Source organism: Anopheles coluzzii, chromosome 3 (genome assembly GCF_943734685.1).
Source record: "Anopheles coluzzii chromosome 3, AcolN3, whole genome shotgun sequence".
In the NCBI taxonomy this organism is placed as follows: Eukaryota; Metazoa; Arthropoda; class Insecta; order Diptera; family Culicidae; genus Anopheles; species Anopheles coluzzii.
In genome coordinates, this window is record NC_064671.1 from 42424714 (window position 1) to 42494716 (window position 70003).

The following is a 70003-nucleotide window of genomic DNA, read 5'->3' on the forward strand; positions in this document are numbered from 1 at the left end:
TCCAAGATTACTCCCCTGCGGCACCCCAGAAGAAGCATCGATACGGCGCGACGTATGGGGTCCCATCTTCACGCAGTATGTGCGACCAGTAAGATAGGAGCGCATCCAGGCCAGCAGCTGCACAGGCAGACCAAGCGTTTCGAGCTTTGCGAGCAGCAAGGCGTGCGGAACGCTATCGAAGGCAGCCTTGATGTCCGTGTAGACTGCGTCGATCTGCGAGCCGGCATCGATGGTCCTGTGGCAGAGGCTAACGAACTCAACCAGGTTGGTGGTGGTTGAACGCTGAGGGACAAATCCATGTTGAGCTGTGCTAATGTAGTTCGAGGCAGCTGCGAGGAGAGGTTCGTACACCAGGAGCTCGAAGACCTTAGCGCAGGCACAAAGCGATGTAATGCCACGGTAATTACATGCATTTGATTTGTCCCCCTTTTTGTGCACTGGAACAAGCCACGAAGTTTTCCAGCAGGCAGGATAGATGCCCGAACGCAGCGAGTCGCGAAAAATCGAGGCCAGGATAGGCGCGATGGTGGTGCCACAACGCTTAAGCGTGGAAGCCGGGATCCCGTCAGGCCCTGGAGCAAACGAAGATTTCAGCCTGTCAATCGCTTTCGAGACTGAATACTCATCGATGATCGGCAAGTTTGGGGCCATAGCATCCACCGGTACGTTTGATAATGCGTCGGCTATCTGCCTCTCATCAGTTACAGCTGGAAGGAAGGTGGCGGCAAAGCGCGAGGCAAAAATATCACATACAGCAGACGGATTGTTGCCGTTGCGCCCGTTGTAACTGACGGAGCTAGGAAAACCAGAGGATTTCCGACGATTGTTTGCGAAGTTCCACAGTACACGTGAATTGCCGCGGCAGCGCAAAACCGTACGCCGTACGTGCCCCAGGTAGCGGAACCTGTTATAGCGCCGATAGAGAGAGTGCGCAGTGTTATAGTTGCGCAATGCAGCGGGACACCTACGCAACAAATAATCGCGATACGCGGCAGCTTTAGCCGTTTTGAGCCTGCGCAGCGTTCTGTCACCCCAAGGGGGGCCTCGTTTAGGTCGTTTCACCGGCGTGCATTCATTCAGGGCTTGCAACATGAACCGCTCAAAATCTTTCACAGCGAGGTCAAGAGTGGCGTAATGGGAACAATCGAAGACATTCGCGAACGAGGCGATCATCGGCAGGAGCCTGTTAAAGTCCGTCCGCGCGTAGTCAAGGCGTGATGTTAGCGCAGGAACGGCTGATTCCTCTCGTGGTAGCGGGATGGCCAACTCAAGCGCCGGGTGATAGGTGTCAATTGCTAACAGCGGGGTGAGGCAAAGTTCAAGCGGAAGGCAAACAGAAGCAACAGCATTATTTGCAAACACCAGGTCTAAGACGCGTCCGCTGGTGTTAAGATGACCATTGATCTGGAAGAGTCCGCTATGATGCATCTCGTCCATAAACAGAGCGGAGAGAGCCGATCGCGTACGTGGCTCATAATGCAGAAATGGCAAATCCGGATCATGCTGAGCGGCTGACCAGGAGACGAGAGGTTGGTTGAAGTCTCCTAACAGGAGTAAACCGTCTCCGGGATGCATAGTTGAGCATAATGAGCGAATGCAATTTTCGATTTCACGGAGCGTGGCAGCATTTGCGGCAAGTCTAGGCGGGAGGTATGCAGCAACGATGAATAGTCGGGAATTGCCTAGTTGTATTATAACGCACACTAGCTCAAGCGATGGATGCACCGTTGTGTGCTCCCGTGACGTCAGAGACTGAGAGCACGCAATCAACACACCTCCACCGCGGGAACATGTACTGTTGTCAACACTACGATCGCATCGGTAGACTCGGAAGCTATCGTCAAACAGCAAAGCCGAAGGTAGACTAGGATCGAGCCAGGTTTCCGTAAGCACTATTACATCGAAATTGGATTCCAACACCGACAGGCGAAACTCATCGACCTTCGTGCGCAGTCCCCGCACGTTTTGATAGTAAACAGAGGCAGTGGAACGGGCAGTGCGAAGCGCATTAGCAGCAGGAACATAACAGGTAGGTGTTTGTGCAGACTTAACAGAGGTTCGTCTATTCGTGAAAGAAACGGTCAAGTGTGGTCTGTTGTAAGTTGGTGTTGGAAGTGCGGCGAATTAAAAGCGGGCCGTCAATGAGTGTTGAATTAGGACCATGAGTAGTGTCGTTCAGCGTGTGTTCTCCCAATTGTGGTGATGTTAGTGTTTGAGCCTGTGAAGTTGATGCGTGTGCCGGTGCGTGATAGACAGTGGATGTTGGTGTGCGAGGCATCGATCGGCGATCGATGACAACAGGTGTGCGTGTGAGAGAACGGTGTTTGATGGTGATTGGTGACGATGAGTGTCCATGCTCTCGTTGACGGGATTGTACAAATTCACGTACACCAATACCGACAGGCCAGGACGATGGGGCGAGTGCTGCGTCACGAAGGGCAGCCGGTACTCTCACTTTGAAAGAAAGCCAGTTTACGCTGTCAACACTGACTCCCTTCCTCAGCAAGCAGTATGCTAGGACGTCATCGGTGGCTAAACGGCGTTTCACAGAAGCGACCACTTGCTCCACGGTGACGGCAGTGGACAAGCGAGATAGTCGGATCCATATTCTGTCTGTGGCCGGCTGGGGAAACGCTGCTCGAAGCGGTGACGATAGCGAATCGGTTCCCATGAGTTCTTCCGGTAGCGTAGACGAGGGTGGGATGCCGACTGTAGTGTTAGTGTACGCGCTTGGCGATGACGCTGCAAACATGTTATTTTGACGAATGTTTACGTTTTTGTTGACATCAGGGGACATAGAATCCTCGATGATACGCCGCCGCTTTCTACCCGCAACGGGCCGAGGATCGGTATTGCAAAGCTGAGGTATGGGTGCATTTTGCAGTAGAGTAAATCCACTGCGCACCTCGGCGATAATCGGTTCAATAAGCTTCCCCACAGCCGCAACAGTTGAGGTGAGAGCAGCTTGAAAACCGACCTGGGCCCCGATTTCTTTGACTGATCGGCAGCGCGGATTTTTCAGGATATTGGTGCACCCAGTGCAGCTCCAGTGCAGATCGATGTGAGTCAGGACCGCATCAATCAGCTCGGAAGGCAGCCTGCAACAACCGCGGTGAAAAGTAGCCTCACAGTACGCACAGCCGACGATACAGTCGGCAGCATCCAGTGACACAGCACACGCGAAACAGATAGCCGCCATCGCGAAATTATGTGCGGTTTTGATCACACCACCGTTAACCCGGATTAAAAACGTTAATACACAGTCGTGGGTCAATGAAATAACACACTAACGCGCAACAGTAACAGGAAGCAGTTTGGTAGTCAGTTGAACGAGTATTAACTGGGTACGTTAGAAAATACACTTAAATATTTTTGGAAAAACGCGGAGCACAGCGATAAGCGACCGAGCAGTTAGACGTCAGACGTCATTATCCCAGAATGTATGCAGAAAGTGGGATGTAGCAGAAAGCACTCAATTCTTAAATAACTACATATTTACACTTTGTACACTATTTTGAACTGCCATAACTATATAATTGTGATGATATGGAGGTGCCTGGTACGTTGTGTGGAATATGCATGGAGATGCCTGGTACTTACTTACTTACTTACTTATCCGGCGCTACAACCGCTTTGCGGTCTTGGCCTGCCTCAGGAGTGTTCGAAACCGCTCACGGTCTCACGCCTTCGTCTGCCAGTCCATTATTCCGGCCTTAATGGCGGACGCCTCCACGCCATCTTGCCACCTCAATTTGGGCCTACCACGCCTCCTCTGTCCTTGTGGACGGCCTTAAAAGACTTTACGGGCTGGGTCGTCCGTTTCCATGCGTACAACATCTCCAGCCCACCGGAGCCTGGCGAGCTTGATACGCTGTACGACAGTGAGGTCGCCGTACATCGCGTATAGCTCGTCATTATATCGGCTCCTCCATTGTCCTTCCACACATACGGGGCCAAGTATCTTTCTGAGCATCTTCCTCTCGAACGCGGCTAAGAGGGCTTCGCCAGATTTAGACAGTGTCCATGTCTCAGAGGCGTATGTGAGTACTGGTACTATATAGGTACTATACGAATACCACTGGAGGGCACTAATTCGTAAGGACTGTGTATACATTCTTTGGAAGGACTAATCAGACACATTATAACATCTTGAGCGTATAAATGAAAGTTGGAGTCTCCGAACATTGTTCATGTTTTGTACATACTTATCCGGTGCTACAACTGCTTTGCATTCTTGGCCTGCCTCAGGAGTGTTCAAAACCGCTCACAGTCTCGTGCGTCGTGTCGTCAGTTTCCATGCGTACAACACTGGAGCCTGGCGAGCTTGATACGTTATACGACGGTGAGGTCACCGAGCCAATAATCCTTCTGAGCATCTTCCTCTCGAACGCGGCTAAGAGGGTGTCGTCAGATTTGGACAGTGTCCATGTCTCAGAGGCGTATATGAGTACCGGAACTATATAGGTACTATATAGTCCCTGCTTCGTCCGTCGCGACAGGTTCTTTGAGGTGAGCTGATTTTTCAGGCTGTAGAATGACCGGTTGGCAACCAGCATTCTTGCGCACAACTCAGCTACCATGCTATTGTCCTTGCTGACCTTTGACCCGAGATAGGTAAATTCTGAGACAACTTCAAAAGTGCGTTCACTTATCTGTACGTTACGCCTACGTAGGTTTGGATTATGTATTGATATGGCCGCTGATGTTGCCACCATCAGTTTGGGCTTTGCCTTGTCTATCTGCAGGTCGAGGTTCTCTGCCGCCTGCTCGATCCCTTGGTAGGCTTCTGCTACATAGGAGAGCAACAGACCAATCATCAGCGTATGCCAGGGTCTGGGTAGACTCATAGAAGATGGTTCCCGATGATTTGTTTTACACACTTGAAAATATTGCAGGAGCTCGATTAAAATACGCCAATACGCAATGTGAGTACGAAGGGTACGTGAAGGTATACAGTAGGGGGTTGACGAGGCTAACGATGGTTCAGCTTCACAGTCGGGAAGCAGCGAACCAATGAAGGAAAATTGGGCAATAAGACAATAAGATCCAAGGAACTACAAATCAAACAACTAACATGTTTCCTCGTTTCTACAAAGTGCAAATGAACTAAGCCCGAGTATTTTCTCAGAACAAACCGCCATTGGGGGACGAATAAGGAGTTTCTACATAGACTGGGAGACGAGCAGATAAGGATCTACATACAGCATTCTATTTTATATACCTTTTAGAGCTTCTTTCTGCTTCTGATGTAAAAAAACTGTACTTGTTGTTCTCCCGATGGTTGAAGCGTACACCTTATTCGGATGATTCGTTTCATTTCGCACTTCACACTTCAGAATAAACCATTACCTTACTAAAACTCGTTTGATTCTCAGTTTGGTTCAGATTTTATTGATTCCACAAGCTCAACCTAACAAATCGCTACTAATAATGGATTGGTTGGTTTCATTTACAAGTTGGATCTGCTCTCCTGTTTGTGTTTTAACGTTCTACAGACAGATTCCATCCTGATACAGATGAAACCGAAACGAAAAAAAGGCAAAATTATCTCTTCGGAAGGTGTTTGAAGACAAATCGTTTACGAATAACATCATCATCACATACTCTGTTCATACATTGGGCTTGACGTTATGCATTCAGGTCCAGTCTCTAGCCTTTTAAAATTAATCACCAAGTGCGCCGCTACACTCTGTTGTCTGACATCATGTCGATGTAATCAGAATTGCCACTCATTGCAATTGAACTCATCAAAGGCAAATATGCCCAAGGATGAGCGCGACTGTTGCTAAAGAATTGTATGATTTTTCTTCTGAACAAACTTCACCAACTCTTCCAACCTTTAAACGATAAGGTAAGCGTTAAAAATTGTCTGAATTATGAGTCCAACTAAAGAATAAAACAAAACTAACGAACGAAATCGTGCCCAATTCGTGTATAGGACAATCACTGTAACTAGCTCGGTTTGCGCTACAAAACGTCCCATCTTTCAAACATTTTATCGACCAACCTTACCAACAACTACGTTATCGTCTTTCTGTACAGTTTATGTATTTTAAAACGAATTATGCACTCGTTTGTGCCAATTTCCAACACAGTTGTAGTCTTTCTTACATTTTTTTTTTCTCTTCCAGAGATCCTTACTGTAGATATTACTTTTTTGAGTTTTGTTTAAACTTGTTGTTTCCGAAATTGTATGTCTCTTCTTTTTGTGCATTAAAGTGTCAAAAATAAATCTGTCTTCTGTTGTACATTGCTTGTTGCTACATACTCCTGCATGCCCGGCACAGTTACATTCATGACTCACCTCGCCATGGGAAGCGTCTAGCATCCACCATTGCTGCTCCAAAAACAGATCTCATTTCCGGTTCCCTTTCAACGATACATACAAACTAACACACGTATACAAAGTGTCTATGATCTTGCAATCCGCTTCAAGTCACCCTTCGTCTATGACGCAAGCTCTCTCGAGCACACATCGAATAGTATCCTTTCCATCCCTTTTTTACATCGTTCGTTCAGTTCGTAATGTTGCGTCCGTACCATTCCAGCTGATGATTGATTGATTTTTCCTCATCGTTTCACCTCACTCTGACACTACCACATACTTGGTACATTCTCTTAATCCAAACGTTCCTAAAAATCACTGCCACTCAATATCAAACCACACTGTCACACGCAGTATTAGTATGCAGAGCTAAAAGAATACGGGTAATTAAACAAACCAAACTAAGCAAAAACTTAACTAAACAATCTAGAACATCCCTAGCATAGCGTAATATGTTGGTTAATGCAATACACCTTCCCATCACTGGCAAACTACGATAGTGTACCAGCCAAAACATTACGCTACACAATCTTTTTCACACGATAAGGAACAAATTGTTGACTTAAAACAATAAGATGGTTTTATATCGCTTACTCCGCTTCATTTTACTTTCGGTTGGAGCATTCGCATACGCGCTTTGATCATTAGTATCCTGAAACTTAAGCAAACACTCTTTATGAACATAGAACAATAAAAAAACAAAAAGATAAACTTCATCAACTGAGTTAAACTGTTTTGAATGGTCAATGCACCATACGAAAAGCACTTGTCGATTTTAAAATAAAAGAAAAGGCTTCCAAGAATATCCTCCCTCCACAAAAATACAGCACTGAACCTGAACGTAATCAAAAGCAATATGTACACAATGTCTGTAGGCGGGTACTGGTTGCAATGGTAGAGGGTTGAATGAAATTTCCGTTAGGAAAACTTAATCTATAACATCCTGCTTCTGACAGAGAACATTAGGACCAGGAGCGAAAAACATTATCCGGCGGAGGTAGACAAACGGGGTAGTAGTCCTTACACTCCGCGCACACTACGTTCGAGTGCTCTGGAGCGAGATCCACGGCGCTTTAGTTATAGGACACAGGGTAGCAGTGTTTAGGACATAGAACTACATGGCAAACGTGGTGAGCCCATCTGGGTGAGTACTCGGTCCAGCCACTGCAGGGGACCGTTTAAATGCAGCTCTATCCAGCAGGGCGTAGAGGTAACGGTTTGTCGGCTGCAAGAAATGTGTACATAAACGTTAGTACATTATTTCGAACGTTTTGTCAATTTCCAACCTAGACATTTCATTCATGCTTACCGATATTCTGCTCCCCAACCCTTCACGAAGGACATCCGGATTGTGCACATCCGGGTCAGCTGATAAACGGCTTCAAAGCCCATCGATACGGACTGGGACAGTAGGGTAGCAAATTCCTGATTGTTAAAGATTTTTAAATTGCATCCTGCGGATGAAACATGAACAAGAAAATGTTAACAAAATTAACAACGAAATCAAATTTTCCCCTCTTTCATCGACACATACCCGGTGGTATTTTACACACCGTTGCAGGATGCCACCCGTACCGCTGATTACAGTTCGGGCTCTGCACGAAGATGCTCGAGTCGCTCAAACATTCGGCAAATACCTCACCGCCAATATAGTACAGCCTGACACCCTTGCCGATGTGACGTCGAGTCTGTTCCACCACCTCATTCCGGTTCACATTCGACAGCAGGCCAAGACAGAATCTTTAAACAAAATATCAAAGAAAATAAGGGATACAATAAATAGACATTCAATCATATTTGACACTATGAAATGCTTACCTTTCCGAATTGGAAGGATCCGTAAAGCCGTCGACTGTGATCGAAGGTTGGGAGGCATGAAACGTTTCACCGACGCGCAGGTTCAGTTCGTAATAGCTGATCGAGCACCAGAATGTCGGCTCATGGTACATCACCGGCTGTGTATCCATCTCCGATGGCGACATGCGCGACAAATCGGCTAGATGCGTGAAGCAATCATGATGATAGTGAGAGACAAAAAATAAAACCATAAATTACAAAATTGAATTCGAAACATAAAATAAAACAACGCGTAAATAGTAAAAAAAAGTGACAACAAAATTTGCTTGCCATCTTATGCCACTTTATGTTCTATGTTCGGCTACGCTTCCACTTCTCCTCTTAGCAGGGTCACCTTATAGTGGAACATTGAAACTTTCTATCAAGCGTAAACGATCTTTGAAGATTATGTTTATCCCGCACTGCATTGGAAAAAGAGATTCAATAAAGAACGCGGATACCAACAATGACTCACTCATATTGTCATTCTGGTCGAGTGGATCACCATCCTCTGACATGTAGCCGGGTGGTGGCGTCTCGGTATTCGGTATGTTCGGCACACCGACGCTGACCGAGTCCATAATCGTCGTGTTGGTCGGTATCTGTTGGCCCAGTGTTGCCTCCATGTAGCACGGGGAAGAAAGTTGCTGCTGCTGCTGCTGCTGCTGTTGAAGTTGCTGATGCAGTTGATTGGGCTGTAGTTGCTGCTGTTGTAGCTGGCGTGACGTTACTTGCGATGGTTGAGGGCTGGTTACATAGTTATCACTGGAAGGGTAACAGAGAAAAAGATTGTAGAGAAAAATGTAACCACATATTGCTACACTGTGCTACACGCCCTGCTCATACATACTTTAATGCATTGTACTGTGTGTTGACTGGTACGGTATTACTAAGATCGTCCAAGGTGTAGGTAACGGAGTTTTCTCCCTGAGAGTTTGATAGGTTCTTCGGAACCAAGATGGTCAGCGGTTGCTGCAGCTGCTGTGATGACTGTTGCTGCTGCGGTGACTGTTGTTGCTGCGAGTGCTGTGAATGGCTTTCGTTGCGTGCGTAGTGATATGGATTAATGCACACCTCGTCCTTTTTAAGATGATATGCGTATTCGCATACGTCGAGCGGTTTCAATTCGGTATGGCTCTATGGGAAGAATCAGTTGAAGCAAACCAGTAAGAAAACAGTTGAACAGGCTTTCGAGTTTTGTTCAGCTTTGTCTTACATTCAAATCAGGCCAGCGCCACAATCGACAGCATATGACGTGAGGAAGACCTTTCTTTAGCGCAACTCCATTTTCTCCGATCGCCGAAGCATTTCTGTAAAAATATATAAGGAAACACAACGTTAGAATTATTGTCGATGCAATACTACTGACTCCAAGCGATTAAAGAATTTAAAATATCACGACTCATTTAGTTAAAGGTTTAGCATTATGTCCTAGCCCAAAATTTTGAATAAAATAAATATCTACCAATTTTTATTTTACAAATAACTACGCCTTTACCCTATTCAGCACATTATTCTTTCTAATTTAATGCAATCAAAACACTAAACTATTTAACAAGCCTGGGGATTTTTTTATTCCATCTCACTCATACGTAAAAAAACACTGCCGGAATTACAGCAGATAAGCCAATTGAAGGCCACAAAACGGTTGTAAACGGTACGATTAAGTCATCAATCACAGTGCAATACACAATCCAACGCAAAAAACGATGATGTTGGTCGTGTGCATCGCCGGAGAGGGTAACTGACCGCAATAGAATGATAAAACCAAATGTATTAAGGGAACTGCTCACGATAAATTAAAGAGGCCTGTACATTATGTTTTTTTATCAAAGCCTTTATTTTTGCTAATTTTATATTTCATTCAAATGTTCTGTAAGTCAAAGCAACCAATTCCATGAAGGTGTGAACGAAATAACTATTAGAATTGATCATGTATTTTGAAACTCTTTTCAGTGAGTTTAACAATGTAACAGAACATACACTTCAGCATGTTTTAGGGAGGGTAAGTAGACTAATAGTACATGCGACGGCACATGTAATGGTATATGTTCCGCGCCAGATTTACAAATCCGCGCCAATACGAAAACAACTTATAGATTTATTGAATATTGATAGTGTTAATAATGAAAAAGCATACTCAGTTATATGTAAAAATGAAAGCAGAGATAGAATGAAACCGTATGAAGACCGAAAAACGACTGAAGGACATATGACATCCACCTCAAGAGAGAGAGAGAGAGAGAGAGAGAGAGAGAGAGAGAGAGAGAGAGAGAGAGAGAGAGAGAGAGAGAGAGAGATGATATCAGATTTGTTCGATGCGGTGTTTCTTTATCGCGATCTGATCAACGACTGTCTTCCGCACTCCGAGTTACCCCCTTTACATTCGTTCACTTCTTCTTGGGGCAATAATATTCTGTCCCAATTCTTACAGATAGAGAACAAAAACTATGGTTTTAAACTATGGTATGCACGGCTAGAAAACTCGAAACCAACTAAAAATAGGAGAAAAAACACTATATGATATTTGATATTTGAATAACTGCTTTGTCTTCAGTGCAAAATATTGTTATGTTTTAATTTAGAATTGCTAAAGAGATCTATCCTGCTAATTTTTCGAATCCGCAAATCGAATCCGCACCAAAAAAAATCCTTGGTGATCTTACGGAATAGTAGCTTCTGGCCATTCAAATATTTTCCCCAGAGAAAAATCAGCTGTTACCGAGCCAAGGAAAGCGGAATCTATATGGAAGAACATGAGCTTCATCAGATTTTGAATGTTCTGTATTGATTTACTTTAAAATTATATTTAATCATCGGATTGCATTCAGACAAAACCAGCTTTCCAACTTCGCTCATTGAAACTTTGACTGTATCACTATGAATATCAGAAACAAAGCTGGAGATGAATTAAACCCATTGTCCTGATTATGATTATGTTAGAACGAGAAGTTTCTCGATTTCGATTCTGGGGCGTTTGACACAGAAGTAAAAATAATGTCGTTCGTTCTATTTTTCATTTCCGCAAATTCCGCGACAACGAAGAGTTAAAACACGCAAAACACTGTACATGTAATGTCCCTACCCGATGATTACAGGAAAGAAAGAAAAGGTTGATATATGTCATGAGGAAATCAGATCCATTAACAAGCACTGCTTATGATCTTATAACACAAACATTACTGTTCAACCGTTGTTTGAGTCCCTTTGGGACCCCATTTTAAAAAAGAATATCAGAAACTAGACAGTTTATTTGTTATTCAGAAGGGTACGGCCGTATGGCATATGAGACATTTTTAATAAAAAATATCACATAATTAAATATTACGCAAAAGCTTCCAATGGTCTAAGCTGTTTATTAAAAAGACCCGGGGTGACTTGGCCAAATTTACTCTCCCAAATGAACTAACGTGGATTTAGCTACAAATTTTCATCGTATATCAGTATAAGTTTGTAGTAGTAGTAAATTAATTTTCAAAAGAAAGCTTGTATCCCACACACCACCCGTCATCATTTCGAAACACGTTCAATCTCTCTGGCCTAAAAAATCCACTTTCCTTAGATGTGGGCGCACCGATCGCTATAATGACTCATTTACTACTGCACGGCCAAACCACATGCATTATGCCAGACTTAGTGCATCTTGGGCTGCGAAAAAACGAAACAAGAAAAAAGGAAGCCTTCGCTGATGTAATTGCCTGCCAGCAATGGAAGCTGTGGCTGGACAAGGCGCACAACGCACACACGCGACACAAACGGGTTCCATTTATCTTTCTCTTGATTCTCTACCACGACGGTAAAGAAACCCACACCATTCAAGCGCATTGGGGGCCACCGGTTCGTTAATGAATTGTACCAATCTGGTGCTCCGTGTGTACGTTAAAAACCTGCCTTTACTCGCCAGACATACGGGGGTAGTGATCTCGCTCTACAGCACCTTGCACCGTAGTAGAGAGCACCGCACCCGGTGGAGCCGTCCCGTTTCTTGTTCACACGAAGCAACGGCACACGGAAGGAGAAAAAACCTACGCACCCTCCTCCAAGTAAGAGCACCCAAGGGTGTATTGACGAAGGTGTCGCGCTTCATCGATTTATGGAATTGCTAACTCTATGGCTAACCGGTAAGGAGGTGCGGGACAAAACCGAGAAATGTTTTTTTCTTCTTTGTATTGCACCACCGCCGGGCAATTGATATGAGCCATGAAACTCTTTCGATTCAAACTGATCGTTGCTGCAAACAATTATCGATTGTAGCTGTGGAATTTGACAATGTGTGTTTTTATTATTGTTTGCATATTTATCGATAATCACGGTTCGCTCGTAATGTGTGTTAGCGGCGTTGTAGCAATCCCGTTCCATAATAAAAATAGAAAGCCTTAAAATGATTGCAAATATTTAGCAGTCAGGTCATCGCATTAATAAATCACTGAACTATTTGAAAATAAGTAAAAAAACAACGCATTTCGCCAGATAAATACTATTTCAGGCGGAGCCATGCGGCCGTTTGTTAAGTTTATATTAAGATAAAAGATTTTTTCGATGTTCCCCTCCACCCATGTCATTCAAATTTCAGGAAAAATATTGTATTTGTGTTGCCAAATAAAAATAAAAAAGAAAAAAATATTTTACCAGTTATGATAAAGTCAGTGAAATTGTCCGAGTTTGCTAATGTTGAATGTTTATTGTTTATTTAATGTTTATTTAATATTTATTCAATTCGATACATGCCATCAAGTCTAAATAACAAATATCTAAATCTTATAATTGAAGAAAATATATCTCATGATCTAAACTAAACTATTTCTAAAAAACAAATAAAAAGGAGAAAAAAACTGCTAAAGCGCGATAAGAGACAATTAACTTAACACTAGAACCGCCAGACTTTTCAACCTTACTAGAACCGCCATATGGGACGACAATTTTGTCCCATTCGTTATGTATACATATTTAGAAATGTTTATAAAAATATAGATCTATGAAACATCTTTAGGTTTCTTGAATCAGGACAAAATATTACAAATAAAAGTCAGAACATTTCAATGGGTTGCCACGACGACAAGCGAAATAACACACCTTTTTCGAGTGTGATAGGACAAAAAAGTACCAGCGGTGGTTCTAGCGTTAAAGAATGCCCATGGCTTAGGCATTGGTGGCTTGGGCTGTACTGGACCAACTCCAAGTAAGAAAGTGTTTTACAATGACAATAAGGTAGATATTTAATTGGATTATTTTTTAAAATTGTTAGTGTTATATTTCAGAAAAACCGTGAAACTAGCATGGATATTAATAATTACTCATTCAGTATTTTACTAAGCCATTTAAAATCTTCAATATGATGTAAAAAAAAGTTTAAACAACTTGCAGTTTTAATGTTACAAGTCTACGCTCAAAACAAATAGTACTTATTATTGTTATAAATGTTTGAATTACAATGGTAAAAATATAAGTTATTATTATAGATATAGTTTATTTTAATCTATTAAATTTCTATCACAGAATTCTATTTCGTTTCACATTTCTAAAAGATGGTTGATCACAAGAACAGAATCGATTTAACATACATTGCAAATCAATTTCAAGTCACATTTTTGATCCAACTCTTCGTCACAAGCGACAATTTCATCTTCATTATCATGCAATACATTCCTTGCACGCTCCACCCGTAACGACTCGAAGCGCCACCACACCGATACACACCCACACACTCGTTCTTCTCGTTAAGCTTAAAAACAAAAACTTCCACCTTCTTGAAACACCTTCATTACCATAATGCCATTTCATGCGATCGGCAACGCGTATTTGCTTTCCTGCCTACACTTGAGCCACTGGTAAGATCATGCAAGATCGCATCATCACAGTACCAGGCCTCTTAACACCATCAACACAACAACGACAGTTGTTGGTAAATACAGTACAATACGGTGGTTCGGGTTTTGCACGTCCACGACAAATAGCGAAAGCGAGTGAGAGGATGAGGATCGGAACCCGGCGGCACAATTTGACGTTTCCTGTCTTCACACCAACTTCCACACACACGTCTCGCACGACACACGTTTGTGTTTCCGGTATAAATCAGACGCTCTTCCTGCGTCGATGAACAGGAGGATGACGAATGCACTGCTTCCACGTTTGACGCCCCCGATTAAGACTTACAGACGCATTCCAATACACACCAACACACTGGCGCAGGCAATGAAATCGAAAACACAACAACGCACCCGCACCCTTCTCCCCTTGTTCGTTCTGTAATACTAGTTTAACCGCTTTTCTCCCGCAAGGGTGAATTCCTATGGTTACTGCAATCGAAAGACGAACAAGTGCCATAATGCCATGTGTGTTTGTGTTCACTATATTAAAGTACACACAGCCGACATGGGGTAAGTAAACGTGTATGGTTTACAGTGACACGGACAGGAGGCTAAGCACGCAACAACTGTAGCCAATTAGCGAAATAAACACACACGCAGGAGGTGAACACTTTAAAATAACATAAAAAAGTGGCACGCATTTACGGCGCTACACGATTGCGTTGCGTTTCTCACTTGCACTTGGAATCAATTTATCGACATGGTTTGTTTTTTTATCACTGCAATGATATCTTATCACATTGATTTGTGCTGACGCTCGTGCAAAGCGATATCAAAAACGTTTCCACGCTTGAAAACAAAATGCAAAAAAACACACACACCCACATGAAACAAAACAAATACTCTCCGAGGTTTCTTCTCGAAAACATTCATTTGATGACCTTAAGGGATGGTTTTCGCTTTTTTTCATACCACGGCTTCTCTCCCTAAGATGTCATTTCCAGACTCTCCTTTTCGGTTTTGCTCCAACGATGCTTTCTATGTTGCTCTTTATGCTTGTTTTTCACTTTCTGTCTGATCTCTTGTCAGTGTGTGTAGTCATCCCAACACACACAACGATAACTGTTACACAATTTCCACCACCATCAAACAGCTCCCTCACACAGCCACGAAACAATCTCATACACACACACACACACGTGTTCCGTCATCCTAAACATAAACACGCATACACACATACAATCGCAAACTTACTGTCTCACTCACACACCGGGACGCTCTATGTCTGGATGAAGGGGTAAGCAGGACGGCCTCATCGCTTCATCGCTACGACAACGGGCGAGTAGAATTTGCACAAAACAGAAGAAAAACGACGATAGCATAGCAACCCCTTTCAGTGTGGGATAGACGACAACCAGCCCGAGAACCCGCAAACAGTTAAATTTCTGCCAAATAAATAAATCGAAAGCGCCTCGCTTGTTTCATACCATTAAATTTTTCACATTTTCCACAACACTACAGTGTTGGGTAAGCGGTCCTCTGGAACAGACGCGCACTGTGAAATAATGCACGCAAGAACCACACATACACACGATAAAAGGGTTGATTGGCAGCACGCTCTACACGGCAGTTGATTCGCTCTACACGTTCACACATCCAATGTAAAACTGCCGCCCGATGGTGCGCCGGGTTTTTGAGTTACTGCTGCTAGCCACCAGCAACAGAGAGAGGACGAACCCCATCATCATCATCATCATCATCATCATTTGTCCATCATTCTTCGCCTAAACATGCACACAAAGATAGTCACAGCCGTACAGGCCTGTGGGCGCGCATCTCACATCATCATCATCGCTAAAGTTTGCTCCCGTTGCCAATGCAAACACGGGGGATGATGATGACCATGATGATGGCGATGATGGAAAAGGGGGATGGTTCTCGAGAGAGCAAATATACAAACGTGCGCACACCCTGTCTGGGATACATATAGAGAGAGAACAGCTACATCCAGAAAACGGAGGAAAAACGAGAGAATGATAGAATAGAGGGAGAGAGAGAGAGAACGAGAAAGCAAACTCCAAAAACTCCCGATAGAAAAAGAGAGATACCATGCGAGAATACTCCAGACGAGTGTGTGTGTGAGAGAGACAGGGAAGGAGAGTGAGTTTGGTTAATCAAACATATATTTGGTAGCACAGACACAGCAGCAGCATGCTATGCCGGCAGCGAGGGGTGGATGGGGTGTCTAGACGTGCAGCGGATAATGACTTTGGGCGATGGGGTGAATGGAGGGGAGGAGAGCGATATACCGGCGTCAAAAATTGCGTGAGTGGGTAGACAAGCATCGGCGCTAATAAAACGAGACAGACAGCAGAGCCAGCGGCAGAATCATGGAAATGCAAAAATGGTATGCGTTCGCTTTTAGAATGCTAAAAGCATTAGATTCAACGTCTATATAACAACGAATTAAGAAGAACAATTCTTTTACTTATACTACCTTTTCTGTAACCCATCAAAAGGGTCCTTTTTTAAAGAAAGAAATTAAATTAATAGTTTTAGCACCTTTTCACACTCCAATTTGTTCTATATCCTTCCACCCCGAGCACAGCGATCGGCAAAGTACGGTTCGCGATTCACATGCGGCTCTCTACTGCACAAATGACGGCTCTATTCCCCTCTGATCCGTGTTTCATAAAACCATCAAAAAATGTTTAATCATAGTTTATAAATTTTACTCTTAACGACGGATTCTACTTGTATTTTTCTAGACTTTGGCACTTTACAACACAAGGTTTGCCGACCACTGCCCCAGAAGGAAGCAGCACTGGCGCTTCTCATTTTTAATGCATGCGCTATGTTAAACACACTTTTTGAAAGCCGACCTCCAGCAAACGGAGTGGAGGTAACGCTTGTTCTGCAAAAAAAAGTATTTTCTTGATGGAACGAACAGGTAGAGAGAGAGAGAGAGAGAGAAAGAGAGAGAGAGAGAGAGAGTTTAACCAGAAGACGCACACCGATAAACGAACGAAGCGAAAGTAGACAAAGCTCAAATAAATGGAGCACACATACTTGTTACACACTTCCAACTGCTTCCAACCCATCATCATCATCTGCATTTCATCCCCTAAAATATTTATGTGGATGTATAAATACATCCACGCCACCATATGCACACTACCGCCTCGCCCTCGCCCAACCCTCCAATAACCCTTCAATTTTGCACTTTAAAGTGATGCTCCCATTTTTTTACATTCTTCGATTGCCTTTCTTACTTCTTCCTTCACGCGTTCGTTCTGGTGTAGTGAAACACACGTGAAGACGTAGGTTTCATTGCTTTCCTCCTTCTGTCTCGCTTTTACCGGCCTACTGTCTTGCTTTTGCTGCTTTTCCTTGTGGGCCTCGGTTCAATTCAACCGCGGCCGAAATGAAAAAAAAAACGCAATTTGTAAAACTTGGTACACGCGGAACCAAGAGGAAGTGCAGGTAATGGAAGATGGATAGTGTGACGAAGAGGTATAAGATGACCTATCAGAAGTAATATTTTGCAATTCTACTGATTCCGTTAATCCAGGAAGCTGAAATGGCATCAGAAAAATTACGTTTAACGTGGAACCACAACTATTACAAATATTGATATGCAACCACAAAGCCCACATGGAAGCTTTTTTAGAAAGCTTTTTTGGGTGTTATTTGCCAAGCGGGTAATGATAGAGGTGACCTTAACTATTTGTTTCTTTTACTGTTACATGGCTTATTAGTTCCAATAAGCCAAATAATACATCCAAAATAAAAAAAAATCAATAATCTTAAAACCCAACTTCTTTTGATAAGAAATCAGCCATTCAATAATTAAGAACACAATTCATTTCAATTTGATTTCCCAAGTCTATCTGCCAAAAGTTATTTGACCCATACACTTACGACGAAGGTGACAGTTTTTGACCGTGTGTGATAACTGCTTGAATCAACACATGTAACAAACGGCACAAATGTGACATTAATTGCGTCACACGTTTCAAAGCACGAATAAATCACCAAATGATACCACGAAACCTAGAATACATTTAGGAGAAACGAACTTCTTAGAAAAGCTTCATATGATTATTAAGTGTTTTTATTTTTGTAATATATAAGTATTATGTACGTAGGTATTATGGATAAATATAGTTTATTAATCGTGAACCCATTTAACAAAAATGTTTTAAAATAAGAGAGCATTTTATACATTCCTCCAAATCTGTAGCACCTACTTAATACTTAATTTATTCTATACAGGGTTTACCTAGCCAATCCGGCATCGTCAAAGCGTTATCGGTCGCCGTAAATACTTTTTCGGGCGACGTAAACCCTCAATTGGGCACTGTCATCTCTATTCGAGCCTTGTGAAGTATGAATCGGGCATAGTACAGAATGAAAGCGTCCTACTCTTGAAGGTGTCAAATCGGTCGCTCCGGTGTCCGCATTGATCCATCAAGTTGTTTAAAAATTCGTATTTTGCATGTTGTTTAACTTATTATGTATTATTTTAAAATGTTTACCTAATTAAATCATCAAACATATTATATTATTAAAAAAATATAAAACTAAATTGCATTGTACGGGTTTGAATTAAAAATTTTAAAAAAGGAATTTGAATATTTTTTTTATGTGATTAAACTTAAAAATAGTGATTTTTCTTACATATCAGTTCAACTACTAGCAAAAAAGTATTGTTTTACAGCTAGAAAGCAACAAAATATAAAGTAGGCCCAATTCATTCTCTACTATGCCCGATTCATACTTCACAAGGCCCGAATAGAAATGACAGTGCTCAATTGAGGGTTTACGTCGCCCGAAAAAGTATTTACGGCGACAGATAACGCTTTGACAATGCCGGATTGGCTAGGTAAACCCTGTAATGGTATTAAAAAGGTGCATTCGTGCCGTTGGTAAAATTGATATTCATTTATTTAGCGATGAAAACGAGTGAACATACAAGATGGATGTAGAAAATTTAAAACCTATTACAAGCTTAAGTTTTACATCTTACTAACACGCATAAATAAATATAAAATAATATTGAGTTAGGGTGCGGGAATGAATTTATCATGATGAAAGATGTATTTATTTTTATTACATTGTCGAGTTAATTGCATGAACTGGCATCAATTAACAGGTTGAAAAAGGGAACAGTATCAACATTACATGAATATTTTAAAACATAACATAAACCAGAGACCATGAACCGTGTAGCAACGAGTCAAGAAATAGGAAAACATGCATCTTTCCAGTGCACCTGCACTCAAGAACTACAAACTGTGCCCCTCAAGAAAGTGTATAAATAATTCTACCATAAACCCATCCACAGAAAATACGGAAAACGATACCAACGTGTAAACCGGGGCACTGGAAATGAGCTTCACACAGTGGCGTACTTTTTTGGTCAACGGGTGGATCAAACCAACACCAACCATTAGAACCGAAGACGAAAACAAAAGCATTCAATGAGCAAGCATACCGCCGTAGGGCGACGGTGAGGGTCTCCATGTGTATATGTGTGTGAGTGGAATAAAGCATAATCAACAACGGGTTTGGGGAGGGGAGAGATGGAACGCGACCGCGACGCACGGTCCCCGTGCCGGGTGAGTTTGATGAAACCTTGAAAACGGCAAAAACACACACGTTTGCCAAAATTTTTGCGCTAAGTCTACAATGCATCACACAACACACGCACACACGCGGACATCGCTTCTCGATGCGCTGTGCTGTACAGTGTCGTTAGCGAGATTAGCACAAAGCGAAACCAATAATTATCATACGTTTGCTATACACGAGCGCAGCAGCTTCGTGGTTAGCGTTCCGGTCGTGATGGTCATTGATTTGAAGCATTAGTTTAGACAGTTTATTTTTTTAAATAATTAAAATGTTTTACAGATACAGATCTTAACGCAAAACGTGAGTTTTGTGGTTAAGCAACCCAGTAAGATCAAATTTCAATGCTCGAGTCGTCTTAATACTCTTTAATAAAAAGCGTAAATTGATTGAAAACAAAACAAAACATCGGCATGTTGTTGTACAATGTACATCATCATCATCATCAAGTGTGCATCATCTCTTTCTCTAGCACACATACACACTTGTAGTAATGATTACCGAGATGATGGTGGAGGTGCATTACGATGCTTCTCGATTTTGCATCCTGCGCGTGCTTAGCGCAATGGGAAAATCTTTCCGCGTGCCTAAACACAACATGTCGCAAACAGCAAAAACAGCATTTTAAAATGCATCCTTCGCTTGCACGATAGACAGAGAAAGTGGCCCCCAACAACAGCCGAACGGGCGACATAAAGCAGGAACATAAATAATAAAAGGAAGAGTGGATGAATAACGATGATGCCCACACACACACATGTACACATAATATGACACGGTTATGAGAGGTTGCGAGAGGTTGAAGAATTGCAGGAGAACGACAGAAATGCAAGCAGCCAGCCAGAACCGAAAGCCGATTTCTATGTTAATTTTGAGACGACGACGACGTCGTCATTATCAGCACGCCATCGTCATCGTCTGCTTCGTCTGGGCACGCGTACGCACACACACACAGACACACTTGGTCGCAGCCTACGGAAAGATGCATACACACACACACTGTGTTGGGGCGTATAGGGTGCACCTGACGAGACACGATGACATGTACATGACGCTTCCGGGGGACCGTTCTTCTTGTACGGTGGACACTCTTGGCACACAAGCGTAAAAGTTTAGTGCTTTACAGCGTTGGCCAACCGAGTATAGTAATACAAAGTGTATACAAACGTACTCAAACACACACACACATAAACATTGGGTCGATACCATGGCGTCGAGTAACAGGCGGGGTAGTTGAACTTTGTACACCATTAGTAGCCATATCAAAAAAGCCTCAGACAGTCGAGCTGCATGCTTTCAACTCGTTTGGATTGTGTTACTAGTACATATTTAAATATTTATAAACGTAACTTTTAAGCTGCAATAGTCACTATAGCACACCGATGTACTTACTATAAATAATTTAATATTTGATTTGTTAATTTTTATTACTCGCCACGATAGCTCTACACAGTTTGATTGTGTGTACTTTTGCTTTCAAACACAAACACCACAAAAGCCAGCAGGATATAGAAAGTGGAAATCACCGCCAAACGCTAAGACGACCGCTCTTCTGGTAGGAGTTGTACGTACGTGACACTTTCACTGTCTGGTACGGTGTGTAGCAACGGTATGGCACAGTGACTTGCTAAAGAAACTAAATAGTTTCCCAGTCGTAAGAAACGAACAAAAAACAACACACACACACAGTCATACATGGATTTCTCCGTTTTTCCCCATGCTACCCCTTTTCTAAAACTTCCTAAAACAAAAACGACGAGGTTTCATTTTGCACTCTTCCGTTTTGCTGTACTATCCTTTCACCTTAAAACGTACTGGTCTTGAGCCTCTTAAAAGCAACCGTATCATGACGCTCTGGTAGACTACAGTTTTACTACACACCCAGCGGCATATTACCGCGGCGGATTCATTTCACCGGCGTGTATGTGTGTGTGTGTGTGTGGGTTCATCTTGCCATTACCCCCGGAAGGGGAATTAGAAGTGACGATGCGCGCGCATGCCATTATTTGGCGTCGCCGTTTGTACCGGTCCGCCCCGGCTGCCTTTATGCACACTCGCTTTCCAGACGCGGCTGGTTCTGGATGAGTCTCTGCTGTGCTCTGATGCTACTTCCTCCTGCAACTCCAAAAACATTCATTCGCACAAAGACTGGCAGCCAGACGGACAGACAGACCTGCGACAGCCTGGCGGACGGACGGACGGACGCACAGAGACAGACAAACACTAAACACGAACCAGACACACACACGACCACACAAACTGCTGTTCATTTACCCATACAAACGCGGTGGCAGTGTTGTTGACCTTGTCCCTAGACCCTGTTGTGTGCATACGATCGTCTCGATAGAGTGAAATTCGTGAATTGTATGAAATGAAAAGGATACAAACAGTACGGGAATATGGAGAAATGAGAATGTTGTTGAAATTGTATACTGCAAATACATGTATTGCAAATGATTTCTAACGTAAAATTAATTGCCATATCTGACAACACACGGCGGATGACGTAGTTAATCGATTTTGGTACGATTTGGTACCAAAGCCGACGTCACAGTTAAAGGCGTCCGGAAAACACCAATCATACCACAAATTAAGTGTATTGATATTTCAAGAAAGGCTATATGCTACACAATGCGTAAAATCGGTATATAAAGCCAATAAATAAATGTATTTTTGAACCATTAGGAGTTACCACAATGATCTTATTTATTTGTCGGTACCATAATTAAGAGAAAAGGGTACCAAAACAATACATGTCCATGTAACTAAGAAACATCTGTAATGTAAAATTAAGGCAAGAACATACGGATGAAACTTTCACTTTAATATGTCCGTTTTCAATGGAGACGCCTAGTCGTTGTAAATATACTCAGAAACAATCCATCTCCTGGTATTTAATATGTAAATATAATTGTTATTGTTTGTAGTTATTGTTTTCAAAGCGTTATTACTATCGAACCTCACAGGGTTTTTCGATAGAACTCAAGGCCACGGGACACTTTGATGAATCGGTGGGAGTCAATCGCAAGACTGCGGAACGTTACGCGAAAACGTTGACGATACCGGGATCTGCGGAATTTTTATCGCAAGACTGCAGCACACCTATTCGGGCACATTAGCACCTCTCAGGAACTGAATTGATTTTTTTTAGTAAACTATACACATTTTAAAACAACAAAAAACTTGTGTCATAGAGTTTCCAGCATTAAAAAATCAAATCAACACAACGTTGTCTGAAAGACTATAGGGTAAATGTACCTATAGTGGTGGTAGTACCAATAGTGGTGGTATTGCACTAAAATGCGGTTCATACGGCAAATTACAAGTAATTATGTTATTTACGTTAGTGTGAAATGTTCTTTAGCCTTTTACAAAGGGTTTAAAAGTTAAATGGGGCCATTCCGTTACTTAGTGACCGAAAAATCCATTATTTTGTGAAATGTGTCAACATTTTTCCAAAATCCTTAGGATTTCATAACGAAACTCATTTTTCTGTTAACGTTCTAAATGACCACATAACCACGCAATTACTCGTTTTTCAACATAACTGTTATGAAATGTTATTGTTTAACTAAAATTATTTGCCTTTTGACCATATTTATGCATTTTTAAGTGCTTTTTACCATAGTGCCATTATAGGTACACAAAACAGGCATGTTCCTATAGTGGTTATAGTTATAAAATCTATAAAAACAGGTCGTTTTAGATTTTTTCGAGGATATTTTTGACATGTCGTACTGTTTTCACTAAAATAAGCAACAGAAATGAGTTTTATGTAGGTAATTTACCAAAAACAGGCCAAAATTCGCTTATATGGTTGAAAGAAAAATTGACTTCAAATCAAGCACACTCTTCCGGGTGCAGGTTGACGACAGGTGTGATGCAGTACTTTAGTCAATAGTTTCATCGATCAAATTTATACATTTTTTACGATCAAATTACGCAAGAAACCAATATTATGGCAATAATCCTTGCTATTCATACGAAAACAGCTTCGAAACTAAGTTTCATTGATATTATATACCGTTTTTTATACATCTTTGTTTACCACCACTACAGGAACACAATACGACGACTATAGGAACCATACCACCATTATAGGTACAACGAAGCAGTCACAAAAATATGTATTTTTTCGTAAATTTGATGTATTTCATGGTAAAAATGGTTGTGATAGCGAAGATAAAACATATTCCAATTGCTATGTGTTAAAATATTCAGAAATTGTCCTTCCTGACACTTTAAATCCATTAAAACACATCGGTACCACTACAAATTGCACCACTATTGGTACATTTACCCTATGGAGTAAGTTAAAATTATATCCTAAATAGTGTGTTTAACGTCTGCCCGCTAAGCAGCAGATGTATTGAGGAATTCCCGTACAGGTAGTCCATGGTAGATACATGGTACCTCTTATATGCACATTCGAAGATAAGCGGTTTTCTAAATTTGACAGTTCTTTCAGCAAATTGTACTGATTTGACACATCAATTTTCACATGCGAAATAATTTCTCTTTTGATCGTATGTTAAAACTCATTTCAAAAGGTTTAAAAATATTATATTTAGTCAGAATCATATCAAATAATTAATAAAGTGGCATAAATCACCTCTCACTTGCAAAATTATACGAACATTAGTGATATTTTGGTTGGAAATAACGAGATTCGACTTACGCGGAAATGCAATATACGCGTTATTTTGGGGCCATTTTTGGCCCCCATTAACAGTGTATCTTGGGGACGACGACCTGTATATATAAAAAAAATATGGACACTGATGATATGACCCAGTCGTGATAATACTCTCTTGCTGTAGGAAAAAATAATCGAGATAAGGTATTTCCATGATCGTACTTTAAAGGGTAATTAGTTAGGATTACTTACAAAAATATATTTACGACCTTGCGAGCTACCTGTCGTTATTTACCCGGGATTTTCGCCATGTCAGATGAAGACATAGGTGAGACGCATAAGAGCTTCTTTAACTATTAGATCGATCTTTAACTATTATCAATTCCTAAGTTTTCTCGACAAAATTGTTGGAGTAGAGCTTTTGCATCATGTTGGTCTAAAAACTTTGGATGGGGAGCAGCTGAGGGATGTTGGACCAGTTTGCGTACAAGGGTGTCACAAGGAAATTCCGCCGAAAATCGTCTAAAATTATCTTATTGAGTTTTGGCGCCATTACGAGCCGCTGCAAAGCCAGTGGACGCGATTTTGCTTCCTGATATGTTTGTTCATGTCTCCTAGGTACTATTTTGGACCCTTGCTTTCTCGAAATGCTCTAATTGTTGTCTAATATAGTGCCAAGATTTTGAAGATGCCGAATCGAATCTATCCGGCACCCACAAATTGCCACACGTTTTTCGTTCTTGTCGTGGCGAGGTGCCGTTCTTTGATCGCGTACGCTTCTAAATGCAGTTGCTGCAGTTTTTTGGCCATCGCAGTAAGTATTCGATTGGTAGAGATGTCAAATTCTGTCTGCTGACTCATGGGATACTTTTATGGTAAAGTGCACTTAACTTTTCATTAGTCGACTGTTTTATCATTTTTTTATGCGAACGATATAGTAATACTTTATGCGTCTGTATTTTTTACGTCAAGTTTATTCTATAAACCAGGTAGGGCCCGATATATACGCGGATGAAGAGAAACGCGGTTTTCTAAATTATTTTTGTTATTTATTTATCGATTTGAAACATCAATTGATTATTATTAAGGAAGATTACTTTTTACAGGAGTTTGAAAATCAATCAAAATGAGACAAAAGCGAATTTTCAGTAAGGATAACATAAAAAAATTAAACTATTGACTTTAGCTACCAACTTCAACCATATTAACTTGAGTAATTTTAACTTAAAACTACGTAATACCAGTTACGCGAAAGTTCGCATTGATAGGAAATCTACGGGACAGTTTCAGATAAACACTAATTCATTCATTTATAATTGTAGCAAAACGAAACAACAATCATACATTGGGTACAATGATGTTAAACATAATTAACAATTTAATTGTGCCATATAAACATAGTTAACATCGCCAGTCAAAATTTAAAATACATGCGAATAGAGCTAGTAATGTTGAATTCAGCAAAGGAAATAAAATAAATTTTGAATATTATGTTATTTCATACATTTGAAATATTATTACTATTTTTATTATCATGTTTTTTACTATTTAATAAACTTTCAAATGTTTCTAAAAACTGCTGCTATTTAATGAGCTTAAGTTCATGATTATATAAGTTTTACAAATTACTGTTCAGTAGGGACGGCCCGGCCTTATTGGTTTAGAGGTTTTAGAAATTATTGCCAAGAAAAAATATCAATTGAAGAAATGTTTGTTTTAATACCCTTCGATTTAAATGCTCTCTAGCAATATGAATGTTCTAAAGATTGTCACGAAGAGACAACCAGTTATTCCCCCTTTTTGATGGTGCGATTGTAAATCATTAACTGTTGCGATAGTGCAACTTGGTCATTGGTCATGTTAATCCCTTACATTTTAACTATTCGACACAGATGTTCCCAATTCAATAGATGAAAAAAAAACACACACACACGCACCCAAACTATTTCCCAACATTAACCAGGGAGCCCTTTATCAGCTTAAAACCACATAGCTCAAGCGTTTTGAAAATCCGTTTCCAGAAACAGCTGTTTACACACTATCACAACAGAAAGAGCATAAGAGAGAGGGATACAAGGAGAGAGAGAGAGTGCAGCGTTTCGAATCAAATCTAGCAAGACGGTGACGCAATACAACCGGCTTTGAATATCAACATGCAACGGAGGCAACATTCACCAGGAGAGAACACAGCGCTATACTGGAGTTTGGAATGATGAAATGACACAGCAAATGAGTTTGCCTAACATCATCATCATCATCAGCAACATCGTCAGCGATAGTTTTGGATAGTTCTTAAAACAAATCTATCACGTTCTGTTTGGCTGAACCAAACATAAACTCCGTAGTCACACAACAAATAAAGGGAAAAATAACCTCTTATCATGGTGTTGTGAGCTGAAGGGGTAAATCAAATGATAAAGAGTGGCGCGCGGACATTAGTTGATTGTCTTCTTCTACACTTCAATTTGGACACTTCAGAATGCTTCAGTGACGTCATTTGTTAACACCTCAAGCTATGTTAACTGTAGTTAAACGACCAGTAGAAACATTTGTGAGCAGGCCAACAATAAATATTTCAATAATCAAATAATGTTAAATCTTTCTATAAAAGGAAGCATTTATAAGAAAACAAACTGAATGGCTACATAAATTTCAGAATTGTCTCGTGCGCTTAATCACATAGTGGCACTCACTGCAGCATAGGTGTAGTTTTAATGTGCTTTCTCTCACCAGCTTTCTTACCATATAACCCACTCCGGGCATACGATAGTGGTACCAGATTCCTCGTTATACTTTCATACTTGCTTTAGCTTGAATCGCTCCAATATCAACATCATCATCATAATCAGCGCCATCAAACATTCCAAAAAACTGGCCCCAACAGCTCGGGGTCTTACGTTGATAGAAAAACGTGGCCCCTGCTCCCCGTTGCCTACACGTGCATGCCATTCATTGTGCGCCTTGCTTTCGGCACCCAAAAACAAGACTCAGTAGTGAACCGATAACTTGTCCTTGATCTTTAGATATGGGTACCGTTCGTGTGTTTCGGGTGTGTCTGTGTGTGTGAGAGTTTGATGGCCCCTTCACAGAACCACATACACGCAACCAGCAAATCGTGCAGGCCGCTCGCGCATTTCTAATCAACTCTGTACGCTACAAGCAACGAAACTCAAACCACTTCAACCTAAAACAAGTAGAACTTGATTAATTTCATTCACCAGACGTAACATGTTTCTTTGCTTCACCACAATAAAACGACCTTTTGCTGGAAGGAGAAAGTGACGAAGAAGAAAAAACAACCTCCCCTCTCTTACCTTGATATCGGTATGCATTTCGTGTGGCTGCTCTGTGCTGTAAGGGCCCGCTCTAGCTCTTCCAGGGCGCTGGACTTTTTCATCTTTTTGGCCAAACTTTTGATCACCTTTTCGCCCCATTTTCCTTCGGCGGAATCATCCGGCGAAACCTTCCGCCAGCCGAGCAACCGCTTCACGATCGGCGGTGTGAAGGGCAACATGGTTTTCCCCCGATGGCGTGGACGACTAGGGCACGGATTATGCTTTGTTGCTTTTAAACCACTGTATTGCTACCAACTAATACGAGATCAAAGTAGCCGCAGCTTCGACGCTTGCCCGCGGATCGTATGGTTTCGGATCGGATTTCTTGAACCGTTTTGCTTGATGACACACACACGGATTGGAGGAGGGGTTTGACCGCCCAATTACACAAACAACGAATAATTACACCACTGCGTTACACTAACACGATCTGTACCGAATTAGATCGATTTATGGTTGATTTTTTTTTTATACTTTTGCTACACTTCGACACTTGTAGCTGTGGTTATTGCCGTTTTCTTTGAGAATTTGATCCTTCTCAACGCACACACGTACACACGCACGAATACACACTATTTGCTGACGATGTGCAATGGCAAGAGCACCTCGAACGCAGTAGACCATTCCGTGCTGTGCTGCAGCTCGCTTGCCTTCAGCCGAATTTGACAGTTAGCATTTTCGGGAAGGGTGAAGCAATCATACCACCACCCAGTCTGGGTGTTTTCTTTCTCCGCAACCTCCGTTCCACCGGTTGTGGTCCACAAGTTTCGCAGGATGTGTGCTGAATGTTTTCGTTCCCCCTGGGCAAGACGTTTCTTCACGAACGAAATTCCAATTGGAATGAACGAATACGTCTTTGTACGATGCTTCTTCTTTTGCTTGTTCACACGTCTTGAAGGAACATATTTTCCACCCCGCAGCTGGGACCGGGTCAGTGCGACTAAGAGGGTAGTAGGGGGGGGGGGGGGGAGTGTTTGTTCTGAGCTTACGGTAGTAATTTGTTTCGTTTTTACGGCACCACCGCACACAACACACACAACACACACACACTTTATTGCTTGCTTTTTTCGCAGTACGATCGGTGTGTCTGCGTAAATAAAAGTACGACGTCAGGCTTACGGGAAGCAGCAGCACCACATCACCTGAACCTTGACGACGGTACCGAAACTGCTGCCCTCCAACACTCAGCTCGCAGGCAAGGTGTGCCTACAATTGTGCTTCTGCTTGTAACTTACTCACCGGGACAGTGTCGTCCTTGGCGCACTATTTCCCTGCACAATATTGGTTGCAAATTTGATAGGTGCAAAATCTGTCCAGCAGCGGCAGCAGCCTATTTTCTTTGCGAAAGCACAATCGCGAAAATATGGATAGCACAAAAACACTAGCGATGGGCGACTGCACGAGGAACCGTTGGTTCCGATCCGAATTGATGGAACGGATCATTCTTTGTGTGGTGAAGCTTTTTCAAAACTTTATACCTATTTAAATGAATAAATTTAGTTATTTACATTCAAACAAAAGAACAAAAATGTTACAAAAGTATCCAAGAGTAAAAACAGATGCATTTACAATGGTAAAGAAAACATTCACAAAATTGCCGTCAAAATCGATGCATTTGAAACATTCCAACTGACATCTGTCAAGCAACATAATGACAACAATTCGTGCATTTGGTAAAAACACAACGGCGCAGTAAAAGCACAAATTAACGAAATTGTGGAGCATGCATCTATAAACTAGACCCCTCGAATAGTATTATATTCATAGGTACAGTGAAATTCCTACCCTGCCACTCTTTTGCAGTAATTTAGATGAACTCAATTTGCTTATTCTAACACGACTAGCATTTCAACAATCATTGCCGCGCTCGCACCGAGAACATGAACCACTCGGCCATTTGGTCGGCAGTTAAAGCCGGCGACATCGACACGCTGCGCGGTCTCATTTTGCCCGGCCAGCGGGTAGTAAGCATTAGAAAGCAGGTGGACGAAAATGGTTGGACCTTGCTGCACCACGCTGCCATGAGCCGGAATCTCGAGCTGGTCAAACTGGTGACGGAATTCTTCCATCCCGACCCGGACGTGGAAAACAATGACGGTATGACGGCGCTAGCGCTCGCCTGCCAAGAGCAATGTCCAGTCGGTATAATCATCTTTCTGATGGAAAACATCAATGCGTTCAACGGACCATCGCCGCTCGAGTACGCCGTGCTGCAAAATCGTGTAGACCTTGCCAAGGCAGTAATTGCGTACGAGACAAAACGGAAGGCTTTTTCCTCCGCTTCACTCCTGTACATCGTCACCATCCGTACGGGTGATCTGGATATGTTGCAATGTTTGCTGGATGCACCAGAAAGTGCGGGGAAGGCATTTGTCACGGAGAAAAATGACGACTTGACGGGGCTGGAAGATTTTGCACAAAATGCGTCGTACGAGGTGGGAAAGAAAGTTGCTTGCTTTAAAATGTTGTTCAATCTATTGCACCCTATTGCGGACGAAGCTAGCAGACGCTACAATGTGAATGAAATCCTAACGATGGCTTTGCTAAGCTTTGTGCCAGTCTCGTTAATACCTCACTTTATTGAGACGGAGCAGAAATGGGAAGAGCGGGCACCGATCCGTTCTTTGTATGAGCGCCTTCCGCACGGGTTTGACCTGCTCGCACTCACGGTGCTGTGCGAATGTGGACCGGTAACAGTCGAACGAGAGCAGCTTGAACCAATCCTGGAAGAAATGTGCCCGAAGCAATTTCAACGATTTTGGTACGTCCAGCTGGAGGAAATGTTCCTAAACGCCATCAAACCGGAGCTGAATGAAGCCGGTCCTTCCCAGCCAGAGGCGCTGCAATTGCTGGAAGATTATGCACAATTCACCAGAACGATCACGTTCGGGTTCTTCCGGACCGTTCTACGAGACAGCGTGCAGGGCGCTTTATGTGGACCACGGTCTATGCCGATGTATCAATGGAAGCCAGATCAGCCATCGGTGCTGGATATGGAGCTGTACTCATCATCGTACCTCCGTGCCATCGAATGCATGATGACCATGTACAACCAGCCGGCCGATAGCATCGTCGAGGCGGTAATAGCTCGCGATGATCGGCACATGCGGGCGATCCTGATATTTCCACTGCTTCGGTACTGTACCACCCTGCTGATGCGACCGGACGAGGTTATTTTGGTTCATCTTAGAGACAATCAGCTACTGAACTGGGTTGTGCATCTGTTCGGCCCATGGAAAGCGATCCTGCGGCACGTCGGTAAACCGGTGCTGGAAGTTTTCTCCCTCAAACGCTTCGCCCGGGACGTTGTTCGAGAAGCCGTATGGCAGGGGGTGAAAGGAGTGCGGGCAGCAAAATCTTCCTTCCTCGATCGGCTCAAGTCGCTGGACGTTCCGAGGGAATTGAACGACTACCTTAGGTATTGTGATTACAGCTCCACCAAATACTTCCTGGAGCATATGGACGCTGCCACACGTTGGTTGCAGGCGTTCGAGCATGGAACATTGCCCTATCCAGTTCGACGCTAATTACGATTAAATTGCGCTCCAACCCTATCTGATCATAAAGTACAGAGTAGTTTTATGTTTCATGCAGGCGTATAACTTGAAGAAATATATGAAATTCTCATACATTGTATCGTGTTTATTGTTCACATTTTACAGACTAAATAGCTCTTACCCGTATACAAAACGACACTGAACAATTGGAAGGAGTGTTTAACTTCAGACTGCGGCGCACTAGAAGCAACGTTTAGCCGTCGTGAGGAGTGATGTTCTAAGTCCTGGAATTGTTATCACACCTCATCCTGGCTTAGGAACTGATGTCAAATTTAACGTATAACACATCTCGAAATTTCCGTACATATCTCAGTTCCGCATCAGAACTGATTTGCTATCATCGCCGCAAGCAGCAAAGGATATAGACAATTTAATGTTCATAGTAAATAGACTGCATTAGTGTGGTTCAAAACTGCAAATATTTCTCCAGAAAGCACACTTTTGCGCTTAGTTCAACATAAATAATACCGGAGACAGTTTTGCCAGCAATCAAAAGTGGGATTTTATAAGCCCATTCTATAAAACCACTGGATAAGGCAATGTTTTATTTGCGTCCACCTTCATGAACTTTTCGACCGCATCGAAATGCTCAAGAAAGTACCGGATGGAACTGTAGTCGCAGTATCGAAGGTAGTCGCTCAACTCCTTCGGCACATCTAACGAGCTCAACCGCTCGAGGAAGCTGCACTGTGATGGTTCATTTTGTTCCACCCCTCGCCATACAGCATCCCGAACCACGTCCCGGGCGAAGCGTTTGAGCGTGAACACTTCCAGCACCGGCTTGCCGACGTACTGGCGGATCGCTTTCCATGGACCAAACAGATGCACAAACCAATTCATCAGCCGGTTGTTTTCTTCTACATCGACCCAGTCCGGTCGCATCAGCACAAAGTTACAGTACTTAAGAAACGGAAAGGCCTGCAACGCTCGATCGTACCAGCTATCTATGCACAGTATTAGCCCGACGAGATCGTCCGCACTGCAGCCTTCCATGATCATAATGCACTCGATGGCACGGTGGAACGACGCTTGGTACAGCTGGTGTCTATTAATTGATATTTCCTGAAACACTCCCGACACGGCCTCGTGCAATCTGTATGAGGAGAACTTGAGCGTGATTGTTTCGGTGAATGCCGCAAAGTCTTGCAACAGCTGCATCGCTTCCAATGGAGATGGCGCATCATCTGCTTCGCTCGGTTCGAAAGCGTTGGCGAACATCTGCCCCAGTGGTGCAACCCATGATTCCCATTGAAACCGATGCAATTTTTCGAGCATTGCGTCTAGCTGCTCTCGTTCGATCGTAACCGGTCCATGTTCGCACAGCACGGCAAATGCGAGTATATCGTAGCCAACGGCGAGCAGGCGTTCGTACAGCGAAATAATCGACGGGCGTGTTTCCCATTTCTTTTCCATTTCAATGAAATACGGTATCAGCGAGGTCGCCTGAGTGCTAAGTATGGCCACGTTTACAATATCGTTCACATTGTAGCGCACCGGATCCGCCGTGTGCGTGGCCGGGTGCAATACATTGAACAACATTTTAAAGCACTCCACCTTCGTTTCCAACGCGTACGCAGCGTTTTGAGCAAACAGCTCCATTCCCGTCAGGCCTTGGAATTGTTCCGTCACAAACGAGTGGCCAGCATTGTGGAGAGCTTCTAGCATGTGCTGCAACAGCTCCAGATTGCCCGTTTTTACGGCCACAATGTATAGGGCTGGCGTAAAATGTTTCGCCGGTTGCTCTGGGCGGGTTGCTTCGTACGCAATCAAAGACTTTGCTAGCTCGACGCGATTTTGAAATAGAACGTACTCCAACGGCGAAAGACTATCGTCCTTGGTGCTATGCTCCATCAGATAAATGATTATCTCTGCTGGACATTCCACTTGGCAGGCGTAAAGTAACGGTGTACCGCCGTCCTCGTTAGCAGCATTCGGATCCGGTTCGAAGTATTCCATCACCAGTTTCACCACCTCCAAGTTCCGGCTCGAGATCGCCAGAAGCAGCAAGCACCTTGGATGGGTTATATCGCCCTTTCGTAGAATCCCGGCGTTGATTAGCTCGTGCAGCCTGGCGATGTCTCCCGCTTCAACCGCACAACAGATGTCCGAGTGATGTTTAACGCGCTCCAGCTCGTCCATGTTGAACGTGGAAGTGGACGATGAGTCAGCTACGTTTGGCACGACTGAAACCACGACATTATTGAACTTACTCGGAAAGGTAAGCGGTCAATGAACAATAGAGCTACATACTTACAAATTAGAATTGTATCGACATTAGCTGAAGCGTATATCTAATGCAGATCCGTCTCGTTTTTGCTATTGCCGGTTTGTTTCTTTGAAATGCATGAATTGTTGTGACAATTTGCTGTGACATTTGTCGCTTTGGAAACATATCCACTTAGGCTATGGTCTGAGCTCTGGTGCACTCGTTATACAGGCGGTACCCGAGATACACGATTAATGGTTACGTGAAAACGGTCGCAAAATACAGTCATTATCCGATATACGCTATCGTACGGGACCGAGTGCAATATCGTATCTCGAGTTTTCGCGTATATCGGATTCCTATGGAAAAATGGCTTACACTACCGGTTCGAGGGTTGAAATATATCGCCACAGAGTTTTGCATAAAAGTTTTTTGTTATAAAACATGTATCTTTTGCACAAATTTAATGCAAAATGCATTAAGAACGTTAAGGAAATTCGAAAAGAGCATTACATATTTCAAAAAATAAAAATATTTGCAAAGAACACATGGAGCTGTCAAATTTAGATGAATCGCGTACTGCGAATTCGCGTATATCGAGTATCGCGTACTGCGGATAATTGCTGTACCGCGTATGTCGAATTTCCGCGTAAGTTGAATCTCGTAATTTTCAGCTTCAGTTTGACAGTTGGAGGTTGAACTCATGTAAATACTTGATACAAAACCACACACAAAACTAGCCAGCGATTTTCAATCTAGATTATTTTAGCCTCAAATCTAGAATTAGATTCAAGTACCTGCTCGAAAAATGGCAAAACAAGGTGGTGTTTACATTTATCCCAAGGTGCATTAAAGAGATCAGGTGATGGAATCCAGAATCAAAGTGCATATTTTGACAGAAAGGGTAAAAAAAGCAAACTCCAGGTTTGCTGGAGGCTAGACGAATATAGAACACTCCTAAAATTTTCATTAAGAAGCATAAGCGATAAAAATCAGCCTTCTGAATACATAAACTTTGGGATTAGCCCACCTGTATATAATACCCACTTCGATAGCTGCTCAAAAACTGCACATACAAAGGCACTCGCTAGTGTAATTTCGATTATCACTAGCGCATCTGGCGGCGGCTAGTGGAAGCTTTTTTTGGACATCGAGGGAATGGTCCCAAATAGTCAAAATTGCTTAGGCAGCCAATTTTGGCAAGCTAAAGATCGCTGCTTGAATTCGCCTTTTGCAGTAGATAAACAGCCCAGTCAGACAAATCGGACTTAATTTACCCCTATCTTACCGCTAAATTACCGGTAATTTAAGAGTAATTTAATGGTAAATTAGCAGTCGTTAATTTACCCATTCGAGCAGTTTTGACAGATCCTATTCCTTCTTTTATTTTATTTTTATTTTTGTCGGCCAAATTGTTAATAAATAACAAGAAATGTATTATATTACAGTTGAATGCTTTTATTCAATCATTGTCCTTAACTTATACAAACGATTACAATGTATTTTTTTAAGCAAACTCGACTTGAACAGCCGCTTCACCCGGAGAAGGTGGTGCACAAATAGCACTAATAAATGCAATTTCTCGGCTGTTTTTTACATTTTATAGTTTTAAACACACCGCCGATGTCTTCTTCCACTAAAAAATCATTAAAACAATACACTCTTTGTTCTAATTTACATCTTTTCACTGAAAACAAACGACATCACTTCGTACCGCTAAATTGCTCTTAAATTACTGTTATGACAGACACCTCAAGTGCCACAAATCCACTAAACGACCACTAAACGGCTTCTAAACGACTCTAGTTCTCTACCTAAACGGAATATAGAAAGACTTCGTTTAGCAGACGGCAAACGACTCATGCATTCTAAAGGCCGGGCTACATTGATTGTACTCTCTGCTGTAATTTCAATTTTCACTAGCGCATCTGGCGGTGGCTGGAGGAAGCTTTTTTTGGTCGTCGAGGGAATGATCGTGCCGGATCTCAAATTTAATTTGTTTTTTCATCGTTTTTTGCCATGAAAATGGATGCAATGCGTACAAGACATGTGCATCTACCTTTTAAAAAACTTTTCTTGTCCAAATTAGGTTAAAATCATAGAAAACCCAAGCGCCACAGATTAAGCTTAAACGACTGGAAAATTGAATATCCATAGAAAAAAAATGAAAGCTCCACAGCTTCATTGGTTTGATCAATAGATGGCGTATTACAACTCATCATTATATTGCTATCCTTTTCTTGCAATGTGTTTCGACAAGTTTCATCTTATCATGACCTATATAGCCTTCTAGCTTTCTGAGCAAAAATCTATATGAATGGTCGTGTGGTCAGATACGTGGGTATCAACACCAACGACCATTACTCAAATCTCACTTGCTTCTGTGCTGGTGGTTTTCGTTGGAGTTTTGTATTTAAACAATCGTATCGCCGTTCTAGTTCTAGCGATGCATAACTTCAATGCGAAACCATACAACAGTACAGAGGAAATGAGAAAGCTCTCCTCCAAGCGATGAAGCTCAACTGGTTGGGGTATCCCACCAACAGAGAGCGCCACCAGCTTTTTCGCTATTTTTAGAATGCATGAGTCGTTTGCCGTCTGCTAAACGAAGTCTTTCTATATTCCGTTTAGGTAGAGAACTTGAGTCGTTTAGAAGCCGTTTAGTGGTCGTTTAGTGGATTTGTGGCACTTGGGAAATTACATATTTTCTGAAGCGGCTTCAAATTGTTTGGAAAAATGCTTCGGTCAGCCGCCGCCAGGTGCGCTAGTGAAAATCAAAATTACACCAGAGAGTACGATCAATGTAGCCCGGCCTTAAAAATAGCAAAAAAGCTGGTGGCGCTCTCTGTTGGTGGGATACCCCAACCAGTTGAGATTCATCGCTTGGAAGAGAGCTTTCTCCTCTTCCCTCTGTACTGTTGTATGGTTTCGCATTGAAGTTATGCATCGCTAGAACTAGAACGGCGATACGATTGTTTAAATACTAAACTCCAACGGAAACCACCAGCACTGAAGCAAGTGAGATTTGAGTAATGGTCGTTGGTGTTGATACCCACGTATCTGACCACACGACCATTCATAAAGATTTTTGCTCTGAAAGTTAGAAGGCTATTTAGGTAATGATAAGATGAAATTTGTCGAAACCACATTGCAAGAAAAGGATAGCAATATAATGATGAGTTGTAATACGCCATCTATTGATCAAACCAATGAAGCTGTGGAGCTTTCATTTTTTTTTCTATGGATATTCAATTTTCCAGTCGTTTAAGCTTAATCTGTGGCGCTTGGGACAAAACTGCTCGAATGGGTAAATTAACAGAAGGCTGTCTGACTGGGAGCATCAAAGTTCCAGGCCGATCTTTCAAACAGCGCTTTAGCAGCTTCCTTATGTCACGGTGCCAGGGATTATTTTTCTTTGCGTTTTATTTTCAAGCAAGGCGTCATCAATGAAATAAACAACATGATGTGTGTTTTTTTATCTGCATGTTTATTTTAAAGCCGGTCTCGTAGTACAGTCGTCAACTCGTACGACTTAACAACATGCCCGTCATGGGTTCAATCCCCAAATAGACCGCGCCACAAACGTAGGACTGACTATCCTGCTATGGGGGGAAATCAATTAGACACTGAAAGCCAAACCCACAAGTGGGTACAGGCAGGCCTTGACCGACTTCGGTTGTTGAGCCAAAGAAGAAGAAGTTTATTTTAAAACTTTAAAAACTCTTGAATTTCATATAATTTTAGATAGTCTACTAAAAAATCACAATCACTTCACTCAATAATACTTCTTCGTTTAACTTATCTAACTTGTGCAGCATCAATGAGATGTTAGAGGGCACCAGCCTTTGACACTTTGACAAGATCCACCTGGTACCGATGTCATGCATTAAAAAGCTATAAAGTTCCAAAAAGTTCGGTACACGTTCTTAACAAGCTTCAACTGTTCTATCATCAACTGTTCAAAGTTCTATCATGAACCCTACACATAGTGCTAAACAGCCGCAAACTTCCAAAGAGTACCGTGTGCTAGTTAAAAAGCGCCATAGTTCCGCAAAGTACTTCTTATCTCTTAATCAGCCACAAAGTACGACATCGGAACGATTTTTTGTTAAACATCCTCAAATCAGCTATAGCAGCGGTCGGCAAACTTTTGAGGCAATGGGCCAACTTTAGTAAATGATCGAGTCGCGAACCAGGAGAATGCGTTTTTTTTTATTATTACGCTTAAATTATTACATTTTAATCTTTTAGAAACATTTTAGGTATTATTGTTGTTTTTCTGTAATTATTTATTTGTTATTTGTTATTATTTCTGACAGCCACCTACTGTATGCAGACCAAGGTGGATTTAAAAATATCAGGTGGTGGACTCTAGTGCATTTTGACAATTCGTCACTTGACGTAAGGTCCCCAGGATTCAAACTTTGTTTAGATTTATTAAATTTGTTCATATAATTTATCTACCCCATTTTTTCGATTAAACATTCTTTAAAAATATATTGTGGACTTTGCGAGTTCTTATTTAACATTAAAACATGGATTAACCTTCGTTTCTATGACCAAAAATACACCCTCATCTTTATGACCACCTACCCGGGTAAGTAATACATTTTATAAGGGAATTTGTATTTTTATTGGTCAAAAAATGTCTTATTCAATTTATTCTATGCAGCTATAATAACAATATTTCTTTTTATTTTATAAATTTATGAAGTATGGTTTTTAGTAACATAAATTGAATGCATAGCAATTAGTTCAACTGACACTAATACACCGCCATTTCTTCCCGACTGTCGGTGCAATCATTTCAATCTATGTGACTTTAGAAGAATATTAAGAGCTAGAAAACTTTTGGAATAGATTCTATAAATATAACTACATGCATTGCTATACATATCATTACAAAGTTAGCGACTAATCGAAACCAAAATCCTTTATTGTATGTGTTACCTACCCGGGTAGGTGGTTATAGAAGTAAGGGGTAAAAGTTGATTTTATTTTTTAAAGCACTTTTCCAAAAATTTAAAAATTCTGAATTTTTTACCACTTTTGTAAAACATGTTTCTCTAGGCATTCTAATTTTTTTGGATCGATTCGATAATCCTATAAAAAGTTATCATAAAAAGAATAAGTAAAACATACCCGGGTAGGTGGTTATAGAAATGAAGGTTAAAGTGTGTTATTTTGTGTTATTCCATGAATTTATTCTATAATTCATTGTGTTTTCGACATTTTTGATGATAAAAATTAAGAAAGCATTATTTTTTTCAATTTTCACATTAATTCCTCATTATCTACGAGCCGCATGGACAATTTACGTGAGATAAGAACTCTTACTCCCATGATTTTAAATTTCGTGCATAAACAAATCATCAAATCTTTTGTTAATATATCTAATTTTTTCGATAAAACCAATAGACACACAAAAATGCACATAATAACAAAGAAATCTGTTCTATTTGCTAAGCTTTGTGTGCGGAAACCAATGGTTAACGGTTCTAAAATGACGTAAAGTCCCTCAACTATGGCGACCCCCCAAAGGCCGTAATCCATAACCTGATATTTTTAATCCACCTTGATGCAGACCAAGGTGGATTTAAAAATATCAGGTGGTGGACTCTAGTGCATATTGACAATTCGCCACGTGACGTCCCCAGGATTCAAACTTTGTTTACATTTATTTAATTTGTTCATATAATTTACCTACCGCATTTTTTCGATTAAATATTCTTTAAAAATATATTTTGGACTTTGCGCGTTCTTATTTAACATTAAAACATGGTTTAAAGTATGTTATTTTGTGTTATTCCGTGAATATATTCTATAATTCATTGTGTTTTCAACATTTTTGATGATAAAAACTAAGAAATCATTATATTTTTCAATTTTCACATTAATTCCTCATTATCTACGAGCCGCATGGACAATTTACGTGAGATAAGAACTCTTACTCCCATGATTTTAAATTTCGTGCATAAACAAATCATCAATTTTTTTGTTAATAAATCTCATTTTTTCGATAAAATCAATAGACACACAAAAATCAACATAATAACATAGAAATCTGTTCTATTTGCTAAGCTTTGTGTGAGGAAACCAATGGTTAACGGTTCTAAAATGACGTAAAGTCCCTCAACTATGGCGACCCCCCAAAGGCCCTAATCCACCACCTGATATTTTTAATCCACCTTGATGCAGACGACGCGAAGCTTTTCCTGCCTATCTGTGACCGGTCAGACCAACTCCGCCTCCAAGCCACTCTAAGTGCCTTCCAGTCATGGTGCTCTTTGAATGGTCTTGAATTGTGCGTCGAGAAGTGTCTTGTCGTTGCGTTTGCGAGAAAGCGGTGCCCCTTAGTGTATGAATATGCGTTAAATGGATCTACCATTGGGCGCAAAAGCTGTGTCACGGATCTAGGAGTGCTCCTTGACGAAAAGTTGAGCTTCCACGACCAGCTAGAGAACGTTGTCACTAAGGGTAACCAATTGATCGGCTTACTAAAACAACTAGCACGAGACATCACTGACCCGATCTGCATCAAGACGCTATACTGTGCTTTGGTGCGACCAGTGCTAGTGTAGCATATCTGCTATACAGAACATATTGTAATACACACTATCAGCTATAAACACATTGTAACACACTTTGGAAAGCCAAACCACACCATTGTAACACATTCATTATAACACATTCAGTAAATCAGATCATACCATACACACCCGGAAGAGCTCAGGTCACACCGTTCATATAAAAACAATTGTGAAACACTTAACAGAACCAACCGAAACGTACAACATAAGCAGGAACAGTTTATGCATTATAACCCAAAGCAGGAACAGTATAAGCATTAAACCCAAAACAGGAACTTAGTGACAAGAACCATCGTTCTTGTCAACAAAAGACAAACGTAACTAGCTGAGTGAAAACAATAACATTCCAACATACAACCCGGAACCAAATGTGAGAAACCCTTAACTTCTTTTGAGTATGAATAAAACCAACTCCGATCATGGCAAGTCAGATTCGTTCGGACTGTCAGGATAGGGCTATGCCCATCCAACATCTATCGACTTCTCATTTAAAGAGTTTAGTTATGTCCCCCTTCCCAAGGTAAGGCCTCTAAACTCCAACGGTTACAGTAAGGGAAACCTCCTAAAGGTTTCTATGATCGCCTGGACGATCAAGTGTCGAAAAGTCCGCTCGAACGAAGTTTTAATCCACCTAGGCTCATGTCAGTAAAAACTAACCTACCGCGACGGTACTCAAGTACAGTTGTACGATCAACTCATTACATGGCGACCGTGACTATCGTCCGAACTCATTACACTAGAATACGCTTCAGTAGTATGGTGGCCTACAGCTGCTCGCCCCCTAGCTCGTTTAGAGTCGATCCAGCGCAAATTCACGCGGTTCGCTTTGCGCTCCTGGAGTGTCCAACTTGACTATGAGGGACGCTGTGCGTTGCTTGGCATCGAGACACTGAAGCAACGGAACTGCAACGCTCAGAGGCTGTTTGTCGCGGGACTTCTTGAGAATCGGATCGACTCGCCCGCGCTTCTTTCGAGGCTCAACATGTATGTCCCGCCGAGATAGAGAGATCGCTCTCTTCTCTCCCGACCGGCTAAGGCAAAGGACGTATCGTTTGGTCCGTGTGTCAAAGATTACATTATATTAATAAAAGTTATTGTTGTAGATCCAAGATACAAAAAATAGTATTCGTGTCGTGCGACCTTTTACATGTTAATTATGTTACTTAAGACTAAGCGTGACAAATGAATGACCGAAATGTGACTATGATATAATGAATGAATGTAAATGAATTCGCTTCAAATGGGCCACTCGCGGTCCGTTGAATTTTAATTAATAAATAACAAATAACAAATAACAAATAACAAATTGCACTTTGAATAGTAGTGTCCCATGAGACAACAGGCAACCTCTATCAGTCACTTCACCTTGACACCACTATTAGTCAAACTCTAACCATGATGACCAAAAAAGTAAATCAACCAACTTAGAAGCGTGCGCGATCAATGAATGACTCCCCGTAGCGTCTTAAATGGACTGCGTACAGAAGTTTTTCGTCGCATGAGAACGTTTCTGCGTTTTGGTCACCAACATTTTGACACTATTAGGCAACCATCAAAGCATCGCAAGAGAACCTAGGTTCATTTTTGAGGTTCCAAAAAAGCTAAAAATGAAGACAGAGGTACAAGTGGGTACATTACTGGGTTATCTGGGCCGGCAGATCGATGCAACCCGCCAAACAGTGAAATAGTACTTGGGAAACATAAACACATACAGTGGAACGTCGAAAATCCGGGCAGCTCGGGACCGGGCGTTTGCCGGTTAATCGATTTGCACGGATAATGGTCCAAGAAATGTCAAATTCATATAAAAATTAAATAATCCACTAGTTTTATGATTAATTCACCTTGAATCAATCGATAAATCGTTAGTAGAATATTATTTTAATCAATAACTATAGGTTTAACAACTGTTCATGAACAAAAATAAATTTCGAAAACACCACTAGACACTACAGAGCTGCACAAAAAACTGGTTGCCCACTTGACTATCGCAGCAAATGTTCGCTGTACGTTTGAACAGCTGTCACATTTATGCGCACGGTTAAGCCACCCGCCGGTTAATCCGCCCCCGGATAATCGACGTTCTACTGTATATCAGTGTTGTGGACAGAACCAGCATCGCGCGACATCGCCACTCTGGGTTGTTCGCTATAAGCGACAACCGTTGACGTTGGTAGCCATCAGCGATACAGGCGCGGCCATCGCGATCGTGTCGCAGGACACGAAGCCGGGACGATGACCCGAGAAAAAGGAGAGCAGCACTTGCAGTCGGACGATCAAGAGGTTTGGTGCGTGCGTGCGGTCTGAGGGTTGTTTTATATATATGAACCAAGAGTTGCGTGTAAATTGTATGAATATTGTAATTGTATGAATATAGTGTTAAACTAAACCCAAGTGCACTAAACAAATCCACTAAACAACCACTAAACGGGTTCTAAACGACTTAAGCACTCCACCTAAACGGAATATAAAAAGACATCGTTTAGCAGACGGCAAACGACTCATGCATTCTAAAAATAGCAAAAATCTGATTGCACCATCTGTTTTGGTGGGATCCCCCCCCCCCAACCAGTGGAGCTTCCTCGCTTGGAAGAGAGCTTTCTCCTCTTCCCTCTGTACTGTTGTATGGTTTCGCATTGAAGTTATGCATCACTAGAACTAGAACGGCGATACAATTATTTAAATACTAAACTCCAACGGAAACCACCAGCACTGAAGCAAGTGAAATTTTAATAATGGTCGTTGGTGTTGATACCCACGTATCTGACCACACGACCATTGATAATATAGATTTTTGCTCAGAAAGTTAGAAGGGTATATAGGTCATGATAAGATGAAACTTGTCGAAACACATTGCAAGAAAAGGATAGCAATATAATGATGAGTTGTAATACGCCATCTATTGATCAAACCAATGAAGCTGTGGAGCTTTCATTTTTTTTCTATGGATATTCAATTTTCCAGTCGTTTAAGCTTAATCTGTGGCGCTTGGGAAGTGCACGGCGTAACCCGTTTATTTATTTTCCGTGCTCACAGAAAGAACATAAAAATCAGGAAGAAGAAATCGCGTCCACTGGTTTTGCAATGGGAAACAGTGACGTCAAAACTCAATGCGTTAGGTGAGTTTCGGCAAAATTTTGACATGACACCCTAGTCCGCAAACTGAATTCATAGGACTTCATAGGAGATAGGAAAAATGAATTCATTAAAAATAAGTCTTTTTGAAGTAGATGGTCAAAGTCCCATCGGGGGGTGGGGGGAGGGGGGGGGGGGAATTGGAACTAAGTCGAACATCCACAATGACGGGGCCCCCTAGAACGCCGGGCCCAGTCCGCCCACCGTTTAACGTGCCATTGGCTACAAGGCAGCGATCGTTTCATCGGCAACAATGAAGCATTCCAATTTTACCTTCCGCTTGGTGAAGATGTTCGCTCAGTGGTTAGTTATGTTAGGTTGTGTATTTACTTTTACTTCTGTAATACAATGTAGGTAGATTGCTGATTATAGTATTTATTCGAGCATGGTAGATAAAACTATGAACTCGGTTACAGGCGATGATATCAATTGGGTCCTGCCGTACGAAAGATCTACTATTGATGGTATGTACAAAGAAGTTGTGCTCTTCCTATAAGTTAATGCATTCTCGTACAATACTATCTCTAATTCGGGTTGTTGCAGATTGTAAGGTACGGTTTTAAAAGCAAGCTGCCGCTAGTGCTGTGTTCCCATCAGGAGGAAAGCCTGCTTACTTGCGCGAGTTTGCCCACATTGCCGCCATCGGTTGGACTTGTAGCGACCAGAACGCCATCTGGTGCGCACACCTAGAACTACCGACAGAAAATGTTTAACGGGCTAGTTAGGCAGGGACTGCACACAAAGCTAGAGCAGGACAAACAGTGGTAGCATGCTGCACCGCAGCTATAAAAACGGTGGCTTGCTCCATACACGCTCTCTCTCGTCCTAAACGTTTCAACACCGACACGCGCATATCCGTCCGGCTTACCCAACACTTCTTCTCCGGCAACTCTCGAACGAACAACACTAATTTTCGCGTCTCTCCCGAACTCACCGTTCCGCGGCTTAAAAGAAAAAGGAATAAATCGAATTCTACCAAAACGTAGTTCGCAAAGCGTGTTGCGTATCTTTTTAAAAAATTAGGGACCACATTTGTGGCGCCCCTAAAGACTAATGAAGATCATAGTGTGCGATGGTTGTGTGGAGGATCGTTGATCTGGCAAAACTTCATTCTTACCGCGGCCCATTGCGCAGCTGACGATAAGTGAGTACCGGTCGAAGGATCTAATAGTTGAGATTTATCATTTTGATGGTCATTTTCTTTTCGTCTGCAAAGCAACGTTCCACCAGATGTAGCTCGTATGGGAGATATTAATATCTACAGCGATGAAGACGATGAGTTTGCGCAACAATTGAAGATAGTGGACATCATTCGCCACCCAATGCATCGATTTAGCTCGGCGTATTACGATATTGCGCTCATGAAGCTGGAGCGAAATGTCACGTAAAAAAGAAAGTAAAAGGAAAGTTGGAAGGCAATAGGATCGCATTTCAATTCAAGTTTCTATTTCTCAGCGTTCATGACACGGTAGCACCGACCTGTCTTTGGCTGGACGATGAGATACGCTTCCCCGAGCTGTTGGCTGCTGGATGGGGCAGAACAGGATTCGGTAAGACGATCTAGCGAATGATGATGATGGAATCGATTGCACTAACTGTATCCTAATGTACTGTACCTAATTCAGCTGAGGATCAAACAAATGTCTTGTTGAAAGTGCAGCTCGCGCCAATCACCAATGACGAATGCTCGAGTTACTATGGTAAAGGTGATCATATGTTGCGAAACGGGCTTATGGATCATCAACTATGTGCAGGCGATGAAGAGATGGACACCTGCCCAGTAAGTCACTGTTTTGATTAATTGCCAACAAACCCCTTTCAATTTATGTGCCTAACCACATCAGGGAGACTCCGGAGGGCCACTGCATGTAAAATTTTTCAAAGAATGGAAGTTAATTCCATTCCTAGTAGGAGTGACTTCGTTTGGGAAAGCCTGTGGCGTGTCAACGCCGGATGTGTATGTAAGGGTCTCGAAGTTTGGTGATTGGATTATTGAAACACTTCAACGTCACGGCGAAATGGCCACACGTTTCAAGTTTTAGACGTTGGTTTGTGCTAATCGGTATTACAGTTTGCGCGAATATAAAGAGGACGTGAAGATTGTTTGGAATGGTCAAGAATCCATGGATTTTAGCAATAAATACTTCAGCCGTTTCGCCAGTAACTACATCGTAAACTTTATACGGCCGTTCTCGGATCAATCGCACTACAGGAATTGCTGTGGAACGCTGATCGAACCTAGCGTAGTGTTGACGTTAGCTGAATGTGTTGCTAACAAAGGGTTAGTACGGTGCCTTTACCCATCAAATATAGCTTACAATGCTACAGTCATTATCAATTACAGATCAAGACCAACGCAGGTTGTTCTGCAGGATGGCAGTACAATAGACGTGTCCGAAATCATCATCCATCCGTTGTACGATTCCTCTTTTTCACCATACTACAACAATATCGCTGTGGTGAATCTCAAATCATTTGCACCGATTGCACCATATTGTGCATGGTATGGACACGCCAACCCTAATCAGACGATATTTCTTACAGGATAACAACTGATACCCGAAGAGCACTCGAGCGGCATGGAATAGCAACGATAACTTTGTTGTACGTCTTATTACAAAACAAACTTATTTCCGTTTAAGAACTTCACTATTTTAGACTGATGACTCGCGTGTGGGAGCGTTCGTCCGATCAATGTCGTCTAGCAACACAGTACTCCGGTCTTCTGCTAAACGGTTTGCAAGACGAGCATTTGTGCTTTGAGAATCAGCCCTTCCTTGTTCCGGGTTCTTGTGACACCATATTGGGAAGTCCAATCGAAAAAGACAAGGATGAACATATTTACATCCATGGAATCAACTTGTTTGGTCGCGATAATGGATTTGGAGAACCGGCTGTAGGTGTAAGGCTCAGTGCGCACAAAGCATGGCTTGAATCGGTGCTCCTGCCACACTCCAAAAATGAGACATTTGTTTACATTGACCCTGATCTGGAACCTGGCACTAAATGTGGCTATGCCAATGGGACGAGAGGAACTTGTATGGCTGAGTCAGGTTGTCCTGTTTTTCGTTCACAATTGCAACAAAGACAACAGATTACATTCTGCTCACATAGAAATAACGTTTGTTGTCCTAACACTGCAACCAATTCTCGAATGATGGCAATAGAAAAAGAAATCACCGAGTGTGAGGAGCGCTATCGACACTTAAGAACTGATCGACAGAATGGAAGTTCTCATGCCGTGAGTAGCTCACAACGAATGGAAAAAACAAATAGTTTTATAGAAAATATGAGGTTCTTTGTAGACTGAGATAGGATGGCAAGATGAACGCAACAGAACGTATGGATGTTACGGATACCTCATCAGTACACGTGGTGTTGTTTCGTCTGCATCCTGTTTGTTGGAAAGAGGAGTGATGCCGAACATTGCGCGTATAGGAGGAATCGATTCATTGGACATCTCACGCGTTATTCCTATAGATAAAGTGACCATTCATCCCAACTATAACCCGGCAAAACAAAAGCACAACATAGCAATTCTCAAACTGGAATCGGTCGTCGAACCAACTGAAAGCGTTTTCCCTACATGTGTTTGGCAGAATGTTACCCACTCGCCGATCAAGCAGAGAGTTTTGGATTTTGGTACGTAAGCAAAGTAGCAATATTTATAGCTAGTTGAGTTCAACTTCAACATCATTATTATTATTATAGCTTCCAAACGAAAAGATCCCATGCATCCAATGTGCAAGAGTGACTGTGAGGCTCTTTTGAATGGTACATTCGATGAACCTGAAACAATCTGCATGAACCCAGGAATAACTCCCTACGAAAGCCTTTTTTACCTCTTTTATTTACAAATAGAATACATACAGCAGCGTTCTGTATCCAAACGCTGCTACAAAGCTGGAAGTCCGATCGTATGGAGAAAGGCGCTGAATGACACTGGTTACGTAGAATATCTCGTGCACCTTTACAGCTATGGAAGTTGCAAATCCAACATCCCGCGCGTAGTGGCGCGCATTGCTGCGTACATCGAGTGGTTCAAGGAAGTGTTGCAGTAGCTACTGATGATTGGTGACAGTGCGTTAATTGAATGAAATTATTGAACAAAAATGTTTCTTTTTTCGCAATGCGATCCTCGTTCGAAATCGCCTAGATCCCGGGGTTTCCTGGCTTAACTGACATCAAATCCTGTTATTCAAATGTGCAGTCCTACTGCTTCGCCTATGCTTTGATCTGTATCATGGCTGATGTAGAGCAAACGTAAAGTAAAGCAATCATCTCTCTTCGCATTATTGCTGTTGATTTTTTTTTGTAAATTATTCCACACAATATACACAAGATCATATGAAAATGATAAAAAAAAATACCGTAATCAAAGTGATCAAATTTTTAATCTTTAATACGGGGTTTCTTAAAAAAATTATGCATGCCAATGCATGTTGACCATCTTTAACTTACCTGCGGATGGCATCGTGATTGAATTAATTTACTTAGACGACCACGACAGAGCGATGCTGGCGTTTCGAATGCTCCGGTACACCACCAACCTGCTGATGCATTCGGACGAGTTGGATTTGGCCGAAGGACATAGAATGCTGAATTGGTTCATGCATCTATTGAATCCGTGGAATGCGATCCGCCAGCACGTCGGTAAACCCGTGCTGGAAGATTTCTGCCTCAAACGCTTCGCCCGGGATGTTGTGCGCGAAACCGTCTGGCAAGCGGTGCAGCGAATGAACCGTGCGGATCATTTGTTTCTGAATCGTTTGAAGTCGTTGGATATTCCGCAGGAATTGTACGACTACCTTCGATATTGTAATTACAGCACTGTCGAGTACTTCCAACAGCATTTCGACGCTGTGAATCATCTGATGGGGAAGGACGAAGTTTTAGATATAGTTTATCCAGTATTGTTATAACATTAACCTTGTTTTTAAGCTGCCATGTAAGCTCGGACATTCGTTCTTATATAATTTGAATTATTAAAAGATTAGATTAGAAGAACTCAGGATAGCTTAGGCAAAACATAGAAATACCAAAATAAACTTAAAACAGCGGTCATCAGCAGTACTCATACCGTTGGATTGTTGGTTGATTGATTTCAAATCGAGCACCAATCTATTAGCTTCTTTAACTGCCTTCGGGTCAGTTTTTCTTTTGCAAGATTAGGTATAAAACGTATTAGCCTTCCATGATTTACGGTGATTTTCGTCGTCGACGGCTATTTTGATCATCTATTAATTGTTATTAATTTAGTTTATGCATTGAAACGTTGTATGTTTTTTCTTAAAGATTAAAACTACTTGTAACTAAACTAACAGGTTTTACTAAAGGTTTTTTTACAACTAACTACAGTGAACCCTCTCTTATTTGACACCTCTCCAATTTGAAAAACCTCTCTTATTTGAACATTTTGCACAGTCCCTTGATTTCCAGTACATTTTTGTTCCTCTAATTTGGCAAACCTCTGAAATCTGTGTCCCTCTTATTTGAGTATGGTGTTGCCATGGTTATTGAAAGATGTATGCTCAAATTAGCGATTCTGTTCGTAGTTTCCTATAGCAACAGTTAAGGCTGCATACTAAATGTTCTGTGAAGATGTCTGTCTCTTTCTTGTTTGTATGGACCTTTCATTCACTTTCAATCTCTGTAATTTGAAAACCCCTCTTATTCGACAGTCCCATCGCCTCTCAAATAAGAGAGGGTTCACTGTATTCCGTTATGCAGTCATAGACTATTATGATCTGCATTTACGTTTGGTAATTACACGATTGCAAGATTACACCACCCCCTCTCAATCGCTGACTCCAGTCTTTCTTCTGAGATATTCAAATAGGTTTGCATTAAAAGCTTTCGTTAATATATCCGCTTGCTGTTTGTTATATTCCGTTTTCTTTTGTAGAACGCTAAAGAAACGTTAACTAATCTAACTGTCGACAGCCTGGCAACGGGTGCAAACGTGTCTTCAAAGTCAATTCCGGGTCGTTGTAGAAACCCTTTGACTACAAGTCGTGCCTTATATCGGACCTGTTGTCCGGTTTCATCCTCCTTCAACCGGAACACCCACTTTGTTTTTAGCGGATTCGCACCGGCTGGACACACCGCCAGCTTCATCACATCGTTGACCTTCATGGAGTTTAGTTCGTCTTGTACCGCTTGGTACCATCGCTCACGATCCTCACGAGCATTAATGTCATTATACATTTCTGGAACGTCTGAAGAGAACGGAGGGCCAACAGCACAAGCACTAAATCCGGTAATATAGTCGAGTATCCGGTATATACTGTTCGCCACTAGCGCCGGAAGACAAGTCCAGATCTAGATGCGAAGGAAGCACGGTATCATCTGCTTCTGCTGCTTCTTCATCATCACTACACGGTTGGACACCATCGCAGTCAAGTGATACAGTTGAAGAGTTCTCCCCATATTGTTCGTCAAGATCTCTCGGCGATTACTTCATCCTCGATTACTTCTTCCCCCTCTTGCTCGTAGGTTAGCGGTACCATTGATTTTCCGTTATTTTGTGTATCATTCGTCTATGGAAAATATTTTTCGTTAAACTTCACATCACGAGCAACAACGATTTGTTTTGAATCCTTGTCCCATAGCTGGTAGCCGTTTGGTGCATATCCGATCATAAATAACTGCCGACTTTTTGCTTGAATTCCAAAGACACGAGCTTATTTTAGACTTGGCTTTCTTCCATACCACAGTTCAGCAGGCGTAACGCTCTTTGATATCGCAGACGTTGAACTTCGATTTAAGATGAACACAGCTGCTAGCACAGCTTCACTCCACAATGACTTGGGCGCATTCGATGCAATCGACATAGTACGTACCTTTTCGATAAGAGTTCGGTTGAACCGTTCCGCGACCCCGTTCTGTTGGCTATACTACCTGAATTCCCATCGTATTGTAGTACTTTTGTTGATTATCCGAAAAATACTCACGTCGTACCAAATATCGCAGTTACCATTGCTGAAAACTCTTTGAATTTTTCAAAGACCTCCGAATTCTTTGGAAGCAAATACGTCACAGCAAAATGGGACTGATCGTCTATGAACGAGACGAAGTAGAGATGACCTACCCACGATGGCGTGTCGATACGTCAGAGTGGATACGCTCCAACGGTCGGGTTGCTCTGTCTCTGGCACCATTGAACGGCTCCCGACAGTGTCTACCCAAAACACACACGTCACAGAACTTGAGCTTTTCCGGTTTGAAGCGCACACCCAGGGCAAGGTCTTCACGTATCATAGTAGACATGGCACCTTCACTGATGTGACCGAGACGACGGTGCCAAAGATCAGCATACTCCACTTCTGCTATACTTGCATTAGCTCGTTCAATTTTCAATTTGATAGCGTACAGATTTCCACGCTGTTTTCCGGTTGCAATTATTTTTCCATTGATTTCCATTATCACTTGCGTTTCTTGAAATATTACCTCCACACCAGCCTTCGTTAGCTTTTTCACAGACATGAGGTTATCTCTTAAAGTCGGCACATACAGAACGTTATCAGCGCTCATCAGAACGCCATGGTTGCTCATTCCGTTAATAACGCCGCTTTCTTTGGCCACGATAGATTCCCGATTCTTCGCTACATCGATGAAAACTGGCTGTTTCAAGTTTTCCACGGTTGTAAAAAACTTCTTTTCGAATTTACCATGTGGTCACTAGCTCCTGAATCCAGCAGGAATTGAAGCTGATCACCGGTTTGTACCCTACGTCCATCCGCGATTCCATCCGCCATGAACACAACTTGTCTTGATTCACTGTCAATGTTGGCTTTCGTTTTAATTCGGCAGTCCTTTCTCATATGCCCTTTCTTTTCACCGTTCCTATTTAGATTTTTTTGAGCGAATGCAGTAGGCTTCTCCCCAGAATTTTCGATTCTAACCAAGCGCTTGCATTCGTCACCTAGCAACGGGGTCTTCATTAACTCATACGTTAATTGTGATTCAGGAAGGTTTTCTAATGCCATCATCAGGGGATTGTAAGACTCCGGAAGCGTTAAACTCAAAGCCGAACAGTCGTCACTATCTTCAAGTTTTGATCCGGCCACTCGAAGCTGCCGAACCAGATCCTCAAATTGTTGAAGATGGGCGCGCAACGATGTCCTTCAACTTCAGACAAGTGATCTTGTTCCTTACTTACTTATCCGGCGCAAAAACCGCTTTGCGGTCTTGGCCTGCCTCAGGAGTGTCCGAAACTACTCAATAAAGTATTTGTCAGAAATGAAGCACACCAGTAGAAACATTGCCTTGGCGTCCATTTCCTCGAACTTGGCCACTTCACTAGCCACTGATAAAACGTCGTTTATTACGGCGTCTCATACCTTCGAGGCATTCAAAAACACTTCGACCCGAAAACCCGAAACCCGGTCTCGTAGCCTGTTCCGGAAAACTGCGATATTTCGTGAACCGTTACTTATTTGTGCTTGTCGCCCGTAACCTTGTTAACCTTGACGTTTGTTCTTACTGTAGGTTTTATTAAAACTAACTATTCCGTTATGCGGTCATAGACTACTATGATCTTCATATACGTTTAACAATTACACGATTGCTAGATGGCAACCAAAACAGATTTAATGTGTAGAATGAAGAACACATGTTTAAACAACCTTTTAAAAGCCCACTATAGTTATCAAGTACAGGTAGTCCTCACGATACACGATACCTTTTATACGCTGATTCGGAGATACGCGGTTTACTCAATTTGATATGTCTTCTTGTTCTGCTTCTTTGCGAGAAAGTATGTATCCTGCTATGTTGTTCAAACTTCCGTAACCTAAACCGGACGACTCCGATCCGACTCGCACTATTGTTAGTCCGATTCCGACTCCGCCAAAATGGAACCACTAGATTCGCCCGGAGTCGGAGTCGCCCGAGAGCCGTCCGGAGTCGTCCGGTTTAGGTTTAGAAAAATGGTTCATATTATTATTTCCATTGCCGTATGAGTTACAATAAACCCAATTCTTTCCCTAAGCGTATAAACCATGGCAATTCTGCATCATAACTTAACATTTCTTACTCAGTTCTGTAAACAGTTATTTTGTAATGTGGTTGTTGTGAATGCCCAACTCCCCAACTCCACTGTTTTTCGGCTCAATTTTCTATGTGAACAGCATTATTAAAAACTTTCAATATGTTTTTCAACAGCTGCCATTATTTGTGACAGCTGGGCTGGGTTGAAAAAACCTTGCGCGATTGTTGACTAATGCCGTTCAAATTAGAAACTGCCCCGCAAAACAGTGTATGTGTAGTGTAGACTTTGTTTCATATAGGATTCCCAATCAGAAACTCAACCATATCATCATCACGTCGCGAAAACGACGGGACGGAGCACGTACAGCGCAATCGAGAACAAGAGGAATGGAGCATACGCTATATTGCTAAAAGGAAGAAACATCGGATAGGATACTAGCAATAAAGCATTTTTTTGAATAAAAAAATGCAAGACTTCAAAAGGCTCAAGCTCAAGATGACGACAGCGGATAAGGTATGTAAAGGCCGGGCTACATTGATCGTACTCGCACGCGTAATTTTGATTTTCACTAGCGCATCTGGCGGCGGCTGGTGGAAGCTTTTTTTGGTCGTCGGGGGAAGGGTCGTGCCGGATCTCAAATTTAAGTAGTTTTTTAACCGTTTTTTGATGCGAAAATGACTGAAATACTTGCACAACATATTCATCTATCAATTGCATAGCTTTTTCAGACCAGTTGAAGTAAAAAACAATGAAAAATAACGTATTTTCTGGAGCAGTCCCAAATTGTTTGGCAAAATGCTTCGGTCAGCCGCCGCCAGATGCGCTAGTGAAAATCAAAATTACACCAGAGAGTACGATCAATGTAGCCCGGCTGTTGTGGACGGAATCAAAGTTGCGCAACATTTGTGCTCTGGGCCGCTCGCTACGTGCGACGGTTTTCAGACGCTAGAGCTGTCAACAACCACGTGCAGCTAAAGGGCGCAGCCATCGCGATCCTTCCGAGGACCGAGGTCGGGACGACGACCTCGGGGTGACCGTTGACATACACTTCACTGCAGGCCATCCGCGATAAGAGGTGCGAGCGCGAGCATTAGGGACTAGCGGGCGTATAGGTTTTTTGTATGTAAAGTTTTATTGCGTTGTACATCGTTATTGTAATATAGTGTTTTAAGTACTTTTTATCCTGGTGTTCGGATTGTTTATTTACGTGTTAAAGAACATAAAAGTGGCGACGAGAAGTATTTTCCTCATCAGTGTGTAGAACCTGCGTTGTAAAAAAAAAAAAGAAAAAAAAACTGCTCCTTCTCTAACTGAAAAAAACGCGCAGTGCAGTGAAATTGTTTAATAATTAAAAAAAAAAAAAAAACCTATTCAGTGAGTGTAAAAGAAAAAAAAGTATATAAAAAGGATCATCAGAACGTGTGTAGTAGGATAGCTAAGCTCAGTAGCTTGATTGAAAAGTTCGTGTACAGTTCGGTTTTATTTTTTTTTCTGTCGAGGACAATTTTTTTTTTTCTCTCTCTGCAAATAATTTATAAAATGAATACCAGTGGTGATGAAGAAAGGCGCTCTAGTGCGGGTTTTAATGTGCAACCGACGCACCAGCTACAAAATGGTTCTGGAGAACCATCAGTGCAGCAACCTCCATTACAAACGCCGCCATCGGTGTCGATGGATAGTTCGTCGATGATGCAGATCTTGAAATTAATGCAGCAACAAATGGCGCAGCAGCAGAACATTTTGGCGCAGTTAATGCAGCAGCAAGGGTCAGGTCAAAGTTCATCCACAACACCGGAACAAATCTTGGATTCGTTGTGCAGCCACATTAAAGAATTTAAATACGATGCTGAGGCTGGAACGACATTTGCCGCATGGTACAACCGCTATGAGGACCTGTTCGAAAGAGATGCTGCCCGGTTGAGCGACGAAGCAAAAGTGCGCCTTCTCATGCGCAAGCTAGGAACTCTTGAACATGACCGGTATGTAAATTTTATCTTGCCAAAGTTCTCACGAGATTTTTCATTACCAGAGACGGTCGCAAAGCTGACAGATTTGTTCGGAACTAAGGAGTCCCTGTTACATCGACGGTTCAAATGCTTAAATACGGTGAAGGGGAAGACGGAAGATTATCTAGCGTACGCATGTCGCGTCAACCGGGGTGTAGTCAACTTTGAGCTAGGCAAGTTGACGGAGGAACAGCTTAAATGCCTTGTATTTGTTTGCGGGTTGAAAGATGATAAGGATGTGGAAATTCGTCAAAGACTGTTAGTGCGGATCGAGGAACGTCCTGAAACCACCCTGGAGCATATTACAACCGAATGTCAACGCATTATCAACTTAAGACACGACAGCGCAATGATCGAAAGAGAGAACACCGAACAAGTCTATGCAGTGAAGCATAAGGAAACACAGTTCCAGCATTATCGAAGCAACCTGCCATACGATTCGAAACCCCCTAGCAGATCGTGCTGGCTATGTGGAGGACTACACTGGTCTCGAGACTGTACGTACCGTACTCACAAATGTGCCGATTGTGGAAGAATAGGCCACAAAGAAGGATTTTGCAAAACGTACAACAATTATCGTCGGAACTATAACCAAGCGAATTTCAATCGTCAGCAAGCAAATACTAGAACGGTCTCAGTCAATGTGCACAGCGTTCAGGAGAGAAGGAAGTATGTACCTCTCAGCATCAATGGCATTCACCTCCGGCTACAGCTCGACACCGCTTCTGACATATCAGTCATTGGCAAAAATACCTGGAAACTAATCGGAGCACCCCCCCTTTCCCCGCCAACAGTCGATGCCAAAACAGCATCGGGAGCAGTGTTGCATATAATCGGCGAATTCAGTGCCAACATCACCATCAAAGAAGAGCAGCGTGTCGAGACGGTTTATGTTTCGCAAGCGGACTTGAAGCTGTTGGGAACCGACCTAATCGAGGCCTTTTCCTTATGGTCAGTGCCTGTTGACCAGATATGCAACGCCATTCAATCATCAACGAATAAGGAGCTACGACTACGTTATCCCAAGCTGTTTGGAGAGGGCATGGGCCTATGTACAAAGGGAAACGTTACTCTGCAGCTGAAAGAAAAGTGTCGTCCAGTTTTCTGCCCTAAACGTCCAGTTGCGTACGCTATGCTGGATGCAGTCGACAAGGAACTGGACCGGCTGGAGAAGCTAGGAGTCATCACACCGGTCGATTTCTCTGACTGGGCCGCACCAATTGTCGTCGTGCGGAAAGCAAACGGTCAGATAAGGATCTGCGGAGATTACTCGACCGGTCTCAATGGAGCCTTGCACCCCCAGGAGTACCCGCTTCCACTACCAGCAGATATTTTCGCCAGGCTAGGTAATTGCACTCATTTTACACAAATAGATTTATCGGATGCTTTCCTTCAGGTCGAAATTGCTGAGCAGAGTCGGAAGTTTCTAACCATCAACACGCATAAAGGGCTTTACTCCTACAACCGACTACCACCGGGCATCAAGGTAGCTCCTGCGGCTTTTCAACAGTTGATGGACAAAATGCTCATTGGATTGCGGGGAGTTTCCAGTTACATGGATGATATCATTATCGGAGGTAGGAATCAGAAAGAACATGATGATATTTTAAATGAAACGCTCGCTAGAATTCAAGATTATGGTTTCACAATTCGCGTAGAAAAATGTTTTTTTAATGAGAAGCAAATACGGTATCTAGGGCACATAATCGATAATCAAGGCATCAGACCAGATCCGGAAAAAGTTAAAGCTATAACCAATTTGCCAGCACCATCAGATGTCAGTGAAGTAAGGTCATTCCTCGGAGCAATCAATTATTATGGGCGCTTTATTCCAAATCTACGAAATTTGCGGTACCCACTGGATGCACTACTAAAAGAAGGGAGAGAATTTGCGTGGACTGCAGAATGCCAGAAAGTTTTTGAAAAATTCAAGTCAGTATTGTCTTCAAACCTATTATTAACCCACTATGATCCGCGACTTGAGATAGTGGTATCAGCTGATGCGTCTTCCGTTGGTCTGGGAGCAACTCTAAGTCACAAATTTTCTGATGGCAGTATGAAGGTTGTACAACATGCATCACGATCTCTTACAAAAGCCGAGCAAAGATACAGTCAAATCGACCGGGAAGGGCTAGCTATCATTTTCGCAGTGACCAAATTTCATAAGATGATATTTGGTCGGCATTTCCGTCTTCAGACAGATCACAGGCCTCTGCTAAGAATATTTGGAAACAAGAAAGGTATTCCTGTTTACACTGCAAACAGGTTACAGCGTTTTGCCCTTACGCTTTTAATGTACGATTTTGAAATCGAATATGTAACCACGGAGAAATTTGGAAATGCCGACATCCTATCAAGATTGATAAGCGAGCACAGCAAGCCAGATGAAGACTATATAATCGCCAATTTGGAGCTAGAGAAGGATGTAAAATCAGTAGTCATCAGCAACATCTCATCCCTACCAATCAATTTTACGGAAGTAGCCAAACAAACGGGAAAAGATTCAATTTTATCAAAGGTACTACATTTTACACAAAACGGTTGGCCACATAATACTATTTATACAGGAGAATTAGCAAGTTTTTATGCAAGAAGGGAAGCGTTATCAGCAGTGGATGAGTGTTTATTATTTGGCGAGAGAGTCATAATTCCAAACAGCCTTCAGGAACGATGCCTCCGACAGTTCCATCGTGGCCATCCTGGCATTCAAAGAATGAAATCGTTAGCTCGTAGCTACGTATATTGGCCATCCATCGATAAAGACATAAGCGAATGCGTAGCCTCTTGTGAGAGGTGTCAAGCTGTTTCAAAGTCACCTGCTCATTCAGCTCCTGTTCCTTGGCCTAAACCTTCATCACCATGGCAGCGTGTGCATATCGATTACGCTGGCCCTCTGGAAGGGGACTATTTTTTAATTGTCGTGGATGCATACTCAAAATGGCCAGAGATTGTAAAAACATCAAGCATTACGGCATCGGCGACTATAGCAATTCTACGAGGAATATTTTCACGTTTTGGAAATCCAGTCACGCTTGTAAGTGACAATGGCACGCAGTTTACTAGCGAGATTTTTGCTGATTTTTGCGCTCACAATGGCATAGAACATCTGAGAACAGCACCATTTCATCCTCAGTCAAATGGCCAGGCTGAGAGGTTTGTAGACACGTTCAAGAGATCGATGAAAAAGATTAGTGCAGAAGATACATCACTTCCGGAGGCATTGGACATATTTTTACAAACCTATCGATCGACTCCAAATCCGTCCACAGAAGAAAAGAAATCACCAGCTGAGCTCATGTTAGGTCGTAAAATGCGAACAACTTTGGATCTGCTTCGTCCTACCTTAAATCCATTTAAACACAGTGTACCTGAGAAGGTGAGAGAGTTGTCCTGCGGAGATTTAGTGTACGTCAAGACATACAGCAGAAACATTTGGAAATGGGAGCCAGCAGTCATAACCGGAAGATGTGGCAACGTTATGTATGAAGTTGTAACCGGTGATCAACGTACACTTCGAAGGCATGTAAATCAAATGCGTAGGCGTAACGGAAATCGTCATCAGCAGAGCCGCTCTTCGAAACCCTTAGCTCTGGATGTATTTCTGGATTCATGGAATGTAATGCACGAGCCACCACCGTTGCTTGACGATCAGTGCACTCCATCACCTGTTCAGGCGCCACCGTTATCGTTATCATTGGCTCCAACAACGTCTCTTCCATCACCGAGTTGTTTGTCACCATCGTCATCGTCGACTCCACCATCGTCTACAATACCGCCTGAGTCTGCTATCACATCGTCTGCGTCCTCGCCATCGTCATCGTCCAATTCGGGTTCAGTCTACACTTCCTGTTCACCTACATCACCTGAAGAGTCTCCAACAGATGAACTAGATGACCACAAGGAAGAAGAACAGCTGGTACAAGTACCACGTAGGTCTTCTAGAAATATAAGACCCTCACGTTGGTTGGACCAGTACCAGCTATATTAACAGGGGGAGATGTTGTGGACGGAATCAAAGTTGCGCAACATTTGTGCTCTGGGCCGCTCGCTACGTGCGACGGTTTTCAGACGCTAGAGCTGTCAACAACCACGTGCAGCTAAAGGGCGCAGCCATCGCGATCCTTCCGAGGACCGAGGTCGGGACGACGACCTCGGGGTGACCGTTGACATACACTTCACTGCAGGCCATCCGCGATAAGAGGTGCGAGCGCGAGCATTAGGGACTAGCGGGCGTATAGGTTTTTTGTATGTAAAGTTTTATTGCGTTGTACATCGTTATTGTAATATAGTGTTTTAAGTACTTTTTATCCTGGTGTTCGGATTGTTTATTTACGTGTTAAAGAACATAAAACCGGCCTTAAGGATAGTCTGTTGAAAATTACCGAGGACGCGTCGAGCAGCTACACGAACAAACTAGCTTTATTTTCTCAATAGTTATGATTTCTTTTTTATTTTATACTCATCCATTTTTACACGCCCCACACCACGCCTGTGTGATGTGATGTCAGGTGAAGTGTTTTATTAACGAAAATAATTTATTTTCCTTCACACGTTCCGTACAACGCTCGTTTCCAGTGTAAAAAATAAAGCCCGAAACAGCCGGCGTTGGTAAAATTGCGTTTAATTATAATTTAATTAAAAAAAGGTAAACGAACCTACACACTTCTTATTGGGAATTATACACGCGCACAGCAAAAGTTCCACGGTTTCAGTTGGATGTATATGTGTTAACAGAAAAAGCAATCCCAACCCTAGTTGGAATTTTACACAGTCTAATTGGGAGCAAGAAAGAATATGGATGAAAATCCTACCTAGATAAATCTGCTTAGCAAAAACAAACACGTGCAACATAAATTCAACAAGTCTCTCCTCTTCAACGTTGATATAACACAGGGTTCGCGGTTTTGGTGCAAGATACTTGCAAACAACAGAACAGAAGGAGATGAAGATGAAGGCGAAGCAAGCAAAGAGTAGATTTGGTTGTGGTTTTGATTATGGATTGCTTTGGGAGCTCAAAGTAAAACAGCGGCCAGCAGCATACGAGTAGCCAGCGTTGTTGTGTGTTGTGCCCGATATGCGCGCCACTATTCGATCACAGTGTTGATGTTGAGGGTTTGTTCCCGCTCGTCGTAGATACACTTTGCAAAATTTACCTAGAATAGACAGGTGGGAAACAACGTTCATTAGATCAATGAATTCCGCCCTCGATTCTCGATGCAAACTGCAAATCCACTTACATGATAGCAAATCTTCTTCGCAATCTCCTCGTTCTGGCAGCGCACTCGTGGTCTTTTAACCATTTCCGGCGCACTCGGCGTGAGCGACGACTTTGACGGCAGCGACAGACAGAACTCGATGTACGTGACCGGTTTGCGGGTACCTCCGCCGCTGGAACGGCCCCCTGAGCCTTGGGAGGCCCCGGACGGCAGGTCGGCGGGCTGCACGGTGAGCGGCTGGCAGGAGATGATCTCACTCATCGGATAGTTAAACACGATCATCGTCGTTTCGTCGTTCTTCGAAAAGCCCCACACATTTTCCGCCGACACTAGCAGGCGCATCTTCGAGTCCTTCGTGTCTAGCAGGCACGGTTCGTACGCCATGAACTGTTCGGCAAAGTTGCGCTTGTTGATCAGGAACAGGTACTGCTGGCCCGTGCTCTGCAGGTACGAGTACGGTGGCAACAGACCGCCCGGGGCGCCCGTCACCGTGCGTGGCGGTCGCTTTCGCTCCGGTAGTATGCGGTTCGAGCCCTTGCTCTGTTCGCGTACAGCATTGGCCGTCTCGGAGGCCAGATCTAGCACACCGATCACAGGCTTGGTCACCGTACCGACCAGCCCCTTGCCGAGCCCGGTAATGAACCCGGACAGCCCATCACTGGCCGTACCCTGGTAGGTGTGCTTCACGATGCTGGTCACGCCGCCCAGCAACCCGAAGGTGAAGCCACGGAAACCGGCCACCAGATGGTCACCGGTCGTACCGCTCCCACTGCCGCCCGACACGTCCAGTATGCGTTGGCGCGTTTCCACGTGCTCGTCGTCAAACACGACCTTGCCCAGTCCGTCGGAAATGGTTTCCGTAAGCTTGGCGGTCGAGTTGGAAATGCCGTGCGTGACGTTCTTTACCAGCGACGAGATCGACCCTTCGAGCAGCAGGCCCGAGAAGCCCTCGGACAGATCGTTCGCAAAACCGAGCGGATTGCCGAGAAAGTCGACGCTGCCCAGTATCGAGGCGGCCTGCCATTTCAGCTCCTGCTTGTAGTGCGCCTTGATCGCGCTCACGTACGCATCCATCGTCTCGAAGTGGTACTTGTGCGCAAACTGCTCAAAGTTGATGACCGCATCCTCGAACTTGATGAAGGTAAACCCGAGATTGCGCTTGATCTCGGCAAACTCGGCCGTCAGCTTGCTGGCCGTCACGAAGCTGAGCCGAATCTGGGCCGGTATGATGCGCAGATCGCCAAAGTAGTAGCGCTTCACGTTGCTGTCCAGCACCTTGTACACAATCTTCTGCGCTTCATAGTCTGTCTCGTCCGGCAGGGTGGTCGGATCGACGGTAGGTTTGGCAAAGCCGAAGAATTTCACCATCCGCAGAAACAGCCGCTCCTCCAGGTAGACGGCCACCGGTCGGATGCTCACGATAAAGTGCTCGAATATGACCGCGTTCGTGTTGGGCGAGGGAAGCTGCTTCACGTTGAGCTGCAGCGAGGACCCACCTCCGCCGGATCCACCGCCGTGCTGGTCGGTGGCTCCAGCAGAACCACCGATCGTGTACAGCATGATCGGGCAGGACGTCTCGAACAGCTGATTGTCGATCTGCATGTCGCCGACGGAAAAGTCCAGCGAGTTCACTGCCGGCGTGCGAATGCACTCCATGTGAATGTTTTCCAGCGTCACGTAAGCCAACTCTTCGCACGGCTGGTTCGAGATGAGCGACAGCCCAATGCCCTTGCGCAGCTTCAGCTGCACGTGGTACTCCTGGATGTCCTTGCCGGACTGGTTGCTGCCATTACCGCCCGTGTCCGACGAAACGCTGCGCCCGCTATTGAATATGTGCGAAACGTGCTTCCAGCTCGAGTCGAGCGTCAGCTCACCGCGCCCGCCCGCCTTCACGTCCCGTATCTGGATGGATTTGATCGGACCGTCCATGCGGTACGAGACGGACAGGCAGCCGGACCCGGGTCGAAGCTTCTGCCGCTCGATCGCCTGCTCGTACGGCACGCCGCACTGGGTGAGCACCTTCGTGTCGGACACACACATCCCGAGCACCGCTTCCGAGCCGGCCCGCAGGCCAAAAAAGCCTCCCCGCGCCTGTACGCACATGTTAGAATGTTCGCACATCAGCCGCCCGTCCTCGGTAAAGTGCCAGGTTTGGGTTGAGCGGCGCTGCCTATTGGCCGGTCGCACTACCAGCGCGATGTATTGCATCGGCTGCGGTGGCTTTTCGAGATCCAGCACGTACCGGGGCTGCTTGCGGCCCGGTTCGCTCGGTGGCGATGTGCCTTCGTGCTCGAGCTGCTTCTCATTGTTCATGCGCCACAGCTGCGACCGATCGCCGGCCTGTTTGCGCACGAGCAGCACCCGCCCATCGACCACGCCGAGTACGAGCTGCTGCGAGCGCACCTCGAACCGGCCGTCCTCCTCCTCCTGCAGGCCCGTCTCGAACGTCTGGCTGAAGGCGATGTAGATGAAGTTTTCGTACATCAGCCGGAACGGTTCGAACCCGTCCAGCCGACAGTTGGAGTAGTCTCCGCCGGGCGCTTCCAGCTGCAGGTAGGGCGCTCCCGTCGGTTCGTCCAGCACGTACGCGATCGAGCACTGCGGGCGGACGACCGTCTTGAAGGTCGCCTTCATGTCGGCCTGCGCGAACGTGATCGGCACGTGCGAGTAGTTGTCCAGCCGGATCGGGGGCGGTAAGGCTTGCGCATCGCTAAAGATCATGAAGTACGTCGCGCCGTGCAGGATCGTTTCGAGGCGCAGGAAATGCATCGCTCCGTTCATGTTGCGGATGTTTATGTACAGGCTGAGCCCGGTACTGGTGATGGGTATGCCGCCCGACCAGAGACACTCCGGCACCTCGGGCAGCCGGACGCACAGTTCGTGCTCGCGCTCCAACCGCGGCCAGTGGAATGGAATGTGACAGCCGGGTACGGCCTCAATGCATGCCGCCGACGACGACGACGACGATGAGGTGGAGGATGAGCGAGCCACCATCGTGGGATCGTACACGGTCGTCGTGTCTACGAGACATTTCTGCAGCACCTGCAGCGTGTAGCTGCTTCGATTGTACAGCTGGTAGCGGGGCGAAAAGGTTACGATCGAGGTTTGCCCGTATTTGCCCCGCGCTCGCCGCACCTCGATACCGATGATGAACGTTTCCGACGGGCCGCGCAGCTGCCGGTGCTGGGTGCCCTGCTCCAGCTTGAACGGTTGGCACCAGTTCGGGCTGCCGCCGAACCGACGGCCCAGCCGCATCGTCACACTGCCCGAGCAGCCCGGATCGCTGAACGCAAACATGAACGGGGTGATCATGCGCGCCTCCTCGTTTTCGCTAAACTGCCCCGCACACTCCGTGTCGAGATCGTCCTGCCGGAACACTAGCGGCAGACCGGTCCGGTTCACCAGCCAGTACGGTGCGCCGATCGATATCTGCACGCCGCGTCCGCGCACCACCACGATCGTGGCGGACAGTTTCAGCATCCGGCCGCCCATATCAAACAGCCGCACGTCGAGCGTGGTCGAACCGTACGTTCCGGCCGGGATGGTGATCTGTCCCGCGTTCGGGTAGCTGTCCAGCGTCAGCGACAGTGCAATCGGCTGCTCAATGTCCACCTCGGTAATGCGGGCCGTGTCGGAGGAGGAAATGCGCCCCTGGCTGCCAGACGGCAGCCGGTACAGTAGTTCGCACGGCAACAGATTGTGGATGCGCATCGGTGGGAAAATCGTAATCACGTGCCCGGGCAGATGTATCACGTCCTTGCTCGGGTACGGCTCCTTGCGTATGGCCAGCAGCATTTTGCATGTTTTGTCGCGCGGGCCCCGACAGCTGCGCAGCTCCTGATAAATCTCGCCCGGCTCGATCGCGTCGGCCCACTGGATGCCACGGTCCGTAAACTGGAAGCCACCGTGCGCGAGCGACTTTGGAATGTCGAAGCGCTGCAGCAGCGTCCAACCTTCACTCGAACTGCTAGCCTGCGATCCAGGCACGGGGGAAGGGGCGGAAGACGTCAGCATGTTCATCGCGTCATCCAGGGCGGCTCCGAGCAGTGGCCGGAAGTACAGCACGGCGTGCACGTGCGTCAGCGGCACGTGCAGCAGCTCGTTCGAGTGCAGAATGGCCGTCTTGGTTTCGGGCCAGTGGCGTATGTTCAGATGGCCGAACAGGTGCTCCATCTTGACCAGCACCGGCAGGTCTAGCTTGTTGATGAGCTTCAATGCCGACCGGACGGTGATCAGCTTCTGGGCCGAACCTTCCATCGTCACGCCAAACACTATCCGGGCACGGGGCATTTGCGAGTAGTCGGCGACCGCAGCGCTGCACATGTCGGGCCGCGCATGCCGGAAGTAGGTTCCCACGCGATCCACCGACACGGGCCCGACCTCCTGCCAACCCTCCACCCGCACGGCTATCTGGTGCAGGTTCATCTTGTGGCTGTCGCGATGGCGCGCCTTATTGCGCGTACCGTACGAGAATGTAGCTACGCCGCCCGGCTCCACCAGCGTCCAGTTCGCTTCCGGCGGCACGTTCGGTAACGAACCGACGATACCGCCACGTCCACGCGTAGATGAGATAAGCTCGGAAGAAATCAACGTCGTGTACCATAACCGTACGCCCGTATCGTTTTTGATCGCGAACGGTATGAACGGAGCCCGCTGCCGGTAGCTGGCAATGGTGGACGAGTTGGTGATTGCATTGGCCCCGTTCGTTTTCCCATTCGCACCGTCCGAATCGACGTAATAATCCTGCATCCAGTTGTCCTTCACGAGCGCGAACAGTTCAATCAACGTGCTGGTAATGTTCAGCCGCAGCGTGTCGTTGCTTTCCACGCGCATGTTCAACCGATTGCCCCCCGTACCGATCGGCGACTCGGTATCGATCGCCAAACTGTAGCCCCATTTCGCTTCCAGCTTCCACGATTCAATCATCGGTTCCCAGCCGCTCAGGACTCGATTGTAGTAATCCACCGCGAACACGCCCGCCATGCGGCCTGCATTGTAGCCGGAGAACGTTGCCGCCAGAGCATCCACCGCAACCGCGACGGTTGGATCCGCGGACGAAGGTGCGTCCGGCAGGTGAGCGGCCGAACCGTGCACTGGTCCAAGCTCCTGCCGCAGATCGAGCTTGCTAAGCGAAAGCTCCACCAGCGGTACATCCGCATCACGGCAATCGTCGATGACGCAGATCGAAATGCAGGGCGATTTCATCTCGATGGCAATGATTTTGAGTGCACCGGCCGTGTTGTCACCCTTGCCCGCTCCCGCCCCACCCGTGCTGCCCGTGCTTCCAACGCTGCTGCTGTGCATAAGGCCACGTTCGTTGTGGCGACGGGGTTCTTTGTTTTGCGTTAACCACAGGGCCGCCTCGTCCAGCTGGTGGCTGCAACGCTCGAGAGCAAGCAAGCAGTCCTCCTTTCGAAATCCCAGGTGGATTAACTTTTCCACTGCCCTAGAGTTGGCCGCTGACGGTACGCTGCCACCGGCCGAGTCGATACTTCCGCCCTTCCAGTGACCTTCGCTTGTTCTACGCTCCTGCTGCTGTTTATGATCGCGCGCGTTTTTCGTCTGCTTCGGCAACGATTCCAGCATCTGCCGGAACATGCGCACATCGTGATAGGATAAGCGAATGCACAGCTGTTTCTGCATTTGAATCTAACGTTGGAAGAGCGTCAAAATGAGCGTAAAAAACACATTAATATAATTATATTGTTTGTTGTAGTTTTATGCTTACCTCTAGTACACCCTTCTTCACGTCCATGTTGATCGTGACTGGATCGATGATGGACAGGGCCGTACGTTCTTCGGCACCCAGTATGCACGAAAACACCTCCAGATTGTTCAGATTGATTGACAGCGTTTTGTTCACCTCGAACGGGCGGTACGACACAACCGTTGTACTCTGCCAATACAAGAATTAGCATAAAGAAACAATGTAACACAACGCCGCTAAAGCTACACTTACCTTCAGTATGACCGCATTCGTGTCGTGCTGGTCCGTTTTCTCCACAAACACCAGCTCTGAGTCCGTTATGTTAAGCTTCAGCTCCATACGATTGTCCTCGACCGGTGTCGGTACCCTCTGTACGGCGCTTCGCAGCCCGGCATCGATCGACCTGTCGGCCCATTGCAGCGTTCCACCCGTTCCACTGTCGAGCCCGTCCACCAGCAGCGGCTGCGGTGGTGGCGGGTCCTCCTGCTGCAGTATAAAGTCACGCGCATTCTCCAACCAATCCAGAATGGCCATCAGGCGCATATTGTTCAGCAGGATGGTAAATTTGGTCAAGTCCTTGCGCCGCCGGCTGTGTATTTCCGCCTGCACCAGCTCCGCGCCCGGTTCGCTCCGGATCGGCTGTAGAATGTTCGGGAACACGTTCAACACTTCGGTGCTGCCCGTGCGCGACAGTCCCGGGCCCGTTTTTACCGGACACTGGCGCTCCGAGGGCAGGAATCGTGTATCGATTAGCTGGATCTGTTGCGACACTAGATCAATGTCTTGCGCACCGTCGCTAAAGCAGTCGACCAGCAGCTTGGATTTGATAAAGTTTACGCAGGCGAGCGGTTCCATAGTGCCGCAGTAATCGTCGTCGATGGTTTGCACCAACCGTACGGACACGTCAAGCAGTTCGAGATTGATGGACAGATTCTTCCACACCTCCTCCGGCACATCCTGTGCATCGACTGCGTTTAGGCTGAGCGTGCTGTTCGGGATGGAGAAGGCGCGCAGATACAGTTCGTCGATCGGCTCGCCGAGATTGTGCGACAGGAAGCCCCGTATCAGCCGGTACTGCTGCAGATCGAGCAGGGCATCCAGCTTCGTCAGTTTTCCGTGCACCGTAATGTCTGGAACTGAAGAAATCGAAAAAAATAGTTACAATATGCACAACGCACCAAACAACCAAATAACTCACCGAAATGGCTGGTAAGCGAATCGAGATTCCTTTCCACCTCTAGCTTAAGGTGACACTTCTCTTTTAGTAAACTTGGTCCCTTCTTTACCAGCCTGTATCCCTTCATGTCGATCCCTCCGACGCCGGACGTGGATTGTGACGGGATTGTAATGAACCGTTCCTCCGGTTCCGCCTCCATGCGGGCGGCAAAGATGTCCGTGTGGAACAGGTTCACGTGCATCACGTCGAGCACTTCCCGGTCAAGAGCGCTCAGCCGGAACTCATTCGTTAGCGTAAACTCACCCAGATCGGCCACGATCACTTGATCGCTGTTGTAGCTCATCGGTAGCAAAATGATTGGTGCTCCCGCATTGATCGCCAATCCGAGCTGGGTCGGACGTTGATTGTGGTACGCACGAACGTCAGACGGTTTGATCTTCCGCATCATAGGCTACAAAAAAGGAGAGAAAGGGAATTAAAATCACAATTAGCACGAAAATCAAATCACAAAAATTCACAGAGCAATTGCTTACCGTTTGTAGATGGGAAAACTCCTTGAAGAACAGCTGTATCTCGGCGATAAACCGTTTCGTGTGCGTGTACCGTACCGACGACATCGTGATCGTTAGCTGTGCATCCTTCTGCAGACCCCTGACGGTGCCCTTGGCCGCATCACGCACGTACTTAAAGCTGAGCGCTTCGCTGCCGGTCGTCATGAACTTTTCCCTATACAGTGTGCCGTACGGCGTCAGGTCGCTCAGCGTTATCGACCCGAGGCTACCCTCGACCTGTTTCGCTTGGCCACGTTTCGAGATCGTGAGCTGCGCGTTCGACACGTTCGCTTTCGCTATTTCACTCGTCGGTTTTGCCAACACCAAGCTTAACGATCGTACCGATATCTCGAGCTTTGACTGTCCGGCAATGGTTTGCTGCTGTCCTGATTTCGATTGATTCGGCGTATCGGTGGTCTCACCAGCTGTACCCTTTTTTCGGTGGGCTCCATCCGACCGTCTTTCGGAGTATTGCGACGGTTCCGGCGACTTGTCCGAGCAAGATCCACCTTCCGCATCATCCGACAGCAGTCCGAAAAAGTCCAACAGCACGAACCAACTCTCCACCGACACGATCAGATCGAGACTGTTGAAATCGATCAGGCTGGACTGCTGCAGCGAACCGAACTGGGTGGCAAACGTGGGACAGGATGGATCCACCAGCACCGAACTGTAGATGACTAGATTTTCCTCCGGTTGCAGGCGCGATCCCGCCTGCGGTCGATGCACCGACGGCGAAGGTGGCGGTGTGTCCGGGCAGAGTGATTTGTTCGTCGCAAGAAAAGAAAATCCCATCCTATCCTCCAGGTTGGTGGGCAACGAGTTGGGCAACCCGTCCCCCATTCCCAGCAGCAACCCCACTGGGTTCGGACACGAGTGCGAAGCGAACGAGGATGCGTTCAGCCGGTCGTTTGAGTCGCGCTCGGCCGACGTCACAACCATGTAGCGGTTTTTCGCCGTATCCGACTGCAGCAGATCCTCCATCAGCAGGGAGCGGAGTGAAATTTTCACGTGCGTTTCGTACTGGTTGCGTTTGTCAAAGTCGACGCAAAAATCGCGGAATGATATCTGCACCAACGCTTCGCTACGGTTCCCGTTCAGCTGGATGATGAACGCCGGCAGCTCGAAGTGTACGCGAATGCTGATGGCAGCGGACACACCACTCCCTGCCGCCGTCCGTTGCTCCACGTCCAAGCTGGACTGATAGAACAGGCCCTGGCGCGCCTTCGATGGCATCGGGAAGCTGTGGAACGAAAGCGACTCTTCGGCGATTTCGGTCACCTTTTCCAGCGTCGTCGGTACTTCGCTTGGCGGACGGACGAGGTCCTTCGGTATCTTGAACAGATTGTCGATTGTCTCTAGCAGCTGCTCGTACTGCTGGCGCTTCAGCGACAGCCGGAGCGGCTTCACCACGCATCCCACTATCCGGAAGCCATCGCTTTCCTCGTCGCCGCAAATTGGATCGCTTCCCTGCTCGCGGCATATCTCCAAGCTGAAGATCGTATCGTGTATGATTGGGATGGCGTTCTCTTTGCACGAGTAAAACTCTTCCGCCCGGGGCAATCCGGCAAACCGGAACCCTTTCCGATTGGTCGTATCCAGCGAGTACAGATTTATGTTGCGGAAATCGATCTTATACCGATCCAGGCTGGATGCCGTGACACTGTGACGCCTGGCACCGCCCGGTTCTATCCCATCGCCGGCTATACTATCGATAAACTCCGTGGAATCTTCCTTTGCAAAGCGTATCCTGCTGCTAGCGGTGTTGTTGTTACCCTCGGTCGCGCCATCCGTCGGTTCGTAGATGCCGTCCAGATCGCTGAGATTGCAGTCGACCGATGTGCGATCGGCACCACTGAACAGATACCCTCCGCCCATCTCTTCCTGCCCACTGGGCGGGGGACTCGCGGAAAGGTTCACCACGATGCGCTCTTGGGAGGAGTTGGGCGACGCTCCGCCGGACGTTTGGTCCGTGTTGCTTACCGTGATGCGTCCCAGATGTGCAACCAGCACCTGCGGACTGCTGCTGCTCCGTGGAAGAATGAGCACGGGCGTGTCCAGTGTAATGTCCACCTTTAGTGTGTAGTCTGAGTTTAGCAGAACATCCTGCGTCCTGGACAGCGACACGGTACGCTGACGGCGCACCCGTCTCGGCGAGGCGTAGATGCTTTCCGGCCGGCTGCCGGTTAGATCGGAGCGCGACTGCACCAGCCCCAGTGCCATGTCGGTAGCTTTCTCGCGGATGGAGCGAGCCAAATTTTTAAGATAGTGCTTAAACTCCGTCGCGCACCAGCTGAGCTCCTGCATAAAGCGGGCACAGTGAATGAACCACACCGAGGCCATCTTCACCCGGATATCGATGCACGCGTGCAAATCCTTCGAAACGCAGAACGATAGCGCTTGCCTTTCCTCGTGCATCCCATCCACCGTCGTCGTACCGTGATGGTGGTCGGCCCGTTTTGGCCCCAACCCGGTACCGTACACTTCCTGCGCCAGCGATGCCATCAGATCCGGTCCAGCCGAATCGGCGGCATCGAAGCGGGCGGACGGTACGGACGCTGCCGTGTCCGTCAGCGGATCTTTGCCGACGGAAAGTATACGCTGATGGTTTACACCTTCTGGCGTTAGGTCCAGCACTTGCAGGCCGCCGAGCGATCCCTCGACGGTGATGTCGCTGCCCAGGGTGGCATGAATTTTTGCCTCCGACATCGTAAACGTGCCCACCTTTCGTCCGACAAGATAGTTGTCCCTTATCAGTGCCCGCAGCACAAGCACGTTCAGGCGATGAAAATCGAACGTTATTTCTAGCCGCACCGGAGCGGGCGTAGTATCGGTGGATGACGAAACGGACGGTCGGCGAGCTGTGCTGGATGGTGTCATTTGTGATGGTTGAGTAGATGCCGGTTTTGCATGTGCTTTATCTGTATCGTCTCCGTAAGCTCCGTCACCGTTCCACATTCCTCTGGACTGGTCAGGTGGCGCAGGAACCGGTACCGGAATGACACGCTTGATAAAGCCCAACAGCTCTACGATCGTTTCTTGGTTAGCTGAAAAAAAGAAAGAATTTCATTAACTTTGCTTCTTCCATCGCAACATGCGCACATCAACCCTTACCAATAATGTCCAAGTTGTTGAACTGTATGTTTGCCACCTGCAGCTTGTCTTCCGGCCGTTCCGCAGTCACGAACACAATCTCCACCGTGATGAGCGCATCTAGATCACCCATCGTGGCAGCATTCCATGTGGGAGAAGTGGCTGTTTTACAACGTTCACACATACACGCACACACATACGCA

General features: G+C 44.6%; 9 protein-coding genes across 11 annotated transcripts in view; 5 read left to right on the plus strand and 4 right to left on the minus strand.

The window, feature by feature from the left end:
- Window positions 1-455: 455 nt before the first annotated feature.
- LOC125907228 (uncharacterized) lies at window positions 456-4298 on the minus strand. Its single transcript, XM_049608303.1, has 2 exons — window positions 4269-4298; window positions 456-3286 (listed from the first exon to the last, which is right to left on the minus strand). Exons 1-2 carry the CDS (start codon window positions 4296-4298, stop codon window positions 2063-2065), a joined length of 1254 nt encoding a protein of 417 aa, XP_049464260.1. The 3' UTR covers window positions 456-2062.
- A 1065-nt stretch (window positions 4299-5363) lies between these two features.
- Window positions 5364-28968, minus strand: LOC120955764 (mothers against decapentaplegic homolog 3). Its single transcript, XM_040376894.2, has 8 exons — window positions 27550-28968; window positions 9378-9471; window positions 9012-9298; window positions 8637-8926; window positions 8144-8321; window positions 7860-8065; window positions 7635-7779; window positions 5364-7550 (listed from the first exon to the last, which is right to left on the minus strand). The coding sequence occupies exons 1-8, from the start codon at window positions 27747-27749 to the stop codon at window positions 7427-7429; spliced, it is 1524 nt and encodes a 507-aa protein (XP_040232828.2). The 5' UTR covers window positions 27750-28968; the 3' UTR covers window positions 5364-7426.
- Window positions 28969-29218: 250 nt separating this feature from the next.
- LOC120958255 (uncharacterized) lies at window positions 29219-31199 on the plus strand. The gene is made up of 2 exons (XM_040380918.2): window positions 29219-29337; window positions 29415-31199. The coding sequence occupies exon 2, from the start codon at window positions 29451-29453 to the stop codon at window positions 31095-31097; it is 1647 nt and encodes a 548-aa protein (XP_040236852.2). The 5' UTR covers window positions 29219-29337; window positions 29415-29450; the 3' UTR covers window positions 31098-31199.
- LOC120958254 (uncharacterized) lies at window positions 31168-33551 on the minus strand. 2 transcript variants are annotated; one of them, XM_040380917.2, is made up of 2 exons: window positions 33378-33551; window positions 31168-33310 (listed from the first exon to the last, which is right to left on the minus strand). In XM_040380917.2, exon 2 carries the CDS (start codon window positions 33264-33266, stop codon window positions 31644-31646), a length of 1623 nt encoding a protein of 540 aa, XP_040236851.2. In that variant the 5' UTR covers window positions 33267-33310; window positions 33378-33551; the 3' UTR covers window positions 31168-31643. The 2 variants fall into 2 exon arrangements, with proteins under 2 accessions (XP_040236851.2, XP_040236850.2); XM_040380916.2 differs by having other exon boundaries at window positions 33382-33549.
- Window positions 33552-43443: 9892 nt separating this feature from the next.
- Window positions 43444-44517, plus strand: LOC120956313 (serine protease snake-like). The gene is made up of 4 exons (XM_049608304.1): window positions 43444-43522; window positions 43602-43609; window positions 44045-44202; window positions 44275-44517. The coding sequence occupies exons 1-4, from the start codon at window positions 43444-43446 to the stop codon at window positions 44444-44446; spliced, it is 417 nt and encodes a 138-aa protein (XP_049464261.1). The 3' UTR covers window positions 44447-44517.
- A 6-nt stretch (window positions 44518-44523) lies between these two features.
- LOC120956309 (serine protease snake-like) lies at window positions 44524-45333 on the plus strand. Its single transcript, XM_049608126.1, has 3 exons — window positions 44524-44608; window positions 44684-44838; window positions 44903-45333. Exons 2-3 carry the CDS (start codon window positions 44773-44775, stop codon window positions 45098-45100), a joined length of 264 nt encoding a protein of 87 aa, XP_049464083.1. The 5' UTR covers window positions 44524-44608; window positions 44684-44772; the 3' UTR covers window positions 45101-45333.
- A 305-nt stretch (window positions 45334-45638) lies between these two features.
- LOC125907229 (uncharacterized) lies at window positions 45639-47119 on the plus strand. Its single transcript, XM_049608305.1, has 2 exons — window positions 45639-46303; window positions 46920-47119. The coding sequence occupies exons 1-2, from the start codon at window positions 45721-45723 to the stop codon at window positions 47117-47119; spliced, it is 783 nt and encodes a 260-aa protein (XP_049464262.1). The 5' UTR covers window positions 45639-45720.
- Window positions 47120-53589: 6470 nt separating this feature from the next.
- On the plus strand, window positions 53590-57836 carry LOC125907230 (uncharacterized). Its single transcript, XM_049608306.1, has 3 exons — window positions 53590-54553; window positions 54851-55633; window positions 57730-57836. Exons 1-3 carry the CDS (start codon window positions 53590-53592, stop codon window positions 57834-57836), a joined length of 1854 nt encoding a protein of 617 aa, XP_049464263.1.
- A 682-nt stretch (window positions 57837-58518) lies between these two features.
- LOC120958556 (intermembrane lipid transfer protein Vps13D) overlaps window positions 58519-70003 on the minus strand; it is a 19328-nt gene continuing 7843 nt past the window's right edge. Inside the window, exons 5-11 of one of the 2 annotated variants that reach the window (XM_040381441.2) lie at window positions 69822-69920; window positions 66690-69754; window positions 66178-66607; window positions 65232-66115; window positions 65001-65168; window positions 59294-64921; window positions 58519-59209 (exon numbers count right to left, since the gene is read on the minus strand). In XM_040381441.2, the coding sequence (XP_040237375.2) occupies window positions 59141-59209; window positions 59294-64921; window positions 65001-65168; window positions 65232-66115; window positions 66178-66607; window positions 66690-69754; window positions 69822-69920 (10343 nt within the window). In that variant the 3' untranslated portion in view covers window positions 58519-59140. Of the gene's footprint in view, window positions 59210-59293; window positions 64922-65000; window positions 65169-65231; window positions 66116-66177; window positions 66608-66689; window positions 69755-69821; window positions 69963-70003 lie in introns of both variants that reach the window. The other variant, XM_040381440.2, reaches the window with a different exon arrangement.

What these genes read in the sequence shown, in the direction of transcription:
- LOC125907228 (XM_049608303.1), bottom strand. Translation starts at nt 4,298, where the DNA reads ATGGAAACTGACGACACGACGCACGAGACT. An exon ending in ACGACACGACGCACGAGACT is followed by an intron (nt 3,287 to 4,268) that starts GTGAGCGGTTTT and finishes GTTGCGCGTTAG; the next exon opens with TGTGTTATTTCATTGACCCA.
- LOC120956313 (XM_049608304.1), top strand. Translation starts at nt 43,444, where the DNA reads ATGGTAGATAAAACTATGAACTCGGTTACAGGCGATGATATCAATTGG. An exon ending in CATTGCGCAGCTGACGATAA is followed by an intron (nt 44,203 to 44,274) that starts GTGAGTACCGGT and finishes TCGTCTGCAAAG; the next exon opens with CAACGTTCCACCAGATGTAG.
- LOC125907230 (XM_049608306.1), top strand. Translation starts at nt 53,590, where the DNA reads ATGAATACCAGTGGTGATGAAGAAAGGCGCTCTAGTGCGGGTTTTAAT. An exon ending in ACTACACTGGTCTCGAGACT is followed by an intron (nt 54,554 to 54,850) that starts GTACGTACCGTA and finishes CCCCGCCAACAG; the next exon opens with TCGATGCCAAAACAGCATCG. An exon ending in GGATGATATCATTATCGGAG is followed by an intron (nt 55,634 to 57,729) that starts GTAGGAATCAGA and finishes TCACCTGTTCAG; the next exon opens with GCGCCACCGTTATCGTTATC.
- LOC120958255 (XM_040380918.2), top strand. Translation starts at nt 29,451, where the DNA reads ATGAACCACTCGGCCATTTGGTCGGCAGTTAAAGCCGGCGACATCGAC.
- LOC120958254 (XM_040380917.2), bottom strand. Translation starts at nt 33,266, where the DNA reads ATGGACGAGCTGGAGCGCGTTAAACATCACTCGGACATCTGTTGTGCG.
- LOC125907229 (XM_049608305.1), top strand. Translation starts at nt 45,721, where the DNA reads ATGACTCGCGTGTGGGAGCGTTCGTCCGATCAATGTCGTCTAGCAACA. An exon ending in TGGAAGTTCTCATGCCGTGA is followed by an intron (nt 46,304 to 46,919) that starts GTAGCTCACAAC and finishes ATTTACAAATAG; the next exon opens with AATACATACAGCAGCGTTCT.
- LOC120955764 (XM_040376894.2), bottom strand. Translation starts at nt 27,749, where the DNA reads ATGTTGCCCTTCACACCGCCGATCGTGAAGCGGTTGCTCGGCTGGCGG. An exon ending in AAATGCATACCGATATCAAG is followed by an intron (nt 9,472 to 27,549) that starts GTAAGAGAGGGG and finishes ATATTTTTACAG; the next exon opens with AAATGCTTCGGCGATCGGAG. An exon ending in GGCGCTGGCCTGATTTGAAT is followed by an intron (nt 9,299 to 9,377) that starts GTAAGACAAAGC and finishes TTCTTCCCATAG; the next exon opens with AGCCATACCGAATTGAAACC.
- LOC120956309 (XM_049608126.1), top strand. Translation starts at nt 44,773, where the DNA reads ATGTTGCGAAACGGGCTTATGGATCATCAACTATGTGCAGGCGATGAA. An exon ending in AAGAGATGGACACCTGCCCA is followed by an intron (nt 44,839 to 44,902) that starts GTAAGTCACTGT and finishes TAACCACATCAG; the next exon opens with GGAGACTCCGGAGGGCCACT.